At 34.9% G+C, this 72,089-nt stretch overlaps 4 protein-coding genes across 6 annotated transcripts; 3 read left to right on the forward strand and 1 right to left on the reverse strand.

Moving 5' to 3' along the window:
• The first annotated feature begins 4,261 nt into the window (after window positions 1-4,261).
• LOC110713840 (DExH-box ATP-dependent RNA helicase DExH15 chloroplastic-like) lies at window positions 4,262-19,310 on the forward strand. 3 transcript variants are annotated; one of them, XR_002510078.1, is made up of 18 exons: window positions 4,262-4,808; window positions 4,923-5,098; window positions 5,216-5,329; window positions 8,474-8,582; window positions 8,687-8,773; window positions 9,464-9,582; window positions 9,952-10,138; window positions 10,285-10,884; window positions 10,965-11,243; window positions 11,982-12,188; window positions 13,108-13,473; window positions 13,633-13,869; window positions 15,380-15,600; window positions 16,139-16,238; window positions 16,531-16,677; window positions 16,868-16,984; window positions 18,617-18,772; window positions 18,858-19,310. XR_002510078.1 is itself a non-coding variant. In XM_021892275.1 (17 exons), the coding sequence occupies exons 1-16, from the start codon at window positions 4,329-4,331 to the stop codon at window positions 16,964-16,966; spliced, it is 3,528 nt and encodes a 1,175-aa protein (XP_021747967.1). In that variant the 5' UTR covers window positions 4,262-4,328; the 3' UTR covers window positions 16,967-16,984; window positions 18,858-19,310. The 3 variants fall into 3 exon arrangements, 1 of the variants encoding a protein (XP_021747967.1); XR_002510079.1 differs by having other exon boundaries at window positions 18,626-18,772; XM_021892275.1 differs by lacking the exon at window positions 18,617-18,772.
• Window positions 19,311-23,818: 4,508 nt separating this feature from the next.
• LOC110713649 (paired amphipathic helix protein Sin3-like 4) lies at window positions 23,819-34,046 on the reverse strand. The gene is made up of 24 exons (XM_021892111.1): window positions 33,269-34,046; window positions 32,789-32,960; window positions 32,188-32,358; window positions 31,906-32,092; window positions 31,720-31,818; window positions 31,202-31,363; window positions 30,939-31,057; window positions 30,762-30,853; window positions 29,945-30,081; window positions 29,628-29,703; window positions 29,514-29,543; window positions 29,073-29,359; window positions 28,828-28,982; window positions 28,509-28,636; window positions 28,174-28,428; window positions 27,227-27,838; window positions 26,854-26,945; window positions 25,975-26,616; window positions 25,785-25,888; window positions 25,559-25,697; window positions 25,306-25,458; window positions 25,011-25,174; window positions 24,816-24,930; window positions 23,819-24,680 (listed from the first exon to the last, which is right to left on the reverse strand). Exons 2-24 carry the CDS (start codon window positions 32,866-32,868, stop codon window positions 24,522-24,524), a joined length of 4,158 nt encoding a protein of 1,385 aa, XP_021747803.1. The 5' UTR covers window positions 32,869-32,960; window positions 33,269-34,046; the 3' UTR covers window positions 23,819-24,521.
• Window positions 34,047-37,820: 3,774 nt separating this feature from the next.
• Window positions 37,821-48,435, forward strand: LOC110713853 (importin-4-like). Its single transcript, XM_021892289.1, has 21 exons — window positions 37,821-38,247; window positions 38,716-38,848; window positions 40,098-40,234; window positions 40,337-40,382; window positions 41,472-41,684; window positions 41,780-42,283; window positions 42,364-42,498; window positions 42,611-42,826; window positions 42,904-42,993; window positions 43,087-43,334; window positions 43,441-43,529; window positions 45,601-45,641; window positions 45,995-46,025; window positions 46,126-46,248; window positions 46,341-46,558; window positions 46,661-46,756; window positions 46,940-47,052; window positions 47,178-47,313; window positions 47,404-47,508; window positions 47,629-47,980; window positions 48,105-48,435. The coding sequence occupies exons 1-20, from the start codon at window positions 37,973-37,975 to the stop codon at window positions 47,827-47,829; spliced, it is 3,150 nt and encodes a 1,049-aa protein (XP_021747981.1). The 5' UTR covers window positions 37,821-37,972; the 3' UTR covers window positions 47,830-47,980; window positions 48,105-48,435.
• Window positions 48,436-67,962: 19,527 nt separating this feature from the next.
• LOC110713708 lies at window positions 67,963-70,233 on the forward strand. The gene is made up of 2 exons (XM_021892161.1): window positions 67,963-68,312; window positions 68,412-70,233. The coding sequence occupies exons 1-2, from the start codon at window positions 68,100-68,102 to the stop codon at window positions 68,889-68,891; spliced, it is 693 nt and encodes a 230-aa protein (XP_021747853.1). The 5' UTR covers window positions 67,963-68,099; the 3' UTR covers window positions 68,892-70,233.
• The last annotated feature ends 1,856 nt before the right edge of the window (window positions 70,234-72,089 follow it).

The following is a 72,089-nucleotide window of genomic DNA, read 5'->3' on the forward strand; positions in this document are numbered from 1 at the left end:
CCACTCATTGATGCCCATAAGTACCAAGGACATCCCCTTTCCCTTGCCTTGCATTTTGCCCCTATCCTTGTTTTGTCATTTTTTACATACTCTATATCCCTCCCTATGCTTACAAAGTAAGTGGTAATAGCTTCTCTCAATTCCACAATATCCTTGAACTTATGTCCTAAATAGAAAGGGGACTCTATTTCTGAGTGTGTTGGAAAGGGTAAATGGCTAGTTTGTTTGATGACTCTTTTCTTTTTCTTACCAGGTTGTGGCAATAGAAAACCACACTCATCATAATCATCATCATCAGAGTTTGACAAAGATTCATACTCTGATGAAGCATCACCATCATCAACATGATCAGCATCTTGACCCTTACGGTCTCCTAACCTACCAGCAACTCTATTCAAAGAATCTAGCTCATTCAGAAACTCAAGCTCAACCTTACTTGTTTCTTTAAGTCTCTCTCTAACATCCATCACCTCTACATCCACCTCATCACTACCCTCCTCATCATAATCAATATCATTCCCCAAATTGAATAAATTGGTTGTCTCAGTTTCAGGTTCAACATAGTCAGCAGGTTGGTGTTCCGTGTGCACTGGTTTTGTGGTAAAAAATGGTTGTACAGGTGTATGGGTTTGATTTTTAGTCTCACCAGCTCTAAAACCAGGTGTAGCATTACCACAGACCCTATGCCCTTCATCATCATGCTCAGTAAACACATCAATTATCTTGAACTCACTTAGAAGACTCTTGAACTTAGCAAAAGTACAGTCTTCATATGCCAAGAATCTCACTCCTGTTTGAAGATTCTTCAAAGGGTCACAATAATAATGAAGCTTTATCACATTATCATAGCCTAGTGAATCAATCAATGATTTAAAGTAGATGGCATTAAAATCAAGTGGAATATCATTGATTAATTTTACTTGACCACCAATGTAACAAAGATTAGGATTGTATTCCCATTTGCCCCCATGATGCAGCACAATACAAAGTTGGATATCCATATTTTCTACACAACAACACAAAATATTGACTAAATATCAAACAAAAATGAGCAAAAATAAAAAGATCATTCATTGCATTAATAATTTCAAGTTCAAATCATTACAAAGCATTGTCATTGTTATGACATTGTCTAACAACATCCTTATCACAATGTCAACCATTAACAACTAATTATCCCTTAATCATTACTACTCTAACCCAATTGAGGGATACATTAAATACATACAAACTTCCCTTGCATAAATTTTTTCCAAAATGATTCAAATGCATGTATATCTTTGTAGATTGCTATCATAACAAACCCTGAAAGTGATAGACAATAGTAGTAGACTAGTAGCATACATGCAACAGAAGATAATAAAGCATTACTACTCTAAACCAATCGAAGTTTGTGGCAATAAAGCATGATTGGATTTTAGATAATATATTTTATTAAAGTTTTTTCTTAAGTGTTTTTGCCTTGCTCAATTGCTGCTCTTTATTTTAATTCTGTTTGAGCCAATATACCAAATTCCAAACACCGTATATACTACCCCTGTTTTCACAAGTTTACTGCTAACATAGATTAGGGTCTGGGTTCGTCAATTCCTTCCAAGTCGTCATACACAGACAATTCAAATCACAACATCTAGACAACAACCAACAATTTCATAAACAACAATATCAAATTTAGCAAAAATAATCACTTGATCAAAATCATTCTCGTCAAAACCCTAAACCCTAACAAACCCACGAATTTCTTTTGCATTATTCACAAAATAAATACACGAATATATGAAAAACGGGCGTACCTTGCAACTTTACCTAGAATCGGGTCAAAATTTCGTGAATTTACCCAAAATCGCCTTCATCAATCCCCTAGCCAAACTGTAGCACCGCTTCTAGAACAGGGAAGAAGTTTGCGCCAAAATGCTTTTTATTGGAGATAATAAAATAATAAGTGAGAAAGTTCAATCAGGAAAAAGAAAAAAAAAAATATTTAACCAAAGATTAACTCACCTTGGGTTAGTTGTTTTAAATTATCACCGGAAAGTTAATGTTAAGTCCTTAAAGGTGAAAAAAAAAGTCACAGGTCCTTAACGCTGAAAAATGTCAAATGTTAAGTCCTTGTATTATGCTTAACTCTGTTTTAGATATGTTAGGTTGTAATTTGCCTTTTATTTATGAAGTACTCATTGTCAAAAAAAAAAAAAGAAGAAGAAGAATTGATCGAAGGGACAATAAAGAATGGTTATAACTAGATAGAGTTTGATTTGTCAAAGCTTTTGTTCGTAAGAAGAAATCTTACTTCTATTAGTTGTGTACTTGTGTACATTTTTCAAAGATTGAAACCTTGTTATCAACCAAATATCCACTTACAAAAATCCTAGTTAGGATGCTTATCGAGCGAGCTGATCACGAGCTAATGGGTGTTCGACTCGACTTGAAAACTTTTTACACGTGCTCAACTCGTGCGAGCTAAAGTTTTGAGCCAATAAAACTGCTTGACTCTTGATCATTAAAGTTTCGAATCGAGTAGCTTACAATATGCTCGTTAAAGTTTTGGTCTTCTATAATTATATGCCTTTATCTTGTTTTGTTCAATTTATATTGTTTATTTTTTTATATATATTTATTATTAAAGATTTACTCTTTCTTTTTTGATAATATAAATTAACTTGTCAAAAAAAAAAAGTGTCAAATTTGTTTAAACATGATAACTTTGTTTGTAAATTCTATATTAATAAAATATATTATCGAGTTGCTCACGAACTTATCGAGTCAAGTTATAGCTTGCTCAACTCGTGCTTGTTAACGTCTTGAGTCGAAGTTTGACCGAGCGTTGACCGAATCAAGTTCGAGTTGCTCGCGAGCTACTCAACTCAATTAACACCAATAATCTTAGACCCCGTTATTTAGAGCTGCTCTGCTATGCTCTGCTCAAATCGAATCTGCTCTGCTCTGCTCAAAAGAAATCTGCTCTGCTCTGCTCAAAAGAAATCTGCTCTGCTCTGCTCTATTTCAATTATTTCAATATTCTACCTTTAATTTCAATCAATATTAATGTTTTATTATTATTTTTATGATTAATATTATTGTTGGTATTATTATTATTATTATTATTATTAATTTTTGTTATTATTATTAATTATTTTGATTATAAATTATAAATTATTTATTATTATTATTATTGTTGTTGTTGTTGTTGTTGTTGTTGTTAGGAAAATTATTATTATTCCCTACAAATATTTTAAAAGAGACCTAGAAGTATTAAAATTATCATATAGTAGAAGGTAATGAACTTGTAATATTTTATAATTTTATTATGTACTAATTTTATTATGTACTAGCCACATTTTCTACGTTACTATGTACTAATTTCAATTAAAGGAATGCGTTGCTATTATTATTATAAATAATTATATAATTATAATAATTGTTATAATAATAAAGACAAATTAAAATAATGGTGTTAATTGTTAATATGAAAAATAATATAGGAGCTGCAGATTTAACTATGTTTGCACAATGGCGCAAAGATAGTATAGACATAGTGAGACATGATATAGCACTTCGAATTTGGAGGGCTAACCGATCGGAAAGCGACAATGACGGTGATAACAACCAAGATCAAAGCAACAATGAAGATGATGAGAATGCCAATCATATGGAAGTGGATGGTTAATTATGCACGATGTTAGACGCTAATATAATTATATTCCTATTTTGATATGCGGTTGTAGTCATTTGAAAATATTAAGTTGTACTGTTTTATCTTTCTACTATTAACATATGTTAAATATGATACACATTTATTTATAATAATAATAATAATAATAATAATAACAACAACAACAACAACATTGATAATAATAATAATAATAATAATAATAATAATAATAATAATAAATAATAATAATAATAATAATAATAATAATAATATTACCAATAGTAATAATAATAATAATAATAATAATAATAATAATAATAATAATAATAAAAACAACATTAATAATAGTAAAATTAATAAAAGTATTAATAATAACACCATTAATAATAGTATTAATAATAATGTTGAAATTTGCTCTGCTCGGCTCGGTTCTGCTCAAAAGAAATCTGCTCTGCTCGGCTAAAATTTAATCTGTTCTGCTCTATTCTGCCCAGAAGCTCAAAAGAATAGGGCCTTAGTATTACAAACCATCTCAATTCTCACTTAAAACGACGTCGCTTCGCAAAAATATCTTTTACGTAAAAAAGACGATAATTTGTGAAAATGAGATTGAATTTGAGCGGCGTGTTAGAAAAGAGAAACACAGGAAGAGAGCTTAAGCAACAGCTCTCGCGCCATGAACATACTCCTCCAAATTCCTTCTTCCTTCTCTCCACTTTCTCTCTCCTCCTTCACTCTTCTCTCTCCTTCTCTCATCCAATTCCCAAAATTAGGGTTTCATTCCCCCAAATTACCTCCCAATTTCCGATTTCGCCCCCTTTTTACATCCCCAAATCCTCTCTCCTCCGTCGAAAATCAACTTTCCGACGCCGACGAAGATGATTTCGACGACGAAGACGATGAAGCTACCGATGAATACGACGTCGTATCCGTTTCTTCCGACGTTGCGGAGGTTTCCGGCGAGCTGGAGGAAGACGACGAAGGTGACAGTCTTGAGACTCAGGACGAGGAGTTAAACGCGTCGTTTTGGAGTAGCAATGATTCTAAGTTGCAGAGAGTTCAGAAGTTGTGTAATGAAGTCAGAGAGTTTGGCGCTGATATCATTGACGCCGATGAACTCGCTTCTATATATGATTTTCGTATTGATAAATTCCAGGTTAATTTTAATTCAATTTTCTGATTAATTGTAAATTACATGTTCATATTTGATGTGTTTTTGTATGTTATATGTTTGTTGATAATTTGAATTGTTTTCTGTAAATGAGTTCAGAGACTGGCTATTAAAGCATTTTTGAGAGGTTCGTCAGTTGTAGTCTCGGCACCAACAAGTAGTGGCAAGACGTTGATAGCCGAGGCGGCGGCGGTGGCGACAGTGGCAAAAGGAAAGCGGTTGTTATATACTACACCGCTTAAAGCATTGTCAAATCAAAAATTTCGGGAGTTCAGGTAATACTCCTGCATTGTATTTGATGATTTGTTAAATTTTGGTCTAATTTGTATTTGATAAGTCAAATTTAATAGTGGTTGTGTGTATATGTTTTCTTGTTTTTTGGTGCTTTTTAGGGATGCATTTGGTGAGAGTAATGTTGGCCTTTTGACGGGAGATTCTGCTATTAACAAAGATGCTCAAGTTTTGATTATGACAACGGAAATTTTGCGAAATATGTTGTATCAAAGGTATATTTTTTTTTTAACTCTATATTATACTTTTGATTACGACAATGGAACTTTCGGAATATGTTTGATAATAGATTTGTGTAAATTAGTTGGTCACTTTGAAATACATAAGCTCACAAACTTACATGGGTTTATAAAATGTAGAGGAAGTAATTATTTGAGGTGTTTCTTGACACAACTTAGCTAGAACATGGGAACTGGGACGGTTTTTTTTTTTTTTTTTTTTTTTGAGGAATGGGAACTGGGACGTGGCTGATTCATTCCTTGCAAATTATGCTTTATACTTAAATTCCTAGGAAATGCAAATCATCTCATGTCTACCTAGTATATTATACTTCGTAGCCATTTCCAACTTTCCAAGGATGTGTATACAACACTTAATTCATCAGCAATGTGTTGTGTAAGAAATTAATTCAATGCAATAATGGTAATGAATTTGTATGTAATTTGCATACTTGTAGAGGTACTAACATTACCATAAGATTGCATGAGATTTTCTTAACAAACTTATTTCATGACCATTCATTACCACCTACTTAATGGGTACTATAAATAATATAAGTTTTTTATTATTATTTTTTCCTTTTACAACATAAATGATATAAGTTTATAGTAACTCTATATCATATTATTTGCAACAAATGTCTTCATACGGAAACATAGGCAAAATTTGTTTGTGAGTGTTAGATGGAGAGAGTTTGCAACACATGTGTTTGTAGGAAACATTAGCAAAATTTGTTTGTGAGTGTTTGATGGAGAGATAAAGATATAGATGCATGTAATGAAGAGAAAGATTGAGAGAAATGCATGTGATGGAGAGAGAGAGAGAGAGAGAGATGACTAACCAAACAAGAAAGAAAACATTTGTTGCACATACTGTTTTTAGTAAATGTTTCACATAATATGAAATAGAGGTTGTATTTTGTAAAGTGTAAATAGTGTTGAGCTATGAGCGGATTTAGAGGTGATGAGATAGGGTAATTGATTTTTTTTGGAATTGTTTTTAGACTCTTTATGCCAATATGAAGCTATCATTGGTGATCCGATGTATGCAGATTGTAAGTTGTCTCATATCATGTAATCAAAAGAATGGATCGTGGAACAGTAGAAGATAAAATAGGTGAAGTATCAAAGAATAAGCAAATAATTTGGAGGAAGTTCTCTAGGGAACCGGTGAGGTAGACAGAAGTTGGTGGTCATTTACTCATATGAGCAACACAGGAAATAACTATAAGATATCATGGGAATAAAAAAAATACACATTAGCATACAAACAAAAAAGAAGAAAATACAAGCATTACATAAGTGAATAGTATTGATGGGTGTAAAGTTAGAAGAATAAGAAGTGTCCACTAGCTGTGATGATGTCTGGCAACATATGGAGAAACGTCTTAAGGATTGATCTACATAAAAGGAGAGAGGGGGAAAATAGAATAGCTAAGGGATTTAGGATGAATAAGGATATACATAGTTATACACTTCCTATGTTCTTTTTAAATTGACAGGTTTGAATTTTGCCACTATTTGGAACTATTGATAAAAAAAGAAAATAAAATAAAAATTCTGGGATCTTGTAGATTCATCTCAAAGTGTATTGCCAAAATATCAACTTTTTGTTATTTAACTTATGATAATATTAATGATTTAATTTGTGCATTGACAAACTTGATAAAAGACACGTGTAAACTAATAAAGAACGAAAGAAGTATAAGGAGATAGCAAATCATATTGGAGTGCTGACATGGAGGACTTGGACCAAATCCCTAAATACTGGAACCAAGTCCCTGAAAATCAATACAGGAGAAGAGGGTGAAGGAATTGGGTATTTTGGTACAAATGGATATTGTTATAGAGAGTTAGTGGCATAAGGGGAACTGAGAATTGAAGGCATTTATAAGGGGTGAGGGTCGCTATTTATTCATGAAAGACATAAAAGAGACGAGCTATTGAGCTGTAATAGAGTCAAGGGAGTGGCGAATTGTATATAGGAGAAAAGGTTACTCTGTATGATTTTTATATGATAAAGAGTAACACCTAATACTGTCATCATTGTCTCCATGTTCTGTGATGGACAAAAACTTTAAACAGCCTTCAGCGTATTGGTGGTGGTAGTTAATGATTTAGTAGTATGATGTAGTGTGGTAGTTGCTGGCTTATATTCACCAAGCTGCTGAATGCTATGAAAAATCAGAACTCTTCAAGGTTTTTTTAGGTTCTGTATTCTTTGTGGAACTAACTATGAAAGATGACACTTTCCCGCAGTTTCAATCTCATTTCTATGGGTATTCACTTTAGCCTATAGATTATTTGATAATTTGTTTTAGCTTTTTTATTTTTTTTCCCCCCATTTTGTATTTTTTGTGAACAGTGTACAATCATTAATTTGCATTTATTTAAATTATGCTGACACATGTGCTGAAGCTAGTCAAGTCAAATAGTTTATGAAGCTCCTTTGGAAACCTTGCCTCGTGTTTTCCTTAGATATGCCCTAGAATCACTTTATTCTACCAATCAATATTCGAGCAACTACCTTGCCCATGGAAATTGATAGGAATCTTAATTAATAATGCAAAAAGTTGATAGAGATTATCATTTTTTTGGGGGGTGGGGGGGGGGGTGTGTGTGCTGATCTTTAGATGTCCCTTGTATGTTCACAGATCCAACCTCAATGTTCTTGCCTTAGAAAACGTATGCATGGGGGTCAAACTTGGTATGTTTAGGATTCAGGACTCATAATGTTGGTGAAATGGGTCTCATTTGAAGAATTGAAGTGTCATGTATCTTGGCATAACCCCTATAACCAACGTTTAGAATGAAGAATTTTGAGTGACGTATCTTTCTTGTGATTTTATTTATGAGACTTTGTAATCACCATCAATATTTCATTCTTTTGTCCGCTGATAAATGATGTGATTTACTTTGACTTAGTTCCCAAGCATTTGTCTACTTTGACTTTATTATGGTTTAAGGGCTGTGTATGTGTGTGTGTGTTAAAATATGGTAATAGAATACTGGTCCCAAGTACTATGAATGTGACTTAATTATTCCGATTGCCTGGCTTTAGTCTTGGTGCTATAGATTTATGAGTTCCTGATGATTTGCAACTTTATGTCTCTTATTATGATTTTATGTATTTTTACGCAGTGTTGGAGTGGTTTCTTCTGGTAGTGGGCTTTTTGATGTTGATGTAATTGTTTTGGATGAAGTACATTATCTAAGTGATACGTCTCGTGGTACTGTTTGGGAGGAGACAGTATGTTGGTTTTTTCCTCTTATTTTTCTCCTTGCGAGTTTTTCTCACATTTCTTTTTTTAGTTTTTTCCAGTACCCACTAACTATTTTCTTTGGGCTCATTAGGTCATCTATTGCCCAAAAGAAGTTCAGCTTATTTGTCTGTCAGCAACCGTTGCAAATCCAGATGAGCTAGCTGGTTGGATTGGACAGGTACTGTTGATGCAAAATTAAATATTGCTAACATAATAGTCGGTAGCATTACTTAAAAGTACTTTTCCTCAGATTGACATCTTACACCCATACAAGTCTTACTGCTTTGCTTTGCACAGGTTTGAAGGAATACTTTAAAACGTACTTCCTCTTTTTTTTTTTTTTTTTTTTTTTTTCAAATTCCAATATTTAAAGTTTCATGTTTGCCAATGCACATTTTGTATTATTAATATCTTTAGTTGATATTTTATATCGAGACAAATTTAACAAAATCTCACCAAACTATATTTTGCCTAACGTGTACAGTAACTCACAACGGACAGTCAAAGGAATATTTTTGAATAGTGTAAGATTCCAAACGTTGCGATTGAAAAAGAACGAAGGAAGTATGCAACTCTGCCCTGGTTAAAACATTATACGAAGTACAAGTATTACTTTTTTGGATGAGCTTGAACCAAAGCATGACATTTTTTTGTGGCTTGTTTAGTTACACACCTTTCACTATCACTTTCACTTAATTGATTGAAGCAAAACTAACCCTTTTTTTTTAACTAACACTCAAAGATTCTGGATGAGCAAATGCACACTGCATACCTAACTTAACGAAAAACAGGGAAAAAAAAAACTCAGACGATGCAATTTATTTAGTAAAAATGCAATCTAACCTGATATCCTTTTGTTTATGTTTAGATTCATGGCAAAACAGAATTAATAACATCATCAAAACGTCCTGTACCATTGACGTGGCTTTTTTCTACGAAGACCTCTTTGCTTCCTCTTCTTGATGAGAAAGGAACCAGTATGAACAGGTAGTAAATGTTTCGCATTATTATATTTTTATATTATGAGCAGCAATTTGAATAGTCATATTTATATCATTATAAAGAAGCTAATATATGTTAATTATCGTTGTCAATATGCAATTGCATACTTTTCATTCAATTTAAGGAAAAGGTTAAAGCATAAGAGCTACCCAACATGCTTTATATGACTGCTAGACTTCATGTAAAACGTGTCTTTTTGAGCATCTGGAAACTACCTGAATCACAATTCTTATTTCAATTTCTCCCTGATTCGCGTTTTCTTCATGCAATTATCTGATTCTTTTGCCAATGCAATTAGATTTGGCATCTGGTTGTGACCCTAACTGTCTCCTACTGTGTTGTGCCTTGAAACAGGAAAGTTTCAGTCAGCTATCTACGTCTATATGCTTCAGGAGAGAATTCTCACAATGATGAGGGATCTAGACGTAAGAATTCCAGAAGACGTAAAGATGACAGTGATTTGATATATGAGGAGTATGGTAGATCGTCTAGACAGTCATCTCTGTCAAAAAATGACATAAACACGATACGACGTTCACTTGTATGCCCCTGTAATCATCATTGTTATCCATGTGGCTGACTTCTTAAATGCTAGCTTTGCAGCTTAGCTTTTTTTTTTTTTTTTCCTTCTCTGATTGTCTGATTCAATATATAATGAGATAACATGAGATATTCTTCATGCTTTAGGTTCCTAAAGTTGAAGATACATTGGAACATCTTAAAGGAAGAGATATGCTGCCTGCAATATGGTTTATTTTTAGCCGAAAAGGTTGCGATGCTGCTGTTCAATACCTTGAAGGTTCCAAGCTTCTGGACGATTGTGAGAAGGCTGAAGTGGAACTGGCCCTGAAGCGGTTCCGTATTCAGTATCCTGATGCTGTCAGAGAACCTGCTGTAAAGGGCCTGCGTCGGGGTCTTGCTGCACATCATGCTGGCTGTCTTCCCCTGTGGAAATCATTCATTGAGGAGCTTTTTCAGCGGGGCCTCATTAAGGTTGTTTTTGCCACGGAAACTCTTGCTGCAGGGATCAATATGCCTGCAAGGACAGCTGTTATTGCTTCTCTCAGCAAAAGGAGTGAAGCTGGACGTATCCAGCTAAGGTCCAATGAGTTGCTTCAGATGGCAGGCCGTGCTGGACGTCGAGGTATAGATGAAAAGGGTCATGTAGTACTTGTTCAGAGTCCCTTTGAAGGTGCTGAAGAATGCTGTGAGCTTCTATTTTCTAGCGTGGAGCCTCTTGTTTCACAGTTTACAGCTTCATATGGAATGGTTTTGAACCTTCTTGGGGTATGCTCCTACTATCATCTCTTACACTCTAGCTACCTACTCTATATGATCAATAATTACCCAAGTTGAGTTTTTCATAGGGCGCAAAAGTTACCCGGCGATCAAATGAAGTGGATGGCATCAAGGTTTCTGAAGTAGGACGAACTTTGGAAGAAGCAAGGAAATTAGTTGAGCAAAGTTTTGGAAACTACCTTGGGAGTAATGTAATGCTTGCTTCAAAAGAGGAGCTTGCAAGAATTAAGAAAGAAATAGAGTTATTAACAGCAGAAGTCAGTGATGATGCGTTTGATATGAAAATCAGGAAGTTGTTGTCTGGATCAGCATACCAAGAGATTACTGGTTTGCAGGAAGAATTAAGGGTAGGTCGTCCTCCATACCTCTCTCCTGGTAGTTAAACTAACGAAATTTGGTTGCAGTATTTCTTAAGTTTTGTTCTTAGAACTTTAGACCTTTTAGGAAATCCTTTTTTTTCCTCTTCTCTTTCAGGGAGTAGGAACTGTTATCTGCTTATCTAATTGACTTCTTGCATCTGTTGCTGCACTTTTAGGTATTAGTTGTTGAAAAAGTAATTTATATCGAGTATGCCAAATATGTCAAGGACAAACAGGATAACGTCTATAACCATGGAAGCTAGTGTTTTGGAAACACAAGCCCAAGGTATTTACGCAAGCAAGCATTACCTTGGGCTTGGTCTTGGGCTAGTGTTTTGGAAACTACCTTGTGTTTTCAAATTTACATTACATTTCTCCCAAGGTAGTGTTTTGGAAACAAAGCCCAAGACCTTGCTTGTTATGGAAGCTAGTGTTTTGGAAACTACCTTGTGTTTTCAAATTTACGCGAAGAAAAGTTCTGAATTTTGGACAACTAAAAATAGTGTGGAATAGAGGATATAAATCTATTTGCTTGGTTAATGTGATGTTTATTTGGAAATCAGGATTTGCAATTGTAGGGATTGATCTCAATAATATTTGTTTCCTTTGCTAGTGCTCTCTTCTTGAGCTGAATAAATTGCAGTGTTTGGTAATTAATGCTCCAGGACCCTATAACATGCATTTTGATGTGTAGTAAGCTCTAAAATATGTCCTTGTATCTCCCAGGTAGAAAAACAACTCCGAGTTGAATTTCGACGAAGGATGGAATTGGAGAGGATGTCTTCTTTTAAACCTTTATTGAAGGAGTTGGGAGATGGAAACTTACCTTTTCTGTGTCTAGGATACAAGGATGCCGATGGTATTGAGCACTCAATCGTTGCAGTATACCTGGCAGAGGTTCAGTCACTTGACGGGTCAAAAGTAAAGAACCTTGTGAGTGTGCAATTCTTGTAGTCACTCTTTCTTGCTCTTATTTTCTCTGTATTAGATATATACAGTATGTTTGAGGTGGGTTTCCTTGCTCCAACATGTTTAGCTTTCTCCTGCAGAAGGCTAGAAGCCACTTTGAAATGCTGTTGTGTTAAAAGGCACAAATATTGTGAGGCATGCCATCTATTAGTCATGTACATATGTCAAATTGTCACCTCCCAGAGTTTACTTCCATGGCAATACTTACAAAATTTTCTATGTAGCTGATTGCTATTAATTTTCTATGTATATCTATAAAAATTTTCATCTAGTATAGAAACCTTTGCTGCATACCTTACTTTTAGAAACCATTTGAAGGAAGGGATGCTTCATCGTAATGTCGTGCTTTATTGATTCCCATTTTCATGACTAACAGACTAAGATGTAGAACCTGAAGTTTAGGTCTAATCGTTTGCATGATGGCTTAATGAGTTGCACATGTTTATGCATATCTATCTCATTCTACTATGTCTTAGGAAGTGTGTGTGCAAACAACACCAAATCATCGGCATTTCCTTATTGTACAACCCTAGCAGAAAATGCCTCAAGCTCTCTTCATATATGTACAAAGTCCTCTTGTAACATATCAATAATTGCTATGGGCTTTCTCTTACCTACTTCTGGGAATACAAGAATTCTCTTTATCAGTACAAGTCAAAAGCTCAATTAATCTCAAGAATATTTTACTGCATATCTTATCTTTGGTTCAGCTTTGAGTAGTTGATGGTAAAAATTAATGATGTGTATTTCATAGAACTGATAAATAAGAAATTGAGTGGCATGCTGATTCGTGAACTAGCTTCTGTTTGTATCTATTGCTCTTGACACCAAATTGTATGAATTTTTAAATTGTTCTTTTTCTTTTATTTTTTTTGGCTATCAGGTGCAGAATGATGTTTCGTTTAAGCTGAACATGGCAGAAGCAGAGACAAGTAGTGATGCTTCTGGAAGGCTGCCATGTTTTGAGCCATCTTATCATGTGGCTCTTGGTTCAGATAATTCTTGGTATCTTTTCACTGAAAAGTGGATCAAAGCAGTATACAGAACAGGTTTTCCAAACATGGCTTTGAATGAAGGTGATAGTTTACCACGAGATATTTTGACCACGCTTCTTGATAAGGAAGGAATGGAATGGGCAAGGTTTGTTGATTCTGAATTGGGAAATTTATGGCATATGGAAGGATCCCTGGAGACGTGGTCTTGGAGTTTAAATGTTCCTATGTTGAGTAGCCTGTCTGAAGAAGACAAGGTTATATATTATTTTGGCTGATAGTCTCTTTCAAATTTGTTTCCTCCTTTCTTCACTGTCATTTACCTATTTGGTATTTGTCACTCATTGTGGCATTTTGTTTTTTTGAGCTTCAATGTGCCCTAAAAGTATATCACGTGTCTTCTACTCTTGTGTTAGGCATCACACATGTCACCAACTCAACTTGAGGCGGTGGAATGCTATAGAAAACAAAGAAACAAAGTTTCGCACTTGAAGAGAAAGATTACCCGTGCAGAAGGCTTCAGAGAATACAAGAAGATTTTGGATATGGCAAAGTTAACTGTGGGAAAGATTAGGCGCCTGAAGACCAGAGAGAAACGCTTGGTTGATCGAATTGAGAGAATTGAACCCTCGGGATGGAAAGAGTTTTTGCAGGTAATGCCTCCAAAGATGATCTTGACAATCTGAGGTTTATAAGTCAACAACTGAACATTCTCTGATTCTTAGTCGTCTTACTTCCTTAACATACATATATAGATTTCAAATATATCTGGTTCTTACCTTTTTAACTGTTGTCATTTTCAAGCAGATATCTCACCTCAAATTGAGTATAAAAAATTTTAAATTTGCTACATAGATTTCTTTCTAAACTCCAACTTCTTTTTTTTTACCAAAGCTGGTTGGTTTTCTTTTGGTCTTCTGACAGCCACTCTTGATATTTATTTCTTTAAGTGAACTTTTCAAAGGGGTCTATAGTTCATCTTTATTTCTCATTTTGAGCTACAATAGTTTGAACTCCGGTTCTAATTGCAAACTGTGAAACGGCCTTGTTCTCTTTTCATATTGGCTCCTGTATTTTACTGGGATTTCAGCTGTGGCCAGTCTTTGGGTACTCAATATGTTGCTTGTGTATTGGAGAAGAGTCTGTGAAATTATATATAATGGGGTGCAAATTAATTTACAAATAAGTAAAAAAATACTTGTAATTTATGGATGAGCAGGCACTTGTCAATTATCTAGAAATCCTCCCTTAAGATTCTTTAGTAGTATAAGAAAAACCAACTAAAGCTGTTATGTCCTCCTACAATACGAAAACAATGGCCAGAAAAGCCTAGACGGTCATTGCTTACATTTTGTAGTAAATTTGGGTTTTATTTTTTTGGGATGTATATGCATGTTTCAGGGCAGAGTGGTTTACTCATTTTCTCATTTCTCATTTTAGTCAATTCCTATATATATACAAAGTATATTTTATGTACTGCCTCTATTTTTTATTCTCACTTTTGGCACGTAGTTTAAGAATACTTTGAAAGGGCAGGTTGGTGTAAGATAAAGAGAGTGTAAAAAGGAGCAAATATTTAAACTTTTGAGTCACCCAAAATACAGATTGTATGCTAGATGTAGTGTAAATTTAATAGTCTTTCAACCATAAAACGGAGGAAGATATTTCAAAAAATTTATTTGATTTTTGCATATCTGTTAATGTAAATTTCATTGTTTTCAGCATGATTTGATATCTTCTTCTATTTATCTATTCGGTTCCAAATCCAATTCTAATTTTCTCCAACTCCAATTTGATCCAATCTACTTGGGATATGTTAGTTTGGGTCCAACCTAAATACAAATTGTGGAAATTATTATTTTTCAGGGCCTGATGCCCATGTTTCTATTTAATACTCGTAATAAGTAATAATGAATATAAAAATATTAAATTTAATATTTGGTCAATTTTTTTAGGGGAAACAAGGTGGTTGTTGCAGAAAGATTACAATTCATCTGATTGAATTGCTTATTTCTGAAACACCTGATTAAGGCCACAATAATCTCACTCTTCTCAGACCCTACTTTGGCAGTGTCCTCACTAGTTTTGGGTATTGTAGTGCTCTAGTCACTATTACAACTATGTAGATAGTATTTGACGTTGTATGTGTTCTTGCTCCACCAGATTAGCAATGTGATTCATGAAACAAGAGCATTAGATATCAATACAAATGTGATATTTCCTCTAGGAGAAACTGCATCTGCGATGCGAGGAGAAAATGAACTTTGGCTTGCAATGGTTCTTCGAGACAGAGTACTGTTGGACCTACAGCCAGCACAACTAGCTGCTGTCTGTGGGAGCCTAGTTTGTGAAGGGATAAAAGTCCGACCATGGAAGAATAACAGGTGTAGTACCTTGTTGATTTTCTAAATGCTAATTTTGTTTTGCTTTGGCAAGATTGATGTAGTGCTTTTGTTTGACCCTTGTATGCTTTTGATAACGCTTTTGATATTTATGAGGTATTTAGTTGCAAAGTTTTGTGAGAAAGTGTTAGGAAAGTCAATTTAAGAATTCAATAATTGTGCATGTTTAGTGGCAAAGTTTTGTAGGAAACGTTGTATTGTAGCTTATACTTTCTCCTCTCTCCATTCCCTAGGTTATACACTCTTTTAGGCTTGTACCAGTAGTGTGTAATTTTGCAAATACATAATTTAGCAAAGATAAGCCATCAATACTTTTCTTGTAATAAATTCTCCTTTGATAGACTTTGGTTTCGTTTTTCAAATTTAACTAATTCACATAGAGCTGAAGAAGCCATTGTGAAGTGAAAAATATGCTCCAAGTTCATGCATAAGTAAGATAAACTTCTAATTTGAACCTGCAATAATAAATTCATTATGCAATGCTTTTTTATTCACCACTATTTTTTTTTACTGGCTGCAGTTATATATACGAGCCTTCTGCCACTGTGATTAACGTTATAAACCATTTGGAGGAGCCGAGGAATTATCTATTGCAGCTTCAAGACAAACATGATGTACAGGTATCTACTAACATCATCTCAATCTTAAAATTGGGAATATTACTCTCCTAATTCTTCTTAATTGCACTACTAATTTTGTTTTGGCCCGTTTTGATTAGTTGTACTCTTTATTTATCATCACTATGGCATTTGTTAACCAATTCTACAATAATGAAATGTTTAAGTCATTACCTTTGGGTATTTTAATGATGCTTAATATGCATGTTTTATCATCTAGGTACAAGAAAAATGCTGTGATGTCTTGAATAATGCTGTAATGTCTCATATAATTTATTATATTCTCTCCCTGCAGATATCTTGCTGCTTGGATAGCCAATTTTCTGGTATGGTAGAAGCATGGGCCTCTGGTCTAACTTGGCGGGAAATCATGATGGATTGTGCAATGGATGAGGGTGATCTGGCAAGACTCTTACGACGAACAATTGATTTATTAGCACAAGTATGTATGCATTTTGCATAATTTAGAAACTTAAAGTATTTTACTTTTTAAAGGAATATTGCTAGTTACCAACAATTTCCTCTACATTTAATTTCTAGGCAACAAAAATTGTTGTCTGTTGGGGATTAGTGTTAGGGCTTTCTTACAAGATTATTACAATCTTCTTACGGGGTAGTTGTACTTACTGCAGATTCCCAAGTTGCCTGATGTTGACCCAATCTTACAGAGCAACGCAAAGATAGCATCTGGTGTCATGGACCGTTCACCAATTAGTGAGCTAGCTGGATAATTTCTTTTTATTAAATGGGTATGTTATGCATTCATCTATGATCTATCTTTTTAACGCGGGATGTACATTAGATTTCAATACGTCTATAGATTGGTTGATGACAGGATTAAAATTTCAAAATTCACATGTACCCTACATCATAAACCAAACAAATACTAATTGGATTGATATCTTGCTATTTGTCTCATTTATGTTATCCATCCAAGAGCCCTAAACTCAGCTAGAAATATATATATATATATATATATATATATATATATATATATATATATATATATATATATATATATATATATATATATATATATATATATATATATATATATATATACTACCTCCGATTTTTAATAGTTACAATTTGGGGTATTATTTGTGAGATATAAAATATTCCAAAGTTGCAACTAAAAAAATCGGAGGTAGTATATATATTTCACAAAGCTGTTCTAAATTCTACCATATAATTTTGAAATAAATTCATCTCTTCCACCCAAAGTATGTCTCTTATTAGATGTCCCCAAATCTACCAAAACAATTTGAGCAATGTATCATGTGCTGGTTTTTCATCGCTATTCGAACACTAATGTTGCTTGCTTCAGTCCAGTCTTGATTATTTAGTGACTAAGTTGTGCTTCAGTGATGCTTTGTGTGTGGGAAGAGTAGCTGAATTAAGGGACTTGATAGCTTTAAAGAGAATTTTGTACATACAAGTATTACTATAGAAGAGCAATTACAAGTGTTTTGATACCTTATATCTATTACAAGTATTACTATATTTGAGCTCTTAGTTTTGGAACAAACTGCTAGAGATTAATATGAAAACAGTAAGCAAGCTAGGTAGAGATAGAAAATGGCAGCTTAAGGGGTAGTTGTATTATCAGACAGAGTATTCAATAATACAGAGCCTTCATTTGAGAGGAAGGTGCTCCCAAAACAAACTTCTCAATTAATTTCTTCATGCATTCCCCTTGACCCAAACTCCTATTAATACCCAAAAATGAAGCAAGCTAACAAACTCTAGAAGCAGCTAGCAAAAGGAATTAAAATAACAAACTCGGTAACTAACTTATTCATGAATTACTACTTTACCCTCTCCCCAAAACAGATTTCTTAACAACTTCCTTCTCATCAAATTGTTAGTATTCTTGGGCCTTCTTGCCTAAGTGAAACGGATACCAGGCTTGGGCTGATCCCTTGCACAAACCTCTCATTAACTACATACTCCATATTAATTAGGGTTCTTAGAAAACTATATGCTATCTCAGTATTCTGTTGGAGAAGGTGAAATGGGCCTGGAAAATCCCAATAAGTAGAAGAGTTTAGGCAATCTACAAACCCAAAGGACGTTACGTCCCAAAATGTCTTTGCTTGTAGGTGGCCAAGATCTCCTCCTCAAGACCTAATTTATATTCTATAAAACATACAACTTAAAAGTGGCATTTTTATGTACAACCATTAGGAATGTTATCCCTAGTTTCTAAATGCTCAAATTTTTCAAGTGCACCTGTGACTGTGAGAACATTCTTTGTGCTTCTGGAATCATAACATAGGTTTGAAAATGAATTGAAAAATTATGTTGTGTTATGTTATTATCGCGAAGTTATTTTTTTGTGTCATATCATTTTTTGTTTAAGTACATGTCATTAATTGCAGTGAATTCAGGACAGGAGCACGTAGAGCATGGCTCTCCTGATTGCACAATTTAATAGTTGGGTTAAATGGGTTTAAACCTAAGAGGGTAGTACTCGGTTTGACTCGTAAATACTTCTGATAGTACTACTTACAACTGCTAAAGAGGAGATCTTCAAGGTTGTAACATTCTTAAGTTGCTTATCTAAAATATGCACCCAAACTCTTGTTTCCTCTACTAACTTCTCCCTTTTACTTGTGACAGATGTATTTGCTTCAGCAGTTGTAAGAACTTAGAAAAGAAGTATTATTTGTGTGCATAGGCATATCTGCTATAGGCAATCTTTGAGGCAAGGTATATCTTTGATTCAGTGTATATTTCATTTTTTAATTAACATACTTGAATTCATGTTACGCCTCATGCTAGAAGGTCTTATAGGAGTACGCAACATAGATTTTGAACACTTTTAGTCAAATACTTGTAGCTTTGCTGTAAATATACTAGTGCAGTAGTGTTTCGAGTTGCTTCTCTTTATTTTGATGTTTAGTACATTATTATCAGTGTCAAGGTTTAGATATGCAGGCTTTGTTGAAACTTCTGTGTATGGTCCAAATGTAGAATCTCTTGTAAGGAATGATGTATAAGCTCCTGTAAATTTGATTGTTTGAGCTAATGACAAGATTCTATAGCAAGATGAAAAATCATTCTTTTTCCCCATGGCTTTCATGGCCGAGTATGTTTCAGTGTGTTATCGTGCTTGATGACAATGATCATTGTGACAAAATGCTATCTAGTCTGATTGTTCATAATCTATCTGAACTCCTATATATTGAATATATTATCAAATGCCTGCTCTTAGTATAAAACTCTAATATACGAATTATAAAATTTGGTTGCTGAACACATGCTAATAGCCTAATAATAGCCAATTTTACCAGAAATACCACTCTTTCTGTCTCCCAGCGACTAGCCACGGCCCACAGGTTCATGGCCTTCCAACACCGCGCTTCATCTAAAGCCATACCAGCTACCAGATACCTGTCTAACCTTCTAGTTTTCATTTGTTCCTTTTTGTTCGGCTCAATTTTCTTAATGGTTTCTCCCTTTGATAAATAATACTTCCTCCGTTTTTTTAGTTGACACCATTTGACTTTTACAATATTCACGGAACACGCTTTGACTTGTTTTGTGGTTTATGGATACGATAAATCATATTCATGTGGGATCTTGTTTGAATCGTTTCAATGTATATTTTATTAATATCCACTTTTTATAATTTTACAGTGTTCATAATTAGAGATATTAATCGTTTAAAATAAGCATTGACAAGCGTGATAATAGAAAGGTATCCAGTAAAAAAAAAGGAAATACGTCCTATGCTATTCAATTGATTATAAGAAGGATAATCACTTTACTCTAAAATTTGATCCCTTTAATTTTGTCTCTTATCAGCTTCACGCCTTCACTCAATCCCAAAATTGTGAAAATGACAAAAAATTAATTGTATTGGGGTGAACAAAAAGGGAACGGAAGAATTCACACGAGAATTTCTTGGTTTTTACCTACTTGAGTCCAAGTTGGACTCTACCAAGGGGTTAAAAAGTAATTATACGTAAAAGTTGTCCTGTTGTATAATAAAAAAAGCAGAGGTGTAGGCTCCTTGTGTACAATACAAATTTTGAATTTCAAAGTTTAAAAAGAAGTTGGTTTTAATTGTAAAGAGGTGCGCTTTTAAAGGAGAGAGAAAGCGATTTGAGTACTTTACTAAGGAGAGTGAGAAATTGAAAGAGAGAAATTCAAGAGGCGAAGAGACGCGAGACCAAGAATTCAAGGAGACGAAGCCTTTGAATTAAGAAATTCTGGGTCGATGATTCGGTGAAGTTGTCGTGGTACCGAAGTATCGTTGTAATACCATCTACTTTCTTGATGAAATCTACCTGGTTGCTTAGAATACCATCATGATGTTCGACGATATTGATTATAAACACCTTTCTGGATTTAGTTAGTATTGATTAATATACTGAAGAGGGTATGGTATCTTGGTTATGTAAGTTTGATGATAAATGTATATTACGAAGTATTTTAAAATTACGAGCAAAATCCATGCAGCTTCAATTTAATGTATTGTTTAAAATGTTGGCTTTGTGTTTGAGGGGGCAGCCAAAGTAAATGGGGTAACTCCATTAATTTTTTTCCCCAATAATTTGAGAAGGAAAATTTTGGGAAAAAAATTCACCTGCCATGATTCTGTGAAAATTTTGGGAATGAAAACTCATGATACAAAGGGGCCCCATTCTATTATCTAGCACTTTGTTTTTACCCTACTTTTTCAGCTAATTTGTTTTTTTAGCAAGCCTTTTTAATTTTTTTTTTAAACCCTTGGTAGAGTCCAACTTGGAATCAAGTAGGTAGAGACCAAGAAATTCTCGAATTTACACGGCAACTTTAAGGCAGCTGAGTTTTTGGGGTCATGTCAAGCAGCTCAAGCTTGTTGTATGTATGCAATCTTCAATTTTCAAATCAATATGATATGACTTAATATACTTGATTTAGAAACGATGTACTGCATAAGAAAGCGGACCATGGACATTATTCAATAGGAATAATCTTATAATCTATAACACTATAACATGCTCAACTTTTAGTCATCTGTGATAAACAACCCTACCTTTTGATAATTTTATAATGGGTTCAACTTTGAGGGATCCTTCCCAAAATGGTCCCTAACTTGCATAACGAGTTAAGAGTGTCATGTGTTGTATTTTTGTTTAGTGTTTGTTTAAAGAAAACCTCCACCACCCTATCTCAACCCACCTTCACCCTTTTTCACCATCAAGTCTACCAAGCCACCCTCAACTCCAATTGCATCCCATACACCCCTTAACCATTGACCCCTCTAACCACCTTTCCGACCATAATCAAATCACCTCATTCTCGATCTCTTTTTCTCTCATGATCATAATCCACCAACCACCCTAGCTTGTAAAGCTACCATGACCACAACCTTTTATCTCCTTTCTTTCTCCACCATGAGCACCAGGCCACCTTCTCTATTTCTTTCTTCCTTGCCACGCCGACCGCTAGTATTAGTGAAGAGTTTTTTTTTTAATTAAAAAAAAAGGTCATCAAAATTACAACACATGACATTAGTAACTACTTAACCATTTGAACTTAGGACCATTTTGAGATAATCAAAAGGTGGAACTATTTTTAGCGGATGGTCGAAAGCTGGAACCATTAAAATCTATTTTTACTATTCAATATTTAGCGAAGAAGTCAACCTTGATACGTTATACTTTGCAATATTTAGTAAATTACAACTTACGAGTACGTTCTTTAGTTTAATCAGATTGTTTTTTAAAAAATTATTTAATTACTCCGCATTTAATTTTTAGTTTTATAAGGGTATGATTCTTACTCTTCTTGCTACGGAGTCGTTCACAAGAGGTTGTTCGCGATCTCCAAGAAACGTCTTAAATTCAACAAGATTTGCGTGTCTACATTATCTTTTATAAAATAATGAGAATATATCGTCAAGTTATAAAAATTTGACCTAAATGGCTAAGTATTGACAATGGGCAAAAAAACATTAAGCTCAAACTTGGTCACTCCAATCCAATTTAATCCTTTTTAACTTTCTCCTTTTTTAGTACTTGCAACTTCCTTGAAATGAAAATGTCATAATACTTGCAACATACCGTAATTGGAAAATTATTTAAAACACATGACCAACTAAATTATACGGAGTACTCCTAACAATCACTCACATCATTTTAATCAATAATCAATAATCAATAATCAATAATACATACTAAAAGACACACCAACAATGACACGTGTCATCTCCTGGTGTGTCCTTAGTTTTTTATTTTATTTTTTATATAAAAAAATAAAATCGTATTTCGAAAATAAATCTAATACTATGTACATAAATAAAAGATAACAATTTTATACATAAATAAAATATATCAATAATATATACTAAAAGGCACACCAACAATGACACGTGTCATCTCCTGATGTGTCCTTAGTTTTTTATTTTATTTTTTATATAAAAAAATAAAATTGTATTTCGAAAATAAATCTAATACTATGTACATAAATAAAAGATAACAATTTTATACATAAATAAAATATATCAAATGTATACATAATAACATAAATAAAAGATTTAATGTATTCTTTCATTTTATATATATATATATATATATATATATATATATATATATATATATATATATATATATATATATATATATATATATATATATATATATATATATAACCAAGTTATAATGAGAACCAAGGCTAAAATAAGAACTAGGAACTAATCTAGGCCCTTAGATCATGTTAATCCGACCGCTCACATGCTTCCCGTGTCATTAACTGCATTTTTGTAATATTTGAATGTTATAAACTGATTCCCAGTTTCATTTCTAAAAAGTAAATGAAAATTTAGTAAAAATAAATGAAATCGGTCATAGAGTAAATGAAATTGTCTTAAAAGTTTAAAAACTGGAAAAAAAAGTTGCAAAAAACGCATAATTACGAAAATGCCATTAATGAATGAAGGTGACACGTGAGCCATCAAATTGAGTGCGATCAATGACTGAGATTGGTTCTTAGTTCCTATTATTTACCTTGGTTCTTATATATATATATATATATATATATATATATATATATATATATATATCATATTTTTTAACAAAATTTGTGTTATATGGAGTGTTATGTACTACAATTATTACAACGAGGATTTTATTGTTTTGAATTTTTTTATTTGATTATTTTAGACAAAATTATGTTATATAATTAAATGTGATTTTAATATAAGAATTGTTATTAAAAATTACCGTACGTGGCATGGGACCTTAGTTTGTATTAAATCATGTGAATCCCACCTTTCTTAAATACCGTGAAAAAGTACGAATTACAACTATATTAAAAAACGAAAGAAATATTAAATTAATTGGAATACTGCAACTATTGGTATTTTTCACTCATTTTTTCTATCAACTTCTAATACTTCGTAGTTTTCTTAACATGTATGCCAAAATAGTTTCTTGGCAATAAAAATGCAACGAATTAGGTATTTTCCAATTGAATGGAACCACATAAATAAATAAAAGTACCTCAATAATCCATGAAAAACCTTAACACTATCTGCCATCCACAGATCATTTCAGGACAAAGAAAGACCACATTTACAAAATTTGACAAGGTTTGCAAAAACAAAAACTTCGCTATCTTTTACTTGAAAGGGCAGCACGACTGCAACTATTTATAAAATATCCATATGAAATTACATCAATTTGATCATGCAACAAAAAAAGGAAAAAAAAAAGGAAGGAAAAAAGGGGCTATTAGGTGAAACAAAAATGATCATTGATCAGTAATGTAAATGAATGAAATGATATTAGCTATATTTACACAATTGTGGCTAAATTGCCACAAAACTTACATTATACTACACTTGAACCATCATCGCTCCCTTTATTAGGTTGGAAGGAAGGAATTAGGGGATGCTTCAACAAAAAGGAACTCCTTTTTCCTTTCTTTTGCTCTTTCTGCTGCTCCATACACAATGACTTCTCTCTTTCTCACGCCAAATTAGCACATAACTATTTTACGCTTGTCGAATATATTATTATCCTTCATCCAAAGCGCAAATATTAGTAATAATTTCCCGTTAAGCAGAGAATATACATTCTGTCTTCTGATCTTCCGAAGCACGTAATCGTAATCCTTCCCAGCGACTTCAGTTAGCCTTTGCTTCAGCAACCCCCAGAGCACAGCAAAAGTAGATTGAGCAACGCATGCATCTGATAGTGTACCATAATGCTTCAATTGATATTGTCATAGATTGCAATGAGCACAGCTCCTCACGCACCAGCAGCACATACTTCCAGTGGGCATCAGTATGGATCAGCATGAGTTTGCAAGCAATCTGCTAAACGGATCTAATCTGCGAGAAGAGCCATTTTGTGACTTCGCCTGGTCATTGCAAGCACTGCTCACACGCAAAGTTCTCCTATTTCTTATCCTCCGGTATAAGAAATCTTCCGTGTCTAATACATATGACACCTACGACACATGCCAAATTACCGGGTGCAATAAAAAATTAAAAATAAAAACAAAAATTATTCCACACACTTGAGCTCTAAAAAGCATGCAATCAACCTTTTTCAAAATGCCTATCTCTTCCAATGATCAAAATACCTTGGACGAATTGCAAGCTATCTTGCACTCTAATACATTGACAACTTGAACTCCTTCCATAGCCTTGGAAGCACTAGATGATTCCTCTCCACTCGTATGTTGGTGTTTATTCCTGCTACAGCATGTATCTTAGCTTCAGCGGAGCTCAAAGCTCCAATCAATAATTTACAACTCAAAAATACAAACATTGCATACCTCTTCAAAAATATCCCAGGCTTCTCTTTCTTATCTGGGACAGCTGAGAGATAATCATTATGTAGATAGCTTGAAAAGTTGGGTTCCATTGACACAGCTGTCACTTCGGGTTTTTCATGCCCTTTCTCCATTAATTGGATGGACAATCGCGTTGGTGAAGATGACTGCATCATACACGAACATGTATGAAACAAATGAACCAACAACTATCCAATATTATATAACAAACTCCAGGAAACGGGAACACACACACACACACACACAGGAGAAAGTAGGAAATTCCAAAATGACATACACATTCAATACGGTATATGTTCTCATCATGAAGTAGAACACGAGCATTTTCGTGATAAACGACATCTACAAATCTCTCAGGTTTTCTGGAGCTTTCATATGCATATAGCTGAAGAAGCTTGTTGTCCACTTCCTCAGAGGCCAATATTTGAAGCTGAGATCCAAACACAAAAGCAACCAAAAAGGTAGAAAACAGTTAGATATTATTACAAGGATAAAACAATTAAATAACAAGTGCTTGGAAATTGATAGACCTGCTTGACAAGCTTGTATATAAGCTTGTCTAAAGTGAAAAGAAGATATGATTGAGTGCCAACAATGGCTCGACAATCATCCTCAAATTTGGTGTTGTCAGATGTACCATCAACCAAACTAAATAGTGCATTCATGAATCTGTACAAAGAAAACTATGTCAGAAAACCATGCACTGACCAACAAAATGGTTAAAAAGTAGAACAATAAAGCCTTCTAAATGGGAACCTTGAAGAATACAGGTCAGATGGAACTGTTTCATGGGAAGATTTCCATTTGCGGTCGGCTGTAGTTGAGTTAATCTTTGCTGATTGAATTCTTTCATACAAAGTCTGGCCAAAAATAATTGTAAGTTTTAAGATCACACAAGAATAATCAACAATAATTTGAGATGACTCCAAAGTAAACCCTTCCTTACCTGATGTAATCTAAAGAGAACATAGAACGAGTCATTTCCATAGAAAATGCGGGAAATTTTTCTTCTTTCATTTAAAGGTGCAGGGACATGCTTTGTTAGAGGCTTCACTGTTTGCAGAAAGCGTTCAGAAAGAGGCAATGATATTCCATCTCCATCTTCTTGTGCATCTGCCATTCCTTCAGCCTCACCCTCACTCTCAGCCTTGTTATCATTCCCATCATGTTCCCCATCTTCTTCATGCTCAGGAGAGCAATCCTCTCCATCACCAGACTCACTGGGGGAAACATCCCCATTTTCTGAGGCATTCTCACTGTCCTCTGATGACCTGTGAGCACTCTCCTCACCTTCATCGTCAACATCTGCATCATTTCCTCTTCCAGCATCACCTTGATGTACCTCACCTCTCTGTCTGCTTTGGTGTGGAGCACTTGAAGCACCATCATTTGGCTTATTGGCAGGCTCTGTGGCTGTATCCCCAAAAACTGCAAAATTATCCTCCTCAAAATCTCCATTTGGAGACAACTCACCCTCTTCTCTTTCTACTTTGGCGTGCCCATTAGACTCTTCGCAGTATTTAATTTCTTTGTTTTGTCCTGTTGTCACTCCATTTGATGCAGGAACTGGTCTAGTAGAATCAACAGCCTGCAAAATCAAAAGACATAGATACATTCTATCAATCAACCAAGAAAAGAGAAACTTTGCCATGACATATTAAAATCATTAAAATATCTGTGAAGTTGGTTCACTTCACTTCTTTTTCTTATCAGACAGTTACACAAATGCATTCAACTTCTAAAGGTGTGCACCAGTACAGTAAATCAGAAGGAAAAAAAGTGGCATAACCATCAATGATGCACAACAGTTAAGGTAGAGAAATACCTCTAACGAAGGTAAATTTCCACCATTTGATCTCAACTCCAGCCCATTGTTCTCTGCTGCATTCCCAACTCTCAATTGTGTGGTACTATGACCTGATACAGGGTCAAATATCAACCAGCACGTTGGGGAAAAAAAAAAATTAATAACCAATATAAAGTCAAAACTATACAAAGTCCATTGTTACAAACTGACTCTTATGCTTAAAATTGTAACGTTACAGTCACTGTTTCAGGGCAGAACTAACAACTACAATACTCATAATATCAGGTATGAAACTGGAAAGCTAAGGATGAGCAGCATTTTTCTTATTTCATTGATATTCAGTAATTGTTGCTATGTTAACATCACAATTATAAAGGATCAATGAACAAACCTGACGGGTTTTCAATGTTCCTTCCATGCAATTGCTCAACTCCAGGAGGAAGAGATGGGTTAGAAGCGGCCAATCGTTCATTAGACGTCGTTTGTTTTCCATGACCAGATATTTGATCAATCATGTTGCCATTACTCTGTGATCGAACTTGATGCAGACCACTGCTACTGGCATCAGGATACACATCATCTTTAGCATGATTGCCAGAACTGGATTGTTCTGGTGGACTACTTTCATGTTTACGAACAGCAGCACAGCCACTAGGAATTCTATCACTTTCACCAATAGCAGGACCGTCTGTTTTGGTAACCTCATTCTTGGCTCTAGTGGCATCTTCAGAGTCCTCTGCACCCTGAGCTCGAGCAGGCACGCCAAGTACAGGTTCCAGGAAAGATGTCCAGATTTTCATCACTTTATCCAACTGTTCAGCTGTACAAACTTCAGCGCAGGAATATTTTATGAGATCATACAAATCTTCATGTAACTCTGCATCAGGGTACTCAAATTCCATGTGGGATATAACAGGTCGTCTGTTTCCAGCAGCAACAGCGAAAAGCACATCATCCTCTTTACATTTCTGCTCACTAATCTCTTTAACCTCTGCCAATAAAGCTGCGAAAGAAAAGAAAGAGGATCCAGCAAACAAGTTTGTAAAACATTTCCACCCATCACACTTAATCCTTGTGTTATGAGCACATCAACCAGACAAAACTATAACAGTCTACAAAAACACACAACCCCCCCCCCACCCACCCAAGAAAAAGATAACAGAGAAAAGAACCTTTATAAAAAAACAAAACTATTAAAAATAAAAAAAAATGTTCACACACAAGCAAGAGATTTAGGCTGCAGTGCTTTTACTCAATTCCTAGACCACCTGAAGGTTTGAGAGTTTATAACAAACAAGGATGATAACTCACCCAGTTTTGTATAAAAGAGCAAATTACCTTTTGTACTCAAGCTCTTTGTGTCTTGCTGCTTGAAATAGAAACTACGATGATCAAGTGATTTATGATAATTCTTGGAATATATTTCAGCCCACACCTTGTTGAAATCAGCTCGGCATCTGGCCCATTCTTCTTGCTTTTGTTTCAAGCGAGTCAATATAACAGGCAAAGCAAGAATTGCATTCTTTTTCAATACATCCATGACATCAAGACCATGATCCCCATATAACCGCTCAATGCATCTCAGATTTATAGCTGGAAAAAAGGAAAGCAGTGTCAGACACAATACAACATCAGATACTCTGTAAATATAGCTTAAAGTTATCAGAATGTACGTGTAAAGTGGTCCTCTATCCGTATAGGGTTTTCTGATTTTATCATGTTCGAGTTGATTTTGTCCAAAAGATCTTCCACACGCTTTATTGTTACGTTCACGGACTCTAACAGCATGTCCAGTTCAAACCTGACAAATGACAATGGAACATCACATGGTTAGATAAGGATCACGAATCCTCAATAGGGTATGACACTATGACGTATGTAACAGACAGGAAGTTCGATATACGTGAGAATTATAACACACTTAATACAAGTTGATTCACTGACTTTGATGCAATGTAAATAATCAAGACATGAACTGTATAGGATAGATACCTGTCATCTTCACACCGAAAGAGGCTCTCCTCATACTGATTCTTACGCATGTGTTTAAATGAGTAATCCTCACTTCCAGAAGTAACAGAGACCCAGTGATCATTCAATACTTCAGCTCCAAGCTCCGTCCTATGGCTTGCCAAAGGTATGGGATACTGCATCATTTGCACAGACATGGGGTTACTAAAAGATGTCAAACAGGAAACATCATTTTCTATAGAGCAAACAAACAAGAATCAGCCTACATTCTTGGGAAGCAATCGATAACTAGGTGTGCAGCGTTCACAGTTGGAGAGGTCAAGCTCTTGTATAGGTTTTCCTATATACTTATCCTTGTTCGAATTTGAAGACATTCTCAGATTTGCAACTTCTTTATTCCCATAAACACCACTTCTATCAGTGCGGTCCCTTTCCCTGCTCTCACGATCTCGATCCCTGTCTTCTCTTACACTATCCCTATCTCGCTCCCTATCCTCAGGTTTTACTGATTTTGATGGACCATCGCTCCACAAAGATTCTGGCCACAGGGATTCTGGACAAAAATGGCCACTCAATATTAGGGAATTACTGACAAAAGCAGCAGAACGTAGCCAAAATTTGCGACACCTAACAAATCATATGAACTTCTAATGAAGAAAAATTGTTAACGGGTGCAAAATTAGAAAGAGGGTGTTGATTACACATACTTTTGCTTATAACACTGCCAAGAAATCCATCTGCAAAACAAAATATTTGTCATCAGAGATAAGCATTATATCTGAAAAGATGATAAAAGATAGCAAAATAGTCTCATGTTGTACCAGGTCTCTCACAGCGGGCCAAAAACTCATCAAACCCATCCACGAGTTCTTGATAATTTGCTAGTATATCACGTACCTTAAACAAAACACATAAGTGTTCAGTTTATTACTGATGAAGTTCATTGATATTAAGAGTTTAAATGAACTTCTATAAATAAGAAAACTCTTAATGCAAGGGGAAAAAAATATATTAACTTGATTTGTAACAATATTCATCACAGCCAATCTAGGTGTTAAAAGTGTAAACCAAATGGGGGGGAAAAAATAAAATAAAAAAACAGAGTGAAATGTTGGGAAAATATATTATTCAGTCTTACCAAAGCTTGCAATTCTTGTCTTGTGATTATCTCCCTGCTGTATATGTGAAGGCATTTTAAAAATTCCTGATAATCATCAGGATTATGTAACCCCTCCTTAACTTTTTCACAGAATGCAAATTCTTGGCTGTACAAACCTGCAGCAATGTCAACAGCTTAATGACATTACACAAATAAGTACGAGTGAACAAAAAGTTGACTGATATTTTATGGGTCAGCCTATTCAAGCCTTACAGACAATGGGACCTAAAACTCCTACCCCCACCTCAAGACATAAGTGGTCAAAGAAGAAAGCCAGAGGTAGGAGAATAACAATAATCAGACATCAAAGGAAAGATATTTACGTGATAAGTAAATTGCTATTGCTGACTTTAACACTAATATAAATGATACTGTTTCTTAAAAAAGTAATAATTAAGTAAAATAAAGCATATGTTCTGCTTCCTAAGTCAATAGTAAACAATCTATATGGTGTTCCAAGCAAAATGTCAAACAGGGATGAGAATCCTACAGAGCATAACCCGACATTCGTTACAACGAAAAAGCAGTTAAGCAAAAAAGTCATTGCCTCATGAATAAGCAGTTATAAACAGTTGCAAACTAACGCAAACAGTTTATATGCATTTAGTTCAGCCAACAATGAACTGTGTATGTGAGTGCCAATGCAGAAGCAGGAGCAGGAGCGTGTGCATTAAGACACAGACAAACTGCACAGCACTTAGATTCCACTTTATACACATTCAAACATTTGATAACGCCATAACCAAAGAACCATGGACCAAAATTCAAGTGAAAAATTCAAAGTCTGTATGCTCACTTTTTATAGCAGCACTCTTATCATCATAAGACCCAGGGACACTACGCGGTCCATAGTTTTCCGCACCTTGATCTGTAATAGAGTCTTCAACCCTGAAAGCAACTTTAACTTTTGTTAGAATTATCCACGCCAATATATTCCTGCTCATAGCTCTGATCATCTACTGCCAATTCTGACCTGATAATACCATCTTTTTTATCTCTTTCTTTATCAAGCCGCCTCCTCTGCTCTCGCTCTGCCTTCCCCAATTTATCATTGTCCGCATCAGAGCCATCAACATTGAACTCACGATCCTTCTGCTTAAAGCAAATAGGATAATCATTAGCAGGAAGGTCTATGTAGAAGAAAATAGCACAGCAGAAGGATCATGTAGATGAAAAAAGCAAAACAGGAAGATCATGTAGAAGTGAACAGAAAAGCAAGAAGAATGAGGAAAATACCCTATCTATCGGCCTTGTTAAAGGCATGGCTAAATTCCTGTCCCGCAAGATAGAATTTTTACCAGATGGACCATTTTGACCTGCTGTTGCTCCTGACGTATCAGGAAGAAAATGTGTGAATTCCTCAAGAAGGTCCCGATGGTCTCGGAAGAGTTCGGCTACCTGCACATAACAAATATGATAATATGTCAACCAAGATCATAATAATTAGATTTTTTTTCTCTCATTAGAGATCATTGGTTCCATAGGCTTTTGAATCCTATCTTATATCCTCTTCAAAAACTTCCTGTTTCGCCGATCACCTACTCAATGCATCATTTGCCGTAAACTTTTAAAATAAAAAATTTAATTTGAGTTAGCAGGAGTCAAAACAAAAGAGTGGGATAAGATGCAACACAAAATGGGGCACAATATCTTATTCCTCTACAAGACCACCTTCCCTCCCCTCTCAAAAAAAAAAATGCAAAATCAACCTAAAATACAAAAAAAAAAAACAAAAGCAGGGGAAAAAGACATACCTCCTGATAGACCTCACTGATGGTCTTGTTTTCTTTCCTATACATATTTAAAATGTCAAGAAATGATTTATAGACACGCTCATCGCCATGAAACCGCGACTGCAATAGAAACCCAAGCCATCTTTAAGCATACATGAAGCAAACAACATTCATTAATTACAACCCAAAAAAAGCCATATTTTTCACCTTAATTTTATTAACAAAACTAATTGCTTCTTCAAATTCAACTGGCTTTTTCGCAGGAGGATTATCATCCTCAGGAGGAAGGGTGATTTCATATCCCTTGGGCAAAAAGGTATTAAATCCCAATATTAAGTCGCGATGCCCTTTGAACAAGTCTTTAACCCTTGCTATAACACCAGTAGTGTCGATTCTACAAAACAGCATGCAAAATGCGGTTGGTTTACTACAAGTTCAGAACAATCGTATCAAACAAATATCACTCAACAAGCTCAATAATGATCAGACCTTTGGGCTTTAAAATCCTTCATAACTTCTAAAAACTCATCATATTTCTCCTTCTTCTCTTGGAACATTTCCTTCACTGCCTTCAGGTAAGCCAAGGCATCGTTAGTCGTTAATCTCTGCGGTGTAGGTGCAACAGCCCCGCCACCTCCAACCATTTGAGGCTGCCCCGAGCTTCAATTACCAAAATACAAAATGTTCATTAGTCGAAAAGTCTCACATTGACAAGATACGACTATCCATCACACAATTCACCAAAAATCAAAAAGGGATACTAATTAACAAAACAAACATTCAAGGCACCAAAGAGCAAAAAAAAACACCAATACAAACTTATATTTGATCTACTTAACTAATTTCCACAAAAGAAAAAACAAAATCTGTTACACAAATACCGTAAAGATCAAATCTTTACCCTAAAACACACTACAAAATTACCAATTCAAGATTACAATTACTAATCAGGAATCAAAACCATCAATCAAACATAATTTGAACATTTTTTTTAAATACCACATCACACTCATCAAACATACAAGCAAATTAAATATTAAATAAAATAAAATAAATTAAAGCCTAAAAAAGTGAGGAGAGAGAAAATTACCTCTCGCCGCGATAAGAACTAGCAGGTTGCGGCCGTTTAACTTGAGGCCCTGTAAATACATCATCTCTAGACCTCTTCATATCTAAAAAAATCACCACTAATTTCTCCTTCAACGAATCATAGCAGCTCTAATTTCTCACTGAATAATCGCAAAAAAATAATCTAAAAATTCCTGTAAAAAATACAGAAAAAAACGCTCATTCAGCATTTGAACGACATAAAAACAGATCTAAATAGCAAAAAATTTAAAACATACAACACCTAAAATTCAAACAATCTAACAGATCACAAAAACAAAAAAAATTAAAAACAAAAATTAATCGCATTACTTGAAAATTAAGCAACGGAAATCATAATTAACAAGTAATTAACACATAATTAAAACAACAAATCAGAACAATCAAACAAACTAAAAAAACCAGGATAATCTAATTAAATAAACAAAAAACAAAAAAAAATAAAGGATCGCTGAAAACTTACCAAGAACAAAATCTACAATCTAGTTTTTAAAAGAACACAACACAAATTACACAACGAAAAAAAATGGTGATGAAGAACAAAAACTTGCTGATTCTTCGATGATGATGAAATTAGGTTTTGAAAATCGGAAATAATTATTCAAAAAAAAAAGAGTTTTGGTTTTTTTGGTAGAGAAAAAAAAAATAAAAAGAGAGAGAGAAATGGAGGAGGGATTTTTGAGCTATGTTTTTGTGAAGGGTGATAATAATAAGTTAAGTTTGTAAAAGAGAAGCCGAAGGAGAGGCGATGAGAGAGAAAATTACTTAAAAATGAATTAAAAATAATAATAATTTGTTACAGTTGTTACGTAGTATAATGGGAGAGAATAGGGCAGTGGTATGGTGGTGTTTTTTTTTACTACCGGAGTTGGGATTAATAAAATGGGTTGGGTTAGGTTTGGTTTGGAGGTTTGGGTATATGGATGAATTATAAATGGATCTTTGTGTTATGTTTTGAGGAATTTTGAAGGCTTTTTGTGTTGTGAAGGAGTTATGGGTGAGCTTTTTGGATGAACTAATCTTATATTTACTTATTTTGGGTTGGTTTTATACTTCTTAGGTGAAGTTCTTTTATAGTAGGTGGAGGTGGGTTTTAAGTTCGACTCGTGTTGGATCGGTTTGACCTTATTCTATAGGGTTTGGGTCACATGGTATTCAGAGTTTAACTCATATTTGATGTGTTGAATTATTTTTTATAAACAATATTGAAAAATTAAAGAGTAGATTTTATTTCTTTTTATACATTGGATTGGATGTTATTAGGATACAAAATTGTTGAAATTTATGTTGTACATGGTATTACTTTATTAGGGTTTGTTTGTTTGTCAAAAGTAAGGCTGACAATTTCACCCGAATCCATGGATAACCGAATCATTCGATCCGATAAAACGGATGAAAACCCGACAAAATACGAATTTTATATGGATGATGGATGGATCGGATCGTATTCGGGTGGAGCTTCATCCATCCATCACCCAACCCATCCATGCATCTTTTTTACCTATTTGTAATACTATATAAGTATATATTTCATATATACTAGTAATATAAGTTAAACTTCGTATAGTAGTGTGAATGTTGGAAAATTTAAAGATTTTGTCAACTACATATCAAATTATTAGTTTATGTATATTAGTATTATGACTAAAGGATGGTGTATTTTATTTCACCCGATTCATCTGCGAATGATGGATGGATTGGATGTGGATGAAGAATTAAATGGTGGTGGATGGGTTGGATGACGAATGGATCGTTGGCAGATGGAGGTGGATTAAGCTCCACCCGATCCATTGTCAACCCTAGTCCAAAGGGCTATGCATACTTTGTGCACAATTACTACTTACATTCATTGATTTTGTCCAATTAAAGTCTTGAGGGTGGGTACTCAATACACATAGTTGAATTTTGTTTACAAACTTTACATGTGTCTAGATCTATACTTGCACAAAAAAAAAAAAAAAAAAAAAAAAAAAGAGTTTGTGTTTTAAATTTTCGTTTGATTAAAATTTATTTAGTTTGTCTTTCATATTATATATGAATGATTTGTGTTTCTTTGTAAATAGATTGGTCTAGCTAGTGCATATGCATAATCACGCATATTGTGTATGTTAAGCAATGAACTCTTATTATAAGCGTGTTTAATGAGAATTATATGGAAGATGGCCGCCTTGATACTAATCATATTATTATTTCCCTTAGTTAGATTTGTTACATATTGTAACTATAATCAAATTTATTTTTGGTTACTTAAAAGTGTTTCTAACTTGGACATTGTCAAATTTCAAATGAAGCAAGAAATTTGATAAATCAAAAAGTAACATATATACTAACGCATAAGGTCTAACTTCAACGATTCCACGTATATTGCATGTCTTACATGTGGTGATGGCGCACAACTGTTTTGGTTGCTTAACGCGTACGTAATCTACGATGTAGAATTGCCGAGATAAATGCATGTAATTCAAGATAAGGAGGCAATACTAGACTCTTATAAACTATTATAATCATTTTCATTGCATGATTTCCTTAATATTATACCGATTATGTCATTTTATTCTTAACTTGAGGCGAAATGTTCTCATATTGTAGTATATCAATTTTTACGTTCCCTTTGCTCATACTCACAAGAGGTTAGAATTTTGAAGCTTATTAGTGACATTGTTGACATTTTTTTCATTTTATTAGACTAATGTGGAATGACCATTGTCACCATTGAAGAGTGGCACGTGACTATTTGTTCAATTGTCAATCTTTTGGCTTTGTGTTCGCTGGTAATTTTAGCAGTAGTATACGTTGGCTTGTTTATTTTAGTCTCATGAATTTATTTTATCGAAAATAATCTAATATAATATCTAATCTAATCTAATACTTACTAATAGAACAAACCATAAAATAATATAATGGTTGATGATGAGAGTTTGATATTACAACATACAATCATTATAACCAAAAATTTAATCTGTCACTTTAAAAGTTTTATCATTTATATTTTTGTAGATTATATAAGTCGTAACTCCTCTTATTTACACATCATTTAATTCAATATGCAAAACATTAAAACGGAATAATTATCACTCGCCAGTCCAAATGATTTTTTTTTTTTTGAGGAAATAGTCCCAATGAATTATATCCTTCTTTCATTTTTTTTAAATATAAAACACAATAATAAAATAATAAGAATGGTAACTCATTGTTTCTAAATCTCTCATCATTTTAGTAGCCCGATTACTAAATCTTCTCTTTTAAATCGATTATGTACATTTGTTGGTTATCTTTGTCAGTCTTTTGTGTTGTATTGGTGGATTTTAGTTTTAGCGTTGGAAATAGGCGATTTGAATGAACTGGGTAGTAAAATGTTCGTTGTAAGTTTCTAATCATTTTTTTTAATAATAAAAGTGTAAGCATATTTTATTAATTATTGAGGAGAGATTTTAATTCAAATTATTATTCCTTTTCCAAGGAGTCCATCTAATCTGGCTATTTGAGGTACTATGTGATTATTCTATTGGCTCGTAATTTTATTGTATAATTATGCTTCATTTATATAGCATATTATATTTTGTATCCTTACTTTGTTTACATGAATAGTATACTGTGTTTCTTACATATGTCTTTTAATGATTTTCTTTTTGATCTTAAAGTTGATGTTTATCAATGTCGAATTACATACATGCCAAAATTGATAGCATTCAGTTAAAACACAATCAAATTGATTTTGTATCAAGTAATTTTGTTTACGTTTTAATATAAGAGGGCCCTTACATAACTATTTTGCCTAAATTCCTGAAAATGTCGAGACCGACACTGCATTGAATAGTAGCTTATTTTTAAATTATAGGACCGATAATGAGTAAAATAGTAATTTGGTTTTAAACTATAGGAAATTTTGCATATAATCACCTTTTAAAATTTTTTTTTTGCTAAAGACCACCAATTTTAAAAATTTTGTTGCAACTTACCACTTTTTCACCCAAATTCACCAATTGTTCACTTTTTTATCCAAATTCACCAATTGTTCTACATTGAGTGGTAGTTGCAACAAAAAAATTTAAAATTGGTGGTCTTTTGCAACTTTTTTTTTTAAATGTGGTTATATGCAAAAAAAAAATAAAAAAAAATAAAAAATCTAAAGGTGGTTTTAATGCAAAATTTCCTAAATTTTATATTAAATTATAGATCTTGTTATAATAAATACTAATAAGATTAATTCCAATGGGCTTAAGAAAAAAGTTTTGTTGATCTTTAATAAGAATATACTCTTAAATTATACGAAGTAGAATATTAGGTCATGCTGCTTAGAGGCCAAACAAATTGATTCAAAGCACATCCTAACAATTAGTAGTTTATGATTCATATTGCAATGTGTTACATATACAATCAACAAATTTTTTTTTATGGGCAAGCAAATATTTGCTTTATTAATTTATAATAATATCTTGTGACATGTATTCCATGTATCATTTTAGGTTATTATACTCTTTCTTTCCTTTTTTTTTTTTGGGTAAAAATCACAAAATAATTTTTATTTTGAGATGAATGATTTGGATAAAATATATTTCTTTTTATTATATAAATGGTACAATACTTTTCTTAAATTTCAATTATTCATTTTAATGATAAAATATCACATGAGAGAATTTATATTCTATAATTTTTGCTAATTATTGGTTATAATAATTTTTAAAAGCTTCTATTCACCCCCCGTCTTATTATAATAGACCATGAGAGTGAAAAATAACACATTGAGTTAGAGTTTCTCTCTCGATTTCCATTTTATGGCTCACTATTAAAAAAAAAAAATAAGTATATAAGTGTGAAAGATAACAAATTTAATAATGGACCATATTATTTATTTCCTTACAAAACTAATCACATACAATAAAGTTATTATTTTGCATTCTTTAAAAGTAAAAAATAAAAATTATTTTGCATAATTTAGAAAAAAATTATTACAAGTACATGATTTTCATTATTTAAAAATTTTTAAAAAAATATTTTTCTATTTTTTCCAAAATACTACTCCATTTGTATTGCTTAAACCCCAATCCCCCAATTAGGTTGCAAACCCCTTCACTTCCAAGCAACCCCTAAATTTGCGCCGCCACTCACACGGCCACCCTGTGAACACTCCGGCGCACAACCCATCTTTCTCTCTCCTCCCCGTGCAATGGCGCAGTCACTGGAGTTGCTACTCATACAGTTCTTGATGCCCGACAATGATGCTCGTCGACAAGCTGAAGATCAAATTAAGCGATTAGCTAAAAACCCAGAAGTTGTTCCTGCTTTAATTCAGCATCTTCGTACTGCTAAAACTCCCAATGTTCGTCAGCTTGCTGCTGTTTTGCTTCGTAAGAAGATTACTGGCCATTGGACTAAGCTTACTCCTCAGCTTCGTCAACTTGTTAAGCAATCTCTCATTGATAGCATTACTATGGAGCACAGGTTTTCTTTCTCTCTGTCTTTCAATTGTTTTCTTGCATTTTGATGGGATTTTATTTGATTTGTTCGAAGAATTCAGATGATTTGATATTGATTATGTAATTGAGGAATAAGTTTGGTAATGGGTGATTGAGGAATAAGTTTGATAATGGGTGATTGAGGAATAAGTTTGATAGTGGATAATCGAGGAATTAGCTTGATGATGAGTAATTGAGGAACTAATTTGGTAGTGGTTAATTGTGAATTAATTGTTGTAGTTAGGTTTTTAATTGTATATAATAAGTGATGCAATTAATGAATTTTGATATTAGTGGAATAGTGTGCAATGATTATATAGTGATAATGTGATAAATTTTGAATTTTTCATATTTGAGATATGCAAGGTGTTTGATTTACCGGAAATGATGAAATGTATGTTCTATGAAGACTTCACTTTTGAATCAGAGGATACTAACAACTCTGATGTTGCAGTCCACCAGTGCGACGAGCTAGTGCAAATGTTGTCGGTGTTGTAGCAAAGTATGCTGTTCCTGCTGGAGAGTGGCCTGAATTGTTGCCATTTCTTTTTCAATGCAGTCAGAGTGCACAAGAGGATCACAGGGAGGTATGCTTGACAGTTGCCGCTCTCTTTTTGACACTTTGTAGCTATCTTGTCACAAGACTAAATTTTGTTCATACTCCTTATTTGAATGACTGTATTGCCATCTTGCTTCATTTTTATCGATGCCTTTATGAATTTAGTTTGGCTTTTAGGATCTTGAATCCCTGTCTTGTCCCCTGAGATACATACATGTGCATTCATACATAAATATATATATCTCTGTATATGTTAGAAATGAGATCTGATGATAAGTTTTCTTTAGCTGAGAGGAATGCCTAGGGATCTCAACCAATGAAACATGTTGGCTGGATTAAAGCTCTCATGTTCCAGGATAATGGATCACCCTAAAGTAGCTATAACATTGATATTGCAGAAGAGATAAAATTGCCCTCACTGTATCCAACTTGACTTCCATACAGTGAGCATGGTCCCACTTCATAGCTGCAGCCATCACTAATGCTACAGTTGCTACACTGAAGAAGTGATTTGGCACTATTTCTAGCCATCATTTGACCGAATTCTTACACTGTAATTTTGCAAACTGATGAGCTGATTTTCATTTCTTTTTAGTGAGCCCATTTCTCAACAGGTTTGATGCAGCCTTCATTTTCTTGGTGGGAAATTCCTTGATTCATTTGTCCAAACTGCTGAAATCGTCGCTGAAAACCCACATAAGCGGGAGATAGAAATTAGAAAGTAATTTCAGGCATTGGTTTTTACACAGTGCAGTGGTTGTTTTGTTTGCTTTATTTAGTCGTGTATTTGCCCCATACCTGTAGTACTGGCATTGTATTTGCTTCGACGCAGTGTAGTATTGATATTTAAAGCCCAGCCCTTATAATAAGAATGTAAATCAAACCAGAAAGTACTCACAAAAGTTTTGTTATACCAGAAATAAAACAATGACAGTTAAACTCAACTGTAAGCAATATCATATAAGAGTCATATTGTATTGACCAATACCATTGTTAGATTGACCTGGATGGAAGTTAAAATGCTAATAATCTTATTTTTTTCTGCACTTCCTAAGTTCTTAGTATTGTCTTCTAATGGGGTCTTGAGCTGTAACCATGCATGTATAATTTTTTTTTTTTTTTTTTTTTTTGCGTGTGTGTATGTGCTATATGAAGTTTCCGTAGCGTATTAGTGTACTCACATATATTGTTGCTTGCTGCATTTGTTTTGTTGCTCTCATATTGAACTTGAGAGGATATCATAAGCTAACAGATTGCACTTTGGGTTTTCATGCTAGGTTTCATTGATCCTTTTCAGCTCATTGACTGAAACAATAGGGGATACGTTTCGACCACATTTTGCAGATCTTCAAAGTCTTTTGCTAAAGTGCTTGCAGGACGAGACTAGCAGCCGAGTTAGAGTCGCAGCACTCAAGTAATGAGAAGTCCTGGTTTTTTTGGTCTTGTAGTTCTGTGTTTCTGGGAATTGTTTTTCATTTTGCTTTATGATAATAGTATATTAAATTTTCTTTGTTAGGGCTGTGGGATCGTTTCTAGAGTTTACACATGATGCATCTGAAGTGGTGAGTTTCTAATTCATTAAGCAATTTGTAGCCTTATGTACAATTTTTAAAATAGGTGTTTGGGGATTCACTCAGTAGTAAGAACAACTAAAGGCTAATTGATAATCCTATCAAGAAAGAAGAGTAATAGCTGGACTGTTGAATTTTTGAACTCAGATATCTGCTTTAGTTTTGAGTTCACTTGTATAAATCCATATAGGTAAATTTTTTAAGGGAAATCTAAAGTCTAGTGAAAAGATGTTGGATATATTTGAACTCTTAGTCATGAGACCATTGAGATGGCTCAATGTGTAACACATATAAATAACTTGGCAATTGCATCATAATTCCTATCTTCCCTACAAAGCAAAGAAAATAAATGATAAGAGGGAGCTTCCATATTTCCAATCTTTGAACTCTAAAATTAGGGCTGGCAAACCCTGACCCGACACGAAAACTCGACCCGAACCCGACCCGAAGTTACTGAGAGAGACCTGAACCCGACCTGAACCGAACCTGAACAACCCGAATTCGACCCGATTTGACCCAAATTTCATATTTCGTAATAATATTAAGTTTTACACTATTTTTAATAGTTTCTAAGCATAACCTGAAATCGACCCGAAATCTGACCCAAACCCGACCTGCTAACCCGAATTGCCACCCCTATCTAAAATCCTTACTTATTATGTTAGCCTTTAACGACCATGAAATGAGGAAAGTGATAGTTTTTCGAAGATAAATACAAAATAGCTCCATATTGGAGAATAAAAGCAAATCCGCAAGGACCACAACCCCCTAATTTTATTGCTCTTATGACCAATTTGATAATCCAACCTATTTCCACGCCCATTGCTCCATAGCTGTATGGATATTTTGTTGCTGTGCTGCTAGCCTGCTATCTGCCACAATCCCAGCCTTTTTCCTTCTAATTCTAAGGCAACTGTTTGGAAATTACCTGCTATGCTAATTAAAACAAATGTGCATCTAAAGTGGTCAGGTACAGTTCTCTTAAAATAAACTTCTTGTCAGTTTGGCTGATCACTGTAGAAAACAGTTCTTCAATAATTACTGAATACTTTTACAACTTAGGGTTCGTTTGTTATGTAGGTCAGGTTCAGGGACTTTATACCCGGAATATTGCATGCAGCTAGACAGTGTCTTGCTTCTGGTGAAGAAGATGTGGCTGTTATTGCCTTTGAAATATTTGACGAGCTGATTGAGTCCCCTGCACCACTTCTTGGAGATTCTGTTAAATCCATTGTTCATTTCTCTCTTGAGGTTTGTTCTAATCAGACTTTGGACGAGAGCACCCGTCACCAGGTTAGACAATATGTTTGGCATCTATCACCAACTCATAGTGTTATATAAAGGAGTTTGCTGATTCTTATCTTTCCATGTGTCATTTTGTTTGTCAGGCTATTCAAATTATCTCCTGGCTGGCAAAATACAAGTATAATTCTCTTAAGAAACACAAGTTGGTTATGCCAGTCTTGCATGTTATCTGCCCTTTGCTTGCAGAGTCAAGTAACAGGGAAGACGATGAGGACCTTGCCCCAGATCGGGCTGCTGCAGAAGTTATTGACACCATGGCGTTGAACCTCCCAAAGCAAGTGTTCCCACCAGTATTTGAATTTGCATCCATAAGCTGTCAAAATGTCGACCCAAAGTTTAGGGAAGCTGCTGTCACAGCCTTGGGAGTTGTATCCGAGGGCTGTTTGGATTTGATGAAAAGTAATCTGAAGCCTGTGCTTCATATAGTTTTGGGGTCTTTAAGTGACCCAGAGCAGATGGTGAGAGGTGCTGCTTCATTTGCATTAGGTCAGTTTGCTGAGCACCTGCAGCCTGAGATTATATCACACTATGAGAGTGTGCTTCCTTGTATATTAAATGCTTTGGAGGATGCATCTAATGAAGTAAAGGTAAAATATGATGTTAATTACTATCAATCATCAATCTTGTTGCAGCTTACTTTTATGATTGATTTGAATTTCCTGATCAGGAAAAGTCATACTATGCATTGGCTGCCTTTTGTGAGAATATGGGTGAAGAAATCCTCCCGTTTATTGATCCTTTGATGGGAAAGCTTCTGGCTGCTCTTCAAAACAGTCCCCGAAATTTGCAAGAGACTTGCATGGTTAGATATTATTTTGCTATCTCCCCACTTGCCATGCCCCTTTTGGCCGAGTGATGTGTCTTATTTTGAGTTGTCCTCCAGATTGAACTCTTCCTTTTATATGTTTTTTCAGTCTGCGATTGGTTCTGTCGCATCTGCAGCAGAACAAGCTTTCCTACCATATGCTGAAAGGGTACTTGAGCTGATGAAAAACTTCTTGGTTTTGACAAATGATGAGGATCTACGTTCACGAGCAAGGGCGACCGAGTTAGTAGGAATAGTAGCAATGTCTGTTGGAAGAGAAAGGATGGAGCCTATATTGCCACCTTATGTTGAAGCAGCAATTGCTGTAAGTTTTCTTTAAATTCTGATGTGGTTTAATGGGTGGCTTTTGTTTCTAAGTATCAGTCTTTCATGTCACTTCAGGGTTTTGGGTTGGAATATAGTGAGCTGCGCGAATATACCCATGGATTCTTTAGCAATGTGGCTGAAATTCTGGATGATGGATTTGTGAAGGTAATGATGGCCTTTTTACGCAACTAATTGAATATTCTTTGTTTACTTGTATATATGTATCAATAGATAACATTTTTTTTTTTTTTTAAACAGTACCTTCCACATGTTGTGCCGTTAGCATTTTCCTCCTGCAATCTTGATGATGGTTCTGCAATTGACATTGATGAATCTGATGGTGATGAAAATGTTAATGGATTTGGTGGGGTCTCATCAGATGATGAAGTTCATGATGAACCAAGAGTTAGGAATATCAGTGTAAGAACAGGAGTGTTAGATGAAAAGGCAGCCGCAACTCAGGCTCTAGGACTATTTGCTCTTCATACAAGAATCTTTTATGCACCGTATCCTTTTGTTATACGTCAACTATGCTTTACTTTTGCTGTATTATCTTGATGATTACTTCCCTTACTTATGTGTGCATTGGGATCCTTGATTGTCCTTTTAAAGATACTTGGAGGAGACATTGAAAATCTTGGTACGACATTCTGGTTACTTTCACGAGGATGTAAGGCTTCAGGCTATTATTGCCTTGAAAAGTGAGTTGCTATATCTGCTGGTGCATTTTACTTTATGGTCTCTACCATGTCAAATCTTCCTATTTCCTTTGTATTGTGTATATTGATTGATTGTTTCTTGTTTGATTGCTGAATGCTCTTGTACTGACCATTTAGAATTATTCTTGACCTATGCAAACACCTCTTTTCACATATGAAGCTACCTTTTAATTGAAATTATAAAATATTATGCTGCCATGATATTAGATGCAATGATGAAATTTATGGCGGGTATTTAGAAGGCCTCCTTTTATTGTTCATGATTGAGTAGTCCCGGGGGGGGGGGGGCGGGCAACCAAGCAATTAAAAATAAATAAAAAGCATAAATATGCATGGAAATGAAAAATGGAGATCTAGCTGATTACAGGCTCCTCTTGGAAGGATCCCTAAAAGTAAAGCGCTATTTACCAAACAAATCAACTAAACTTCTTATCAATTTATGTAATTTTTTTGTTGGAACTCTAAGAAGAGCTATGATTATTATAAAGTTTGAACAAGATATCATCAAAACCAAGTTTTCTGCTTTTCCTTTTAAATCTTAGCTAATTTGGTCATAGTTAGCTGACTAGCTGCATAAAAAGCAGCCGCAACTGGTTTCTTATAACTGTTTTCAGTCATTAATTCTCTTATCTCCGTAAGCAGATTGTAAATTTTGGAGAGCCGGAATGACATCCATTCTCTGTTAGCTGTTTAGAACTTTAGATTTACTTGAAGCCCTGCCTTTTTATCTTTTGAGATTGAACAGCTTAAATAGGAATCAAATGTATGTATATGAATAATGTGTATGTGTTATATGGAGTTGATGTTTCATTCCTAGTGTTCATGGATAAGATTCTCTTCTTCCTGTCTAAGTACAATCAGAACTTCTCTGGTGGAAGTATTATTTCTCTACCATCATTTATAGATATTCATGAGATAATGTTTTGATGAATTGATTTGTGACCTAAAGGACCAGCATTAGCACGCACAATCTTCATTCTTTTAATGTGGACTTGGTGGCCCTTGACCATGCCTGAGGTTAATTTTTATCATATGCATACTCTTTTTTATGGAAGAATATGAACTACTCTCCCCGTCCCGTAATATAGTTCTTGTTTTCCTATTTTGGAGATCCAAAATGTTGTTCCTTTTTCTATTTTTGGATAGTAGGTAAAGACCATTATACCCTTACTTTTTTTTACTTTATTCATTGTACTTCCTAATTATCCCTTGAATTTTGAACGCTTTCTACACTACTTTTTTCCACTTTCTCTCTCTAACGTATGTCTATGATTGTACTTTTCACTTTTATTAATGTACTTTATTTACTTTCGCCTCCTATTTCTTAAATACTGTGAAAAAAACACAAACAGGAAATATATTATGGGACGGAGGGAGTAGTAAATTCTAAATAAAAAATATGTATAATAAATATTGAAATACAAGCAAGAGAAACAATTGATGGAGTAAGAGCATCTCCAATGGCAAGCTACAAGCTACAATGCCTTGTAGCTTGCTTTGCCACATCAAATTTTAAGATATAACACTTTTTAGTCACAAAGTGTTCAAATAGTGCGCTACAACTTTTAGTTTGCAAAAACTAAAAAAAAAAAAAAAAAATCGGGATACACATGTCACAATATGTGTGGAGTTTAGTTGTCTTTTGTTCAATCACGATGTAGCTTGTTTGGGCTACAATAGCTTGAAAGTTGCTCAGCTCTCTAATGGTAAGCATGTAGCTAGGTATTTTATTTGTATTGCAAGCAAATCCTTACAATCAAACAATTGGTATTTTCTCCAATCACGCAATGTATGTTTAGTAACCTTCATCACGTCCCATCATAAATAAGAATTTTAATTTCCTACTCTGTATTGTGTATGTATATGGTATTATTTGTGTACATGTACTTATTAAGAAAAAGAGGGATGCTTGGCATTGAAAAGAGATTGCAAGTGGCAACTTCCTATTGTACGGATACCTGGCATTCTAGAGAGAGATACCATGCCTTGCTACCACAGTGCATATTTTTTCCCCTTTTATATATGTATATAATCAGTTATGCTTTGACCGCAGATGTACTAATAGCAGCACATGCAGTCTTTCAAGGTCATGCGGTGAGTGTACTTCTGAATATATTATATTTTTCTTAGCTTAGCTTAATTTTGTTCTTAATTTGTATTTGGTGTATCTAAACAATATAAGGGCTGTGATGACCTCTACCCTCAGTTGTGTAGTGCTGGATTGGAAATTTATATTGTTAGAAACAATTTAATGCTCTAAATTTGACAATTATGTGTCATTGACTGGCATTTAAGAAACCATCATCACCATTGCTAATAAAGCATCTTCAAGATGTTCAATGAGTTAATTAAATAGTTTAATGACCAATTTCTATGCTATAGTAGTGATTGAAGCCCTAATTTGCATGCAAAAGTATGCTCTAAATTTTTTGTGTATTTACTTGCAGGACGGTTCAACAAAGGCAAGAGAAGTACTTGGTAATGATAAGATTGTGTAAAGTGTTTTTGTTTCAGGTTTTGTATGGCTAGGTTTGGACCCTCTGATCACTGTTATATAATTTTTCCCCCCTTGTGTCAGATACTGTCCTGAACATTTATATTAAGACTATGACGGAGGATGATGACAAGGAAGTAGTAGGTCAAGCTTGTATGGGAATAGCAGACACCATTAAAGATATTGGATTTGCAGCTATTGAGGCTTGTTAGTATTATTCTACTAATGGATTTTTTATGATTTTACTTTTCTCCCAGATGCAAACATGTCTCATGATTTGTTTGTTTATTTATCTTCAGATATGCCGCAGCTAGTTGATGCAACACTAGTGCTGCTTAATGAGCAGTCAGTCTGTCAGCAGATTGAGTCTGATAGTGACATTGATGAAGATGACACAGAGCACGATGAGGTCCTAATGGATGCAGTTTCTGACCTTCTTCCTGCATTTGCCAAATCTATGGGTCCTCATTTTGCACCCATATTAGCCAAACTATTCAGTCCCCTGATGAAATTTGCGGTGGGTTATCATTTAAATTGCATAATTCCTCGTCATGTATACTTAAGAGTCATTTTAATTTTTTTTTTAGAAATGTTTTATCTGAATGTATTTCATCTGCAGAAAGCTTCACGTCCACCACAAGATCGGACTATGGTAGTTGCAACCCTTGCAGAAGTTGCGCAGAACATGGGGCCACCTATTGCAGGCTATGTTGATGTAAAGTTTTTTTTGATTAATTGCATGGTTTGCTAAGACTAATGCTTGAATTTGATTGTGTAAAGTATTTTTGTATTCCTAACTTGAGACATCAATTGTCTCATTTTCACAAACAAAATCATAGTATTATTACATCTTTTTTAAATATTATGTGCAAGGGTTATGAGTGACTTGTGTTTTCAGGCGGTGATGCCATTAGTTTTGAAAGAATTAATTTCTTCTGATGCAACAAATCGGAGAAATGCTGCCTTCTGTGTTGGCGAATTCTGTAGAAATGGCGGTGAAGTGGCTTTAAAGTATCCTTTTTGTGTGTTTAAGTTTCATTCGTGCTGGCTAGCACTTAAAAGAAATTTTACATATTGTTATTTGACTCTGGTCTTGAATTTTCATAATAGTATGTTTTATTTAACATCAATAATAGATATTATGGCGACATCTTGAGAGGACTCCATCCACTTTTTGGTGAATCTGAACCAGATAATGCCGTGAGGGATAATGCAGCAGGTGCTGTGGCAAGGATGATTATGGTACACCCCGAGGCGATCCCATTAAATCAGGTCAGTAACTAAGCTTTCTACAGAACTTCTTAAGATCATGATAAGATTCTGGATTATGATAGGCCCAAATGTATATCATTCTTTTTTCAGGTACTACCTGTTTTCCTGAAAACTCTTCCTATTAAAGAAGATCATGAGGAGTCAACCGCTGTTTATAGCTGTGTTTGTAATCTTGTTTTGTCATCCCATCCCGAGGTATTGTTATTCTGTGATAACTAGTATGAATCTTATGATGTATCCATTTCCTGGAAGGTTCTCCAGCTAATCACTTTATTAAAAAAAATTCTATTTTCTTGTTTTGAAATTACGTGGCAGATCTTGTCACTGGTTCCGGACTTGGTGAATCTATTTGCTCAAGTGGCATTGTCACCTATTGAGACTAGTGAAGTTAAATCCCTGATAGGAAGGGCCTTTTCACATCTCGTCTCAATGTACGGCAATCAAATGCAGCCCATAGTGAGTTTGCTCTCCCCTGCACATGCTAATGCTCTTGCTTCTCTGGCCCCAAAAGGTTGATTTATACTGCGTCATCAAGCTTGTTTCTATTAGATCCTGAATATATCAAGAGAAAAAGAATCTGTTTAGTCTTATAATTCCTGAAAGTAATGATGTCTGCCTGAACGTGACAATGGACGGATGGAGATCTTTCAACCCCCCTCCCCCCCAGGTATTCATAGTGTGCCATTTTTTATTGCCAAATTAATCTTCAGCTAACTCAACTTCAGAGTTTGCTTTTGGTCTATTATGGATTCATACTGACCTGTGTAATAATAATGTTGGTGAATATGCAGGCTTATATCAATCTTCGCTTCATGCCTGCTTTTTCTTGGTGAGAAAGTTGTGCCTTTACATTTTGATTACGATTTTTTTGTTTACAGGTTTTGGGTTCCTAGGAAGTAAAGTTTTGTATTCTTTTGATTCTTTATTTATTTTTTTCTTTCCTCAAGGGATCCTATCCGGATCCTGCTTGTATTGAACAATCATACAACTATTGAACAGTCTCTTAAGAGGTTTGTTCAATAATTTTTGGTTGTGATTTATTTATTACGTGTGATATATGTAAGTTTTTACAATTGACAGAGCGATATATATAGAATGAAGGATTGTGGGATGTTTGTCATATTTCTAAGCCTTTCCAGTTTCAGCTTTCAAGGCCTTTCTGCTGCTAGTGAATTAACCATTATCTATGTTACAGTCCCTTGAAACGGCAAATTGAGGACATACATGTTCTATTTACTCGATTTGTGACTAAATCGAATAATTAGAGGTCAGCTGATTTAATTTATCAAAACTAACAGCTGATACATACGAGTATTGATTTTGCTGGTTAATTAATGTTTTCTTTCTCATTTCACATACTAGAAAAATTGACTAGTTAGCATCAATTATTATGAATTACTATAATTAATCAAAACTAAATAATATGGAGTTTCCAATTTTATGAACTGGTTTATCATTATTACTGTGGAGTATTTGGCCCATGTTACCTTGTGCCACAAGTTCCCCTCAAAGCTGGACACTGACAAATACCAAGTCCACAGTATGTGGTAATTGGATCAAGGCCCAGTGGTAATTGGATCAAGGCCCACGGGCCTTACATGTTGACTAAGAAGGCCCAAAGGGAAGCCCATAAATTCTCAGCAGTCCAAAGATATAAGCCCATGATTAAATAATCTCCCAATCTTTGTTGTATCTAACTAATAGTTGCTTGGCAGGTCCATTGGCTATGAGGCCGTGAGACCTATGATACGACTTTGAACTCTCTAATAAGAGTTGACCCAAAAATTAACCTGATCATGATTTGACATGTTTGAATCTGAGAAAATACGAAGAAATAACTCAAATTCAATCTTGACTTAAAGTTAACCCGAGTTATACCACATTACCTGGCCTGAAAATGACCATACTTGAATTTCTATCTCAATCTCGACCTGAACATTTAAGCTAACTACACTACATACATGTGTAAGATTATAAGTAAAGGATAAATTTTTAGTGTTTATGTTGAGGGACGAAATTATCATAGTTTCTACATAATACCATGTGCTTAGAGAAAGGGGATCCAAAAGGTATTTTTATTTTAGTCTAATCACAAATTCTTATACGTTGTTGACACACTGTGTGGCTAGCTATTATGGGAGTTACTTTGTTAGTGTTATATAAGTTACTTAGTCAATGTTATAGGGATTATTCGCTAGGTATTATAGGAGTTACTCCATCGATGTTATAGAAATTACTTTTTTTTTTTTTTAATTTTTTTAACAAGTGGTCACATAGTGTGGAACCCACACACAAAATACGATGTAGTCTAATTTTCAGTAAACAAATAATTTTTTTTTTTTAAAAAAAAAAAAACCCACTGAAATACTTATCCTTGGGTGCAAATAAAATTTTCATGCTTAATGAAACAAGTTACAATTATATAATGTTTTAAAAGTCGCTTATAAAAGTTTTTTTTTCCTTCTTCTCCAAATTCAATCTTAAACGCAACATGCATTATTGGGGATGTAAGCATATAAGCAAGGATCTTATTACGCACTCACTAAATGATTGCATTGGAAAATAAAAGTTTAGAACAAAGACATCTAATTTGTTTTATAATGTAATTATAAAAACCAAGTAGGACTTCTTTTTTTTTAAAAAATAAAATAAAATAAAATAAACAAGTATGACTTAATTCTCACCTAATTACTAATAACAAACTATATACTCCGTACAATTTTTATTGTGGTGCGACTCCGACGGTTTTGTATTTAGGGATGAAAGTTCATATTCGAGTAGCTTGTTTTACTCCAATGGTTTTGTATCTAGGGATGAAGGTTCATTCATTTTTAGGTTCGCACTTGATTCAAATTCAGTTCAACTCAACCCGGAAATGAACTTTGTAGATTCCAAATCTACCTATACAATTATACAAGTATGAATTTCCAGCAGTCCAATATGATCCTCTATACATTTTTTGGGAACATTATGTGTTTCATTGTTTGGATCCTTTGTTACCTTTTTTTTTTTTTTTTTTTTTTTTTTTTTTTTTTTTTTGTGGAGTAATAGATCCTTTGTTACAATCCTCAATAAGAAGATCACTGAGAGTGAGGGATAACTCAAGTGGTTAGAGCTACCCTTCAAGTTCCAAGAGATCTTAGGATCGATTCTCATTAATTTTCCAAGGTAAAAGAGCCCTGACCAATTAGAAACAAAAATAAATAGTAAATAGTCCCAATAAAGGGAAACCAAGGGTAATATTCTTCTCCAATTTGAGTTTTGCTCATGTCTCGGATGAATTCAACTATTCAAGGACATATTAAAAAAAAATTGACCGCTAGTAAGAATCGTTTGTGAACTCCGAACATGCCTTTTTGGCTCTTTAAACATCAAAAAAGATTTATTTAGAGTGTTTAGTACGTGGCACATGAACCTAATTCAGTATTTAAGTCTTTTACTTTCTAATTTTACCTTTTGAGGTCTCAATTAAGATTTTTAAAGACTAAATATAATTGGTATATGATGGAAATTTATGACTACCTAATAATGCTGTATTAATCAAATTCATAAGGAAAGAGTCGAAAGACCTCTAAAAGATGGAATTTTTTTTTTTTTTGAAAGGAGGATGGAACTTATATTGAGGTACAAAAAGAGATTTTTATGCTGTCTTTTATAATATTGTAGTGCACTTGCTTAACCAAAACAACTAATCTCTATAGTTTGTTTGTTTTTTTTTTTTTCCCTTAAAATTTACTCCTATAGGAAATATGATTTGTTTAATGATTGCATTATTGGATATGTAAGCATATAAGCAATAATCTTGTAACGCTCTACGTACTTACTAGTAAATAATGATTGCATTAAAAAAAAAAGTTTAATACAAAGATGTCTAGCTAATTCTTGTTATAGTTTTATTTGTGAAAAAAATCAAACATGACTCGTATATCACCTAATTACAAACAAAATAAAAACGTAGTAATATATAATAATATTACATTATTTGTTTGTTGTTTATTTTTTGTCTGCAATATTTAGAGATCTTATTAATTATTATTTCATGATCGAGCTAGTGCTGGACTATGACCCTTATTATACGTAATATGTAGCATGGTCGGCACCCCCATGAAGGGATTTTCCGTTTTCTTTTAACTCAAATCTGATTGAACATGAAATAAAATTACGTGTATACATTATTTGAATTTCTAGCATAGTCTAATCCGTTCTAATTTCAAATATATTCCGATATTTTAAACTAAATAATCGAGTATGTTAAAACAAATAGTCATATTCATCCCCAAAAATTATTTAAGTGGTCTTTTTTTTCCATAACCTACACCTAGTTTCCTTTCCTAATTAATAAAAATTGTACCCCACTTAATTAGTCACTTATACATTATTAGTACGAGTGACGTATGACCCCTCAGCCTTGACTTGTAACATAATACCTAACCGAAACTAGTCAACCCAGAAGCCAAGAGTATAACAGAATAAATGAATATCATTATTGCCTATATAAGTTAAAAAAAGACAAATCTGCATTAAGCTAAGTTAAGCTAATAAGACAGTGTGATTATGTGCTTATTGTATTATCATATTTTGTGGTTGATATTCACAAATAATTAATGTTCAATTAATAATATAACGATAAAGTTTGTGATTTTTTTTTTTTGTGTTGCTTCTAAAATTGAATAATTGTGTTGTTCAACTTACTCTAATGTCAAATTATTAGCAGAAAGGGTATTCTTTAGCTGGCTCTCGCTTGCAAATTATTTAAATTAACCATATAATTGATTGTCATAATTAACTGATAGAGTAAGTTATAGTATAATTATATACTGAGTAGTAGTTTTATTGTCACTAAATTGTTCTTATCATGTTCTCTTTTGGTTTTGTTGATTTTCACCATAGTTTTAATTTGTTTGTTTGATTTTGATGGGTCAAGGTTTTGGTGATAAAATTTTGGGCCTGGCCCATTATGCAATTTTTTTTAGATATGAGGAGGACCCATTCTATCACAAGAGGGGGGATGAACTACTACTGAACTGAACTACGTAGTAAAATGAATATTTTATAAGAGAAGGAAATTAGGAGCTAAACTAAATTGAAATGAATATTTTATAAGAGAAGGAAATTATGAGCTGAACTGAACAGAATTGGACTGAACTGAGCTGAACTGAACTGAAAATAAACGTATCAGAGCAAGCCCTTAGATGTGGAAGATAGAGGGCCTAACCATCCTTCGAACTCTTAGATCCTCGGATCATTACTCCTAATTTGAGCAAATATACTCATTTTCGTATAAAGTTTATTTTGCAATTTTAATGTTTTCTCTTCATTATTTTTATCTTTTCATATAGGCAAATTTGCGAGATAAGACCTTTAATTTATAGTGAATTGTTTGTAATAAAGGACTTTATATAAAAAAGTGGTAGACTATGACCTTATTTCAAAAAAAAAAAAAAAATATTGTGAGATGGGACCTTTTGACAAAATCCGGCCATTGACCTTCTAAAACCACCTCCACCTCGCCGAAATCCCACACTGACCCTTAAAAACCACCTCCACCTCACCTAAATGCTACAACGATCCTCGAAAAAGACCTCCACCTCGCTGTAACCCCACACCAAACCCCTTGAAAAACACCTCCACTAGCCCCAAATCTCCACCCCATCCTCAAAATCCATCTCCACTTTGCCGAAATGCGAAATCCATACAGACCCCTTGAATACCACCTCCACCTAGCTGAAATCCCACACAGACCCTCGAATACCATCTCCACGTAGCTGAAATCCCACACGGACCCTCGAAAACCACCTCTACCACGCCATAATCCATTAAAAGGTCTCATCTCACAATGTTTTTTTGAAATAGGGTCTTTTCTCACAACCTTTTTTTTTTTTTTTTTTTTTTTTTTTAAAGTAAGGTCCCAATCTGCCATCTTTTTTATTTTTTTAATGTAAAGTCCTTTTTCGCAAACATGTTATTTTAAAATAAAGGTCATTTCTCGTAAATTTTCCTTTTATATATCTTATTGATAGTGTCAATATCACTACTTGAGCGGAGTATGATTTTGCTATTATATGGCTCCTTCAAATTAAATGCCTAACCTTCCCTCAATAAAATAAAATAAAATAAAATAAATAAATAAATAAATAACCTTTTAATACACTTCATTCTTATTCATTTCAAATTTGCACACCTTCAAAAACTTGTCAAAATTAAATGCCTAACCTTTTAATACACTTCATTCTCATTCATTTCACATTTGCACACCTTCAAAAACTTGTCAACTAGTAAGTGAATCATGTACAAGTGTTTTATGACTGAATCCTTGCATATGGTTAGATGGGAAAAATGAATTTTAAGATAATTCAATACAAGTGACAAATAATATCGGCAAATACAAGCTATCTGCCACATAAACGAATTTTTGTTAATCTAGTGGCATTTCTGTAAATATATTGAAAAAGCGTGGTCGTATACTCAATACTTTTGGTGAGCTGTCAATTACTGTTTGTAACTTGCATTTATTGTTTGGTGAGGAAATAACACATATACCCCTCAACTAGTACATAAAAAGATACATGTACCCCTCCCTCCACCGATACTTGAAAAGACGATTATACTCTATTTTGTTTATCTGGGGAATTAATTGGACACGACTCAAATAATATTGCTCAACCTTTTCAAATACCCATTCATCTTTAAAATTTGGAGCTACATACTTTTTCAATCTTACTTTTTTTAGGTACAAAAAAAACTTAAGAGAATCTTTATCTCAAATGCAATCTCTTTGGAAAAAAATAAAATAAAAATTCTAACTCTTTAACCTTTTTTTTCTATGAATATCAACATCAACAATGGAATAATCACTAATATTGGCCTATTGGGGTCTAAGCACCTAACTTAGAAATTTAACCCATTATGGGTACTTTTATTTAATCCATTTTGTAAACATATTATTTTATTTGTCTATGGTATCCAGGTACTCTATTCATCGATCTTAAACTTACATGTTAGCTCGATTTTAAGTTCGAACTCTTTTGGAACTGGGAGAGAAGAAATTCTAGAAAGTTAGCAATCATCGAGTCCTACACATTAGATCGGTTTTAAGTTTTAACCCTTTTGAGAGTGGGCCGGGGGAGGGAAGAAATCCTAGAGGCTTAACTAGTTAACTTCATGGACACCTTAAACCTAAACATGAAGCGCTCAATTGTGATCCTGCCAACTTTCATCTACAATCAAAATTCCACAAAGCCTAATACTTGTCTACCCTAAGCTGTCATATTTTGAACACGTCCAAAATCTTGTAACAGGATTATTGGAATGGAATATCCAACTTTACGTTTATTCTTATTATTCTAATTATTATATAGTTTTATGTCATAAAAAATAAAGTTATTTTTTATGGTCAACCAATCGTAACCTCCCCTGCCTTTTGTTGCCAGATTGCTTAGCTTTCCCAGATCTAACATAAAATGATGCATCAACAAACAAATATATTTAAAAACTATTTACAGATCAAATGATAAAAGTGATTTTTTATTCTGCTAATAATTTTAGTAAAATAATAATATGACACATTATATATAGATGAAGCCAATTAACAAGTTTATGATTGTTCTGCTGCTTTCATGTGGAATTCCAGTATAGATTATTAAGTACCGCTGCTACCAACTACCAAGGATATAGGAATTTTGGATACGAGTATAAGCCAATTAAAATGTTTAGGTCATACATATAATCTAATATATATATATATATATATATATATATATATATATATATATATATATATATATATATATATATATATATATATATATATATATATATATATATATATATATATATATATATATATATATAAAAGAGAGTTTTTTTTCCAGAGTTTTTAAAAAGCCACATAGGATCTAATTTTCTTAGTGTGTCATTTAGGATTATAAATTTAAGTGGTAGCCAATTAAATACAAGATTATTAAAATATTTTATAATTAAATAATTCAAATGCCAAGTAAGCAAAATTGGCAAATGAGATTTTAAAATTTAAATTATAATTAAATTATTCACATGCCACGTAAGCAAAATTGGGGAATGTCATTTTTAAATTTAAATTAATTAAATATAAAATATTATCTTTTGATATTAGGAATTTTATCTTAATTTGACTTAATATATAATAAATTTTAGCACCTTAATTTAAAAAATTTTGTTTTAAAAAATTCAAACAAACCGTGCATTGCGTACACGGGCTTCATCTAGTATCAATATAATGACTGGTTAAACTCTATACCACGCGACAAGATATAATTTTCAGATAATACCTAAACTCTATACGCGGTATAGAGTTAATTTTAAAATTTTAAGATCATGAGATTAAATTGTATTGAAATTTTTCGCTATGAAACTCTCTTAATTATTTTTTCATTTTAGAGTTTTGAAGAGTTTGATTTGATTCTTATGGCTCGTTTAGGGAATATGTGGACAGCCATGTCGAGGTGGACTATTCTCCTAACGTACAAAGAAGCAAATAACCTTTTATCGAAGTAATTTAAGTAAAATTGGTAGGTGAGTTTAAGAACATTTTTGGTGGACTATGGAAAATTCAAAATAAAATAAAAGAAAAAAAGAGAGAGAACAGAGCAAGTTTCTAAAGTTGGGATAGATGAAAAAAAATGTTGCAATTATTATTATTATTATTATTATTATTGGTGTTTAGAGAACTACAAAGACAACCAGACAAGTGATGAGAATCGATCCCAGGATTTGCAATTATAAGTGAGACATGGTAAATTTAGTGGTAGCAAATATCATATGCCCTATTAGATACTAAAATAGAAAGTACTTCTTCCGTTTCTAAAAGTTCTTTTCAATTTGATTGTACATGTTTACTAATGCATCATTTCAACCATAAATATCTTTAGTTGCATATTAGTAATAAAAAAAATATACCAATTGAATATTAATAATTTACTCATCGAGAAAAATCAAATAAGATCCAAATATATATGTTATAAATAGTGCTAAGATTGTGACTTTGAATAACTTTTAGAAACACAAAAAGCATGTTATATAGTTACATAAAAAAGACGATCTAACATACATATCAAGTATCATAAATAGGAAAACATTTAAGTTATATTTTGGAGCTCTTGTTATCAAATAATTGTCACAATTATGGTCATTTAACTCATTATCCTAGTGATTAGTGTGCAGTAGTTGTTACTAACAACTTAATTAAAGTTAGTGATGGGTGATAATTAATGGCGGTAGGAAGCATCATATATAGTTGTCATTTGAGTTAGAGGATATGGTAGTTCTTCAATGATTAGGATGATCTTTACAAATGATGCATAAGAGGCAAACCTTTCACCCCACCACTCTAAAAAGAGTATACTCCAATGAGGAGACAATTTATCTATGAGAAATAATTTAATTTAGATCTTGATAATTTAGTTAATACTATGATAGATCTATAGAGAGCGATACAATTTGTCCAACAAAATTTGCACGATTAATTTCATGGGAAATATGCATGCTAGCCAAATCTTAGACTTAGCTTATACGTAGTGCTACGTACAACAATCTATGAAGCGTTGATAAGAAATTAATTACATGTGTGATTTAATAGTCTAATCGTGTAAAAGTGAGATCAAACCCTTAAATAATAATAATACTAATAAATTAATTATTGATATAACTATTGTTAGATATGTTATCTTCTCTAATACCAACTGCTAGGATCATGTATATTTAATTTGTGTGTACTAAGCCCGCAATAATAACTATGCAAAAATAAAACATACTAAAAAAATCATAGGATTAAAAGATACAACAATTTATGCAAAAACTAAAAATGTGGGATTAAATAATGATAAACAAGGAATTATGGACAACTTTTGATAGTGTACACAAATTAAAAACAAAGTCGCACTAATGTAAGCGATCTATTTCAAAGTAAGCAAAGTGTGAAACTCAATCTTGTTAATGAGCAACTTCATTCCTCTTTCATTAAAAACTTTAAGTAGACACATTGAGTTGTATTTTTCTCATATAATTCTAATTAATTAGTTCTATCAATAGCTCATATTTGGATATATCCATAATAATAATAATAATACTTTAGTGATATTATTAACATATGTTCTTTACATAGTATGGATGTCAAGATCAATCTACATTGGATATGATGGCAAGTGGAGGGTGACAACGGGCAATAACAAACATAGAGAATGTCCTTAAAAAGAATTATTGGTAGAACAAAAATTTATTGATAAATTTGTTTTTTGACAAAAGGGTAGACCAAAATTTATATTGCTACAAAACCATACAATAAATATTTTCAAAAATGTATTGAATATATAAGACATGTTGCCATACATGTGGGTGTGTCTCCTTTGTAGGAAAGGATAGACACATGGTAAGAAATTATTTGGTAAGCTAAGGCACATTCAATGAATTATATTGCATAATTAAGGTCATTTTTTGTTGCATTGTGGCCTTCCCATGTGAGTAAAGGGACCTTAGATTTGAAGTTCAAATAAAAGGAGTTTATGACAAGAAGAAAAAACTTGGTTTTTAGTCAACCAAATATTGGTATTGGTATGATTAGTTTAAGGTTCGACATCAATTTATAAGTAAGTAAACATTGCACGCTATATATATGTAGCACACCTTATATTAAGCTCACTACTATATATCTCTATCTCTCCCATCCTTTAATTTGTGTCGTACTACATATCTCACTTGGATTTGGCATGCATATAGATAGATATTGTGGCTTAAAACAATAATTTTCTTTTTTATAGGGAATATATATGTTAGAGACAGTTATTTATTTGATCCCTAAGTTTTTGTAATTAAATTAACATTTAACATTTAAAGTTTGAATTTTGAAATATATACATAACGTTAGGGTAATAGTGGGTTGAAAAAAATGATTAATTAACAAATCTTGTCAATGGATTAGGCAGGATCGAATTGCCCAAGACCATGTACGTTCTTAGTCTGCTTTGAATCAAGTTGGTCGAGAGTTGAGGATCCCAAAGAAACGAGCTCATGTATTTGGTAAACCAAAGTTTATTAATTTAGTCTAATTTTGGTTTTAACTTTTTCAACACTTGGTCCGTTAAAAGGTTTTTAAATTCATCCTTAGTCACTATAAACTTAGTTAACGGGTAATTTAAGATCTGTTAGGAGTTGGGAGGTAATCTTCGTCCCAAAATATCTCTTAAGGGGCTGATCCTATAATCTTGTTGTTTTTGATACAATTATTGCAACTAGCTAGCTAGATTAAGTATCACTTGGCACCTTGTCCATTAGTCAACCCTTATTCACTAAATGAACGTACTGTACGTACATATGGACATATATATATGCCACACAACTTTCATTAGACATTTAAAAGTATGATGAGATATCTCACTTTGTATAATATGGATCAATGTTGCAAAATAACATGTGTTTTCACGTGAGAACATGTGTTATAACTTTTGGATCAACATATATAATATAATACACCCTAATGAAAGTCCTAAGTATATGTTTTCTTGGACGGGAAAATGATAAATACACGTAGTAAAATGTTGGAAGACTTCTAGCAATAGTTTAAACTTTAAAGAATACAAAAGGTTGAGATTTTATTGGTTTAAATCATACAAGTAGTGCAGCAAAAACTTGAGTAAATAAGTCAACTACAAGGTTGTTCCAATGTTCACATATCTAATTCATCGTACCTGTTTCTTCAAGGATCCGATGACCCAACTCCAAGATTCGAAGCCTGAGTATATAACCCACTCTGCTCCTATCGACCAGATGAGAACCTACACACAGAAAAGAGATCAGCTAACCCCGGGGTGAATCCGGGGATAACCACTCCAATTACTATGTCAATAAGTGTTTATAAAAAGAGGAGAGAGAATTTAGAGAGAGAGAGAGAGAGTGTAATAAATGCTACCTTTGTTATGAGGTAAAACCGGATTATTTATAGCTTGATTAAGTGACAGGTGGCAGCGTAATGTGCAAAGTAGTTTTCGCCACGTGTCAAATGTGAGGACGACACGTGTTAGCCGCCGATAGGTCGATATGTATACTTTCTCCATAAATGCCGATATGAGTAAAATTGCTGATGAGCCGGATTCGGGAAACATATCGGCCTACCACACAATATCGGTCTGAGTGTAAATATCTCCCCATACAACTAGCCCCCCAAGTGAGGACGTTGAATATATAGTGAACGTAGGGATGTCAGTGGGGCGGGTCAAGTAGGAGACCTGCCCCATCCCCGCCCCAATGGGGCGGGGATGGGTCTCGGTTTGGCGGGTGGTGGGGCGGGGATGGGGATAAAAACAATACCCGCCATGGGTGATGGGGCGGGGGTGGATTTTAAGTTGTACTCGCCCCATCCCCGCCCCGCCCCACCCGCCCCGCTTCGTACTCGCCCCATCCCCATCTCATACCCACATCTATATATCTTTTAAAGCAAAATTACATACTTTTATTCTATTTATAAAATAATTACATGAAATACAATAATAATTATAATACTTTGTACGACACTTATATTATAACACAAAAATGTATATAGAATGTTTTATTTTATAATTCGTATTAATTATGTAAGATTGTGTATTTGAGATACGGATATTAGGTGGATCTTGGGTGGGGATTAGGCGGGTATTAGGTGGGGATGGATATCCAAGTGGGGGGTGGGGCGGGGATAGTTTTGGAGTTGTACCCGGTGGGGCGGAGATGGGGATGAAAATTGGACCCGCCGCGGGGATGGGGATGGGGATGGGGATGAAAATATTAGGTGGGGATGGGGATGGGAAGGCCAACATCCGCCCCGTCCCGCCCCATTGACATCCCTAAGTGAATATTCTCACTTGTATGCATTATATATTTGCGATTTTCTTTGAACGTGAGTAATATAGTGTTTTCTTGCACTCTGTTGAGCATTTTTGTGTTACTGGTGTATGTGAACATTTAGGATGACTTCTGGTATACTGATTTGTATTTGAAGAGTAAAGAGGATGAGTATGTAATTTATTGCTGGTGATAAATGGTATAGTAACCTTGTTTGCCGTTAGGTACGGAAAAACTCGTTTTGCCGCAAACAAGGTTTACTCTAATAATAATTTGGCTGGGAACGAAAAAACTCCATTTTTCCCCTGAGTAACCTTGTTTGCCGCTAACAAACAAGGTTTACTCTAATAATAGTTTGGCTAAGAACGAAAAAACTCCGTTTTCCCCCCCGAGTAACCCTGTTTGCCGCTAACAAACAAGGTTTACTCTAATAATGGTTTGGCTGGGAACGAAAAAACTCCTTTTTTCCCCCCGAGTAACCTTGTTTGCCGCTAACAAACAAGGTTTACTCTAATAATAATTTGGCCGGGAACGAAAAAACTCCGTTTTCCCCCCCGAGTAACCTTGTTTGCCGCTAACAAACAAGGTTTACTCTAATAATAATTTGGCTGGGAACGAAAAAAACTCCGTTTTTCCCCCCGAGTAACCTTGTTTGCCGCTAACAAACAAGATTTACTCTAATAATAATTTGGCTGGGAATGAAAAAACTCCGTTTTCCCCCCCGAGTAACCTTGTTTGCCGCTAAAAAAACAAGGTTTACTCTAATAATATGGGTGACTTAAAATTTTAAGCGGGAAAATTACATAAGTATAATGACACGTGTCGATGATCTAATGAATTATTTTTCGAATTCCCATTTTATTTTAACCGTTGGATTTCTGACGGTGTGTCGTATCAAACGTCACCTTTTCAACTTCCTTTTTAACCCTTTTTTTTTTTTTTTTTTTACTTTCCACATTTTCACATTCTTCTCATAAAAAATTGGTTTCTTTGAGCGATTTTTGTTAGAGAAAACTGCAATCTTTGTTAGGGAAAACTGCAATTGGATTTTGCCGGACTTGTCGTTTTGTTGAAGCGTCAACAATTCTTTTTTGCGTTGTTGCTGCAATCGAGTAGTTTAAGGTATTTTAAAGATTTCAATTTCAATTTGCATGTCTTGGAATACATTCGCTGCTTGTCTATTTTTTTAGTTTCTTAGTTGGTTTATTAAATGTCCAATAATAGTATCGAAGAAGAACAACCTACTCTTAGTACTGTTAGGCGTCGTCTTATTAGGCAGTCTTTGGGAAAAGATCTCGGCCATAATAAAAGTGGAGTTTCATCTCTATCTGATAATATTGACGACCCTTTTCAGCCGTTATCAGAGAAAGAGCAAAAGGAGGCCTTTTACCGTCATAAAGTATTAGCAGATCATGAAAGGGCACGACGCCCTATGAACCCTAATATTCCTGAGGACGTTGAAATTCTTGACATTGAACCTGTTAGTGTCCGTTATCATTTGCGAACCTTTGCTGACAAACCTGATTTTAATCAATACGGAACCAACGTTGGAAATATTCATATTAAAACTTCAAATATGCCGAGATCTAAGTCGGCCGGCTATCAGTCTCAGGCTGCAGATGATACAGCAGAGCCTAGTGCTGGGGCTGGACCAAGTTTAAGGCCTGAGCCTAGCAAAAGGCCTGGATAGGCACAAGTTATAAGTTCTTCCAGCTCTGAGTCCGAAAAGGGTTCAAAATCTCATGTTCACGATTCTGCTGTTAAATCTGTATTAAATGATGATGACGATAGCGAAGAACAGGTAAACCAGGGTGATAATGTCGAAAGCCCTGAAAGATCTGAGATGATTGACCTCATGGCTCAAGTTACGCATGAAGAAAGCTTAGATGAGGAGTATAACTCTGAAACCGATGAGGCTGACTACCGGCAACCTCTTATTTTACCTTCTAATAGTAAGGTTGCTGAAGCTAGTGTTAGCGGTGTTTGGCTAAAATTGGCCGAGGAAAAGGAATATTGTCGTAAGGCAAAAAGATTCTATCGTATACCAGAGGGGTATGAGCTAACACTTCCACCACCCTCTGCTACCGTTCTTGATTGCCCTGACGGTCATATTGCTATCTACGCCAAACACTTTGAATTTGGCCTTCGATTTCCCCTTCATCCCTTTATTGCTAAAATATTTAAGGCTTGGAACGTATGTTTGGTACAAGTTACTCCTCCCACTGTTCGTGCTGTTATTGCACTTGTCTAGGTTTTGCTATTTAAAAATTTTCCGTTAACATTGAATTTATTTAGGAGGTTGATAACCTTGAAATGTGATGGACAATCTGAAGGTTGGTGGTCGTTGTACACGGCCTCCCATAAATTTACTGTAAATCCAAAATTGTCGAGCTGCAAAGGTTGGCAAGATAAATTCTTTTTTATGAGTGTTCCGGAAGATTTTCCTATTCGGAGAAATTTCTTTCGGCCTCATCCTCGGTTCGGCCATATTGCCGAAAGAGATCTTGGCCCTCAAGAACAAAGGGCGTTTGATTATTTTGACGCCGTTAGGGTTAATATCGGCGGAAAAACTCAGGTTGTTCCTAAAGTGTGGGTGTCAAACGTTAAGTATATTTTGAACAACGCACCGCTATCATATATCGGTCTATGCTGGACTGATCCTTATGGTACTTGATAGGGTCATAAAAGTATGATATTACATTTATTAAGCTCTTGATATTATAATTAAAATTTCATTGTTTAAGGGTGTTTTATTTAATATTCTTCCATAGACACGAGTTACTACTATTTTATTTAGTTGTTTATAGGAAAGAGAATTTTGACATCAAAATGGATTCAATTGCTGCTCGGGATTCAAGGAAACGAAACCCCACAAATTGGGATTACTCATATTTGTATCAAGCCCAAAGTTAATGATGTAAGTGAAGCCCATCAAGAGAGACTTGATGTCCAGCAGCCCTAAAAGAAGCAGAGAAACCCCAAAAGAGGAAAACACGTTCATCTTCTCTAGGAAGCTGCTATAGGAAATCTTGACCGATTCTCGCGGGTAACAGATCATCAAACAATAGATGATAGGGATGAAATCAGTTAATTATGGGGGCGAAAAATTTGGATAGGTGGTTTTTTTTGGGGGGTCTAAGTTTGGGATTTGTTAAACATCGCCCACAAATTACTACATAAAGCCCACAAAATTCACTTGGTTTGACAATATTGCCCTTGACCTAAAAAAAAAACAATCACACTCTCATCACTCACACTCTCATCGCTCATCTTCTTTCAACCTCTCTAAAAAAAAAAAATTTCAAACAACGGCAATGTCGAGGCGGCAAGGCAAGGAATTGGCGGCGGCGGTGGAGGGAAGGAGGTCCCAAGGAGGCAAGGTACAATTTGTAAAAAAAAAAAAAAAAAAAGGAAAAACCGCCGTGACGGAGGTGGGGCGCCCTGGCTGGACGCCCAGCCAGCGGTGGTGGCGCCAGCTGCAGACGCCGCCACCAGTAGGCTGGCGCCTGGGCTGGACGCCATAGCCACGGTTGTGGCGTTTATTCAAGGCGCCGCAGCCGTGGCTGTGGCGTCCAGCCCAGGCGCCAGCCCACTGGTGGCGGCGTCTGCAGCTGGCGCCACCACCGCTGGCTGGGCGTCCAGCCAAGGCGTCCAAACAGTTAAGAAGGCAGGAGTAACACTTTAAAACTATGTGCAATGTAAACAACCAAAACGTACCAGTTCTCAGGGGCATATTCACAGACGATGAAGATTGACTACGACTAGATGACGATGTCCGACCACGAGCACGACCACGACCAAGACCACAGATATACTCAAACGCACTCCTGTTCCGCCGTTGTCGACCTCGAGGACGGTCAACTCCTTTGGGTTCCTCATAATCTAAGGTAGACGTGTGGAACATGTCATGAAGTACATGAGTAGCGTCACGAATAATAGAAGGATGGCTGGAGGACACTCGGTCGTACATCGAACGAAACTGCTCCAACTCCTCCTGTTCACGGTCGGCCGTTTGAGTGTCTGCATGCTCACCAATAACAAGCGTCCTCCAGAATGAATGGACCTGATCAACATGTAACGACGCCCTTTCTTCTGTAATAACGCGGTGAATGGTGCATGCGCAAGGTAATCCATGAGTTACTGAAATAGCACACCCACACCGAGCATACACTTCGTCAGCCAAGTCCCTCATCCTGTTCAGCTCAGTGAGAATCAACCCCAAGCAGTAGTGCGACACACGACCATGGAGAATCTTAAATATAAAATGGCTATACATCGTACCATGTCGTCGTCTGGAGTCCTCTAGAGAGTTCCTGATGTCGTTCTTCTGAGTTTCAATTGACTTGTTAAGTCTATCGAACAGTGTATCCAAAGCAGCGGTCGATGAATTAATCCAGTCCTTGGTAGCTCTATGAGCGCTCTCAACTCTACATGTTGTAGTGTTCCCAAAATGAAGTACCTGGTTTGTCCAATATTTGACAAACTTTTCCCTGTGAGGGACCCATTGCTGCATCACATAGTCCACCAGTGCCGGACACCACTGGTACGAATCCCTGAAGTTAGCCAATGCTCGCTCATACGCTTCCTCTGTGGTAGCCTGTAGGATCTTCCGCCACTTACCATTCACCAATCTCTCTGCCATTTCCAAATTCTTGTTGAAAAGGTTGTAGGCTTTCACTTTCACGCAGTTGTTGATGTGCCATGTGCACAATAAGTGGTTCGATTCTGGAAACAGCTCTGCTATGGGGGCAAAGAGACCTCCCTCACAGTCGCTGACGATGGCTGCTGGATGAACATTAGGCCCGATGTAGTTTCTCAGCTTCTCCAACACCCAATAATAACTTGGAGCCGTCTCATCCTTGATAATTGCATGACCAATCAGAAAGTTCTGGTTCGTTGGAGTCATCCCCATGATCTCAACCAGTGGGAACTTGTACTTGTTTGTCTTGTACGTTGAGTCGATCAAAATCACAAATGGCCAAGACTTGATGATATCAGCACAATCAGGATGCACAAGGAAAAGATGAGTCACCTCCGCTGTATCTTCATCAGAATCAAACCAGAACAGGTAACCACGTGATTGTGCCTGGTGTAGCAGCTGCTGTATAGGGTTCCTTCCCTCTGACCGTTCAAACCTGAGTTGCTGTCTGACGTTGTAGATGTGTCTTCGGTTTGGATGGTCTTCTGGAAATTTCTCTAACACAGATGCTAATATTTTAGCAGGCTTGACTTAAGCATCACTCATTTCTTTCACAACTAGTTTCGCAGCAGGACTTAAGCCGCTCAGCTGTCGATGACCCTCTTCATATACTATCATCTCATGGTTGTGATACCCCCATTTAGAGTAACCAATCACTTCCCAACCGTCACGACTCCGTAGTTGTCGAACCTTTACTCTGAACTCACACCCACAACCTTTCCGCTTTGTATCAAACCGAGTGGCTGTACGAAAATCTCTTTCATCTCTTTTGCGATAACGGTCACATCTCAAAATGCGATCCATTCTACCATCCCGTTGAGATTTATGAGTTACTACTACCAAGCAAAATCCAGCTGCAATTGCAACCTGTTTTGCCCAATCAATCGCCTGTTGAGCTTCTTCGAATGGACCATCATGTCCAAATATCCCACTGTAATCATTTCCATCTCCACCATATTCCTGCATCAATTATATATTTCAATAAATACATTTAACGGATAATACATTTAATTTCTATATTTACACAGAATTAACACAAAAAAAGCATAATTATATATAATCAAACTTAATTTTTATAAAAACCCAATTCGAATTTTCAAACTAAATTTAAAAATATACCATTTCGAATTTTCAAACTTAATTTTAAAAAAACCTATTTCGAATTTTCAAAATTAATTTTAAAAAAAACCCATTTCGAATTTTTTTAAAAAATCATTTTCGATTTTTTTTTTAAAAAATAAATAAATAAAAAACAACAACAAAATCAAAAAAGAAAAAAAAAAATTAATTTATAAGGGTGGCGTCTGCCAGGGCTGCCACAGCCACTGGACTGGCGCCTGGCAGGGCCGCCTCAGCCAGAAGAGTGGCGCCTGGCCAGGACGCCAGTCTGGTGGTCTGGGCGTCTGGGCTGGACGCCACTCTGGTGGTTCTGGCGTCTGGCTTGGACGTCCAGGCTACGGTTTGGGCGTCCATCCTAGGCGCCGGAGCCACTCCGACGGTAAACCGTGAATTTTAACGGTGACTTACCTCGTTTTCCGTCGACGACAACGTACCTCCGGCGTCCCCCGCATCTCCGGCCTGCCCTCCGGTCTCCCCCGGCGAGCCAGTACGGCTCCACATTTTTTAAACCGAGATTATTTCAATTTTAGAAAATGGGCATAATGGTCACACCAAATCATATTTGTGGGCTTTATATGGTAATTTGCGGGCGATGTTTAACGATTCACCTAAGTTTTGTGGGTGGCAGTACATCAGAAGAGACAACCAGTACCTACTGCAATTGAAGGACTGAAACAAGGGTGAAGAACAATTAATAGCACTAAATTTGTTCTCTTCGTGGAATTATCTAAGTGAATCTAATTGTCACTTTGTCAGTACCTTGTCTACTTTCAGTGGTATTACAATTTTGCTTATTACTATTTATATGCACTAGTTTTGTAGTTGGTATTGGAGTTTGGATAATTAGTTTTGTTTGATAAGTTTCATTATTGATTAAGCTTTGTTAATTAGCTATATTATGTATTTCATGATTTCTCTTTTTCTATTCTATACTATTAGTATGTCAGGCTAGATTAAATAAGGGTAGGGAGATAAATTATGCATTGGATTATTGTATTGTGAGAATAGAATTGTTATAATTATTGGGTATTATGTTTATGTCTTGATTGGATTGATAATTTGGTTTATTGATATGAACTAGTCGAATTATATTTTAGACCGGCCATCTTTTGTATAGTTTACTAGTTTGATTGCTAAAGTATTAACTTGTGATACGTAATTGTCTTTGTTAATTTCCTTTGGTAGCAATTAGGTGTGTGATTGGTGACTAAAACCTTTTATAATACCTAAGATTATCAATCCTTTGAGTTGCACAAATCCGAGCTTGTGAGATTTGTGGTTTAAGTTAACTATCTCCTTGTTTTAATGCTGCTAATTAATCGAGTCTAGAGAGCTTGTTCTAGATTATTAGTTAGTTAGACAATAACCCAAGATCTTGTTTGGTTTATTTGCACTTGAGGGAGGTTGAGTGCTTATTTGTGTTCATCGGTTAACATTAAGACATGTGCATGATTTATTTGATTCGGTGATCAATTCATGTCCAATACTAATATATATCTTCCGATCCCTATTTTATTATCCTTGATTTTTATTGTATTTCAATTTTAGTAGTTTATTTATTATATTTTGTATTTTATTCGTCCTATAGTTCCTAGTAGTTTATTTGTTAGACCGTAGTATTATTTCTTCAAAACGGGGGTTTCTAACATACACAAGTTATAGTTTAATAACCCAATTCTCTATGGGATCGACCCTAGTTTACCCTACTACATTTTAGGAGGTTAGAGTTAGGTTTATTTTTGGTAGACACGCGACAGTCGTACCAGTACTAACCTTACATATTATTGTCGTTCTTTATTTTGTTCGTGTTTTGATATTATTAACATAGGTATTATCTTATTATTACTTACATATATATATATATATATATATATATATATATATATATATATATATATTATTATTATTATTATTATTTTACATACTTATCAGCCTCTGTATTTGCTAACTAAGTTTGGTATATGTAGGTCCACAAAACTTAGACAAGAAAGCTCTCGGCTTATCGCCTGACGGCAAAAGGGTGATTTCCCGCTGTCCCCCATCTCCTAGACCAGCCTTAGAAACTTTTGCCTCTTTTTGCTCACGTGCCTCTACTCGCACTCCTAAAAGAAGGGCAGAGGAGATGGCCGTTGAGAATGTAAGAAGAAATCGGCGTCTAGTTTCACTGGGTAATAGACGCGGTGGTATTGCTGCTGCCGTCTCAACAAGGAAAGAAGATGAACCGGCTTCTAAGCGTTCTAAGGCCGACACTCAAGAGCCAAAGGCCACTTCGCCCCCCAAAGCTTTTGTTCCTGAACAGGTGGTTTCGGCAACAACCAATATAAATGCCGAGAAGGTGTTTGAAGACCTTACTTTATCTCCTGTCCCTTAACAAGTATAACGGCTAAAAAAGTTTTTTTTTTATTATTATTATTTACTATTTATTTCATATCAGGTACCTGCTCCGAACTCTGCTGAGCCCCAACAGGTCGACCCTGTCAACTCCGACATAAGTATTCCTGGCATTACCTATCGGGGTGGTCAATGGATCAAACATGTTGAAGGTAAGATTCCGGATGAGGTCTTAGAGAGAGTAAGGGCTCCAGAGGGTCGTTCCCGTGACCAATGGCGGCCCGAAATGGACGTCTTTCGGAATGAGTCCATTTTTACTGACGATCCTCTACGGGGTGGAAATTTGGGATATCGGCTTCTGCGAAATGTTTCCACTCCGGTTGACAGGCCATCTGGACTTATCAGCCCTGTCGCTGCTCAGCATATGCATGATCTGATGAGGCTACGCAGTTATCGTCTTACTTTATGCTTTTATTATTATTTCTATTTTTCATTTTACGCTAATATACATATTTTTATATTTTATATATCTTATATATGTATAGGCAGTTGCTTCCGGAATAGAGTTGGTCGAAATGTATAGATTCTACCAAGAAAAATATCACCAGAACATATCTAACCAAAAATCTCTGGAGACAGCATTGAAGAATGCCGAGAAAGCCCTTGACGGAATTAAGCTAATAAAGACTAAAGATGATGCTGAGTTAAAATCTCTGCGCGAGAAATTTGATAACATGAAGAATCTTAAAGAAGAGATAAAGGACTTGAAATCTCAGCTTCAAGAGAAGAATGTCGTTGTCAATTAACTTTTTGCTGTGAAAAATGACCTTTCTAATGCCAAGGCAACCATCAGTGATCTGGAGGCTAAGCTTCAAAAAATGGAAGCCGAAAAACCTAGAGTGCGTCAGAGAGCTGTTAGCCGTTATATATCATCGGCAGAATTTTGCAGCAAACTGCAAGATCGCTTTGACAGTGGGTGGACTGCTGCTCAGAGATGTGCCGCTCACATTATCGGCTTGAAGAAAGACGATTGGGCAAAAATTGAGGAGGCGTTTGGTAATGATGCTCATAAAACACCTTCTGGATTTGAGCAGCAGAAGTTTTCAGATGAAGATATTCTAAATCTCGCTCCTTCTGTCGATGCCGGCATCTCTAACTCCAAAATTTTAGACTCTCCTAAGCCTGAGAACAAACTAGCTTAAAAGGGCAGGCAGTCATCACCAGCGTCATCTTGCGGCTCTTGTGTTATAGGGCCTTATCTACTTTAGTCTATGTTATCTTTATATTTTTTGAAAAAAACTATGCGTTTTTGACAATGCTATTTTATCGGCATATACCCTTTTGTGGTGATGCCTGTCGATCCAGTTTAGCTTTTCCAAAACATCGTTTCTTTTGCAACATTATGTCTGTTTTGGGGTTTTTTGTACGTACCCGAATGGAGGGTGTGTACGTCCCTCGGGAGACAGATTTGCAATGCAACACTCAAACGACCCGATCACCTGCAAAACAACGGACCCCGGGGGGCCGGAGGTCCGCCTCCTACGATCAAGTCAGTGACCGAAATAATGTATTTTAGAGAGAGAAGGGAGAGTAAATGTGGGGGGCATTGCCCTTGGAGAGAGAATTGGATCCCCCGAAACTGATGTAAAGATCAGTATTTATAGAGCATTGGGATATGTTCCTCTTAGGTTATTTAACCTAAGTAGATTGGCTTCCCATCATTTTACGGTTTCTAGGGTTGTGGGCTTAGAGCCCATTTTCACCCTTCTTTCATTGAGTGACACGTGTCATGCTCTAATTGGCTCATTGAGCGCCGAGCTTGCGGACAGGTGTCGCGGTGGCATTGGTCCACATATAGGGGGTATTTTTATCCCAAACAATGTCTGTATAATTTCAATACATTTATGTTTTTATGTAATTTCAGTTGATGCTATAACTGCCTTTGTTCTAACGACTCTTATCGGTTTTAACCATTCAACCTAAAATCATATTTGTTTTGAGCATACAACTCATACATCATGCTTATATATATAATTGTAAAACAATCATAACATATTAACCGGTATGTTAACAAATCACAATTTTTGTGAAAGATGATAAGTTATAATTTGGGGTATAGCCCCTTACTCCTCCCCTTTTAGTGCAAGCATCATTTTTATGATGCATGTACTTAAAGGCTATTTGCAGATAGTAGTAGCTGATTCAACGTAAATCATTGGTCACTTGTGCAACTACATAATAGTTTCGCAAGTACCCTTATCAGCGATCACGCTATAGTTGTGCCTCATGTCGGCGCATACCATACAATGATTTAGTCGAGAATTTATATTGAACCAACAACCTCGTGAAATAATGAATACCACTGATTAGGTTGTAAGTGCGTCATTGTCACGGAAGTGGTTTTTAGTTGTCCATCCCACTTAACGGTGGTCTGTTAAGTAGAGGATGCCTTTATACGCATGTTATAAGATGGATAACACTGCGTCTACTTTTATTTATCACCAGGGATACACAAAAAGTGTTTTTACATTATACAACTCTTTTTTTTTTTTTTTTACACAAAATACGTCTTAAGAATTACCGTATTCCAGACATTCTTTAGTGGTTTTCCATCCTCTGATTCTAGATAGTACGATCCTAGCATTACCATATCTCTTATCCGATATGGGCCTTCCCAGTTAGCTGTTAACTTACCATCTTCATTTCCCTTTCCTGTTGCCGCTGTTCTCCGTAACACCAAATCTCCGATGGCCAATGGTCGATGATTGACTCTTTTATTATAAGCTCTAGATATTTTGTTTTTGTATGCGGCTGACTTAACTGCTGCCTTTTCTCTGACTTCTGGCAAAAAATCTAACTGCTGTCTCAACAGTAGATCATTTTGCTCTTCACAGTAATGCTGTACCCTAAATGTCGGCAAACCGACCTCAGCTGGTATGACGGCTTCTGTTCTGAAAACCAAATGGAAAGGGGATTCTCCTGTTGATTCTGTGACTGCTGTTCTATTTGCCCATAAGATCTCAGGAATTAAATCTGCCCATAACCCTTTGACATTTTTGATCTTTTTCTTTACTGCCATTACTATTTGCTTATTGGCTACTTTTGCTTGGCCGTTTGACTGCGGATGACATACTGCCGCATATGCGAATTTGACCTTATACATTGCTAGCAAAGTTTTTACAGGTTTGCAATCAAATTGTGATCCATGGTCAAAGACCATCGCCATCGAAAGGCCAAATCTTGTGAAGATATTTTTCCAAATAAACTTCCTCACTTCTACAGCTGATATTGTGGTTACCGGCTCTGCTTCGATCCATTTTGGTGAAGTAATCAATGCCTACCAGTAAAAATTTTCTTCCCCCAGTGGCTGACGGAAAGGGACCAACTATGTCCATTCCCCATTGAGCAAACGGGACTAGGTTTAATATCGGCGTTAGATCATTCGATGGCTGATTTAGAACTGGCGCAAACTTATGACATTTTTCACATTTTTTGACATAAGAAGAAGCATCCTCATTCATTGTCGGCCAGTAATATCCTCTTCTCGTCATTTCCCTTGAAAGAGCTCGTGCCCCTAAGTGGTTTCCACAAGTTCCTTCATGAATTTCTTCTATTAACCTTGCAGATTCATTGGCCGTTATGCACCTTTGCAATGGCAATGAGAATCCTCTTTTATAAAGTTTCCCCTGGTATATTATGAACCAGACGCTGTCTTTTCTGATTTTTCGAGATTCCTCCTTATCTATCGGCAAAGCTTCTGTCAACAGATATGTTAGAATTT

Source organism: Chenopodium quinoa, unplaced genomic scaffold (genome assembly GCF_001683475.1).
Source record: "Chenopodium quinoa cultivar QQ74 unplaced genomic scaffold, ASM168347v1, whole genome shotgun sequence".
Classification (NCBI taxonomy): domain Eukaryota; kingdom Viridiplantae; phylum Streptophyta; class Magnoliopsida; order Caryophyllales; family Amaranthaceae; genus Chenopodium; species Chenopodium quinoa.

Coding starts and splice junctions, on each gene's coding strand:
- LOC110713708 (XM_021892161.1), top strand. CDS start 68,100: ATGGCCGTTGAGAATGTAAGAAGAAATCGGCGTCTAGTTTCACTGGGT. Junction 68,313..68,411: donor CCAATATAAATGCCGAGAAG/GTGTTTGAAGAC, acceptor ATTTCATATCAG/GTACCTGCTCCGAACTCTGC.
- LOC110713840 (XM_021892275.1), top strand. CDS start 4,329: ATGAACATACTCCTCCAAATTCCTTCTTCCTTCTCTCCACTTTCTCTC. Junction 8,774..9,463: donor TAGCTGGTTGGATTGGACAG/GTACTGTTGATG, acceptor GTTTATGTTTAG/ATTCATGGCAAAACAGAATT. Junction 13,474..13,632: donor GCCTGTCTGAAGAAGACAAG/GTTATATATTAT, acceptor CTCTTGTGTTAG/GCATCACACATGTCACCAAC.
- LOC110713649 (XM_021892111.1), bottom strand. CDS start 32,868: ATGAAGAGGTCTAGAGATGATGTATTTACAGGGCCTCAAGTTAAACGG. Junction 32,359..32,788: donor AGTTCTTATCGCGGCGAGAG/GTAATTTTCTCT, acceptor TGGTAATTGAAG/CTCGGGGCAGCCTCAAATGG. Junction 29,704..29,944: donor GACAAGAATTGCAAGCTTTG/GTAAGACTGAAT, acceptor GTTTTGTTTAAG/GTACGTGATATACTAGCAAA.
- LOC110713853 (XM_021892289.1), top strand. CDS start 37,973: ATGGCGCAGTCACTGGAGTTGCTACTCATACAGTTCTTGATGCCCGAC. Junction 46,026..46,125: donor AAAGGCAAGAGAAGTACTTG/GTAATGATAAGA, acceptor CCCTTGTGTCAG/ATACTGTCCTGAACATTTAT. Junction 46,249..46,340: donor ATTTGCAGCTATTGAGGCTT/GTTAGTATTATT, acceptor ATTTATCTTCAG/ATATGCCGCAGCTAGTTGAT.